Source organism: Pempheris klunzingeri, chromosome 19, assembly GCF_042242105.1.
Source record: "Pempheris klunzingeri isolate RE-2024b chromosome 19, fPemKlu1.hap1, whole genome shotgun sequence".
In the NCBI taxonomy this organism is placed as follows: domain Eukaryota; kingdom Metazoa; phylum Chordata; class Actinopteri; order Acropomatiformes; family Pempheridae; genus Pempheris; species Pempheris klunzingeri.
In genome coordinates this window covers 18007872-18070262 of record NC_092030.1, presented here as the reverse complement: position 1 = coordinate 18070262, position 62391 = coordinate 18007872, and the positions used below count along the sequence as shown (strand labels likewise).

At 42.1% G+C, this 62391-nt stretch overlaps 1 protein-coding gene across 10 annotated transcripts; it reads left to right on the top strand.

Annotated features, from left to right (window-relative positions):
- Positions 1-2405: 2405 nt before the first annotated feature.
- On the top strand, positions 2406-54892 carry fnbp1b (formin binding protein 1b). 10 transcript variants are annotated; one of them, XM_070850005.1, is made up of 17 exons: positions 18534-18638; positions 19409-19524; positions 23118-23174; positions 23518-23665; positions 29910-29972; positions 31843-31947; positions 36366-36494; positions 36853-36999; positions 38474-38665; positions 40372-40560; positions 45693-45728; positions 48143-48252; positions 48390-48522; positions 48956-49077; positions 49216-49376; positions 50246-50404; positions 52222-54892. In XM_070850005.1, exons 1-17 carry the CDS (start codon positions 18597-18599, stop codon positions 52227-52229), a joined length of 1917 nt encoding a protein of 638 aa, XP_070706106.1. In that variant the 5' UTR covers positions 18534-18596; the 3' UTR covers positions 52230-54892. The 10 variants fall into 10 exon arrangements, with proteins under 10 accessions (XP_070706108.1, XP_070706107.1, XP_070706112.1 ...); XM_070850007.1 differs by lacking the exons at positions 18534-18638; positions 52222-54892 and adding an exon at positions 2406-2702 and having other exon boundaries at positions 50246-50424; XM_070850006.1 differs by lacking the exons at positions 18534-18638; positions 52222-54892 and adding an exon at positions 6697-6729 and having other exon boundaries at positions 50246-50424.
- The last annotated feature ends 7499 nt before the right edge of the window (positions 54893-62391 follow it).

Below are 62391 nucleotides of genomic sequence, written 5' to 3'. Positions count from 1 at the left end.
AGAATAAGAACATACAGTAAAAGTCTTGATCTATTCTGGTAAACCGCAAGCAGGTGGTAAAATCTGTTATTGTGAGTCCAAGTATCCAATGTGGTTGTACTCTGTCCCTTTAAAGTTGAGCCAGGAGGAGCTCAGAAACAAGCCACTGCTCCTCCTACAGTCAGAGGAGCCAGTCAGAGTTTTTTGGTATTCTTATTGTTTTGCTTGAGATCTCAAAAAACCTGATTTCAGTAGTTTGTGAGTTTGTGTGTGCATGCTGGTGTCTGAGGCTCGACAGTGAGGTCGCTGTGCACCCCCTGTTGGTGAAGCATTTCTTTTTGCGAATGACGTGATTGTGATGTGATTTTTCTTTAAAGGCACAATCTCCGTCATCCAAATGTAAACACTTAAAAACACAAGAATAGAAATCACTATGATTTCCAAATTTATTTGACAGGGATTATGATACATGGATTAATTGTTAATAGTTTCCAACTCTGGTAAAGCCTATTTTTATTGTTGTCATATCTCAGTGATGTTTGTGAGAACATGATAATAAAACACGCCTAGAATTAAAATCATGGACAGTTAAAAGACAACTTGGTTTGGTCCCACTGAGTTATAACAGAACAAACTACTTTGAGCTACTTTTCTGTAATAATCAACCAAAAGTGCGTAGTTATATTCTATGGGGTGGCTTTACAAGGATGCTGGGCAAGAAATCATTCAGGGAAAATGGACATGCAGCTGTCACCTTAAAACATTCCCAAATAACACTGGACACTGATGTGTTTATTAACCTCAGCCATCTATAAATGCTGCCAACAGAGGAGCTCAGGAATCAATATGTTCTCTCGTCGTATATGATGGTTCTCTCAGCAGATATTTTCATTAACCGCAGTTGGAAAAGCAAAGGTGTAACAAATGAAAGTGTCTCAGTGGGCCACGCAGAGTCTCTGGATCTGCCACGCCTGGAAAGTATAACGGCATGATTAGTGTTATATATGACACCTGTGTAAAAGTGTTTGGGAAGCCTTTGCTGGAAGGCCTCACCTCCCTGCACTGCTTCATGTGCACTCAGTGCCCCTAGTGGTGTCGCTCCATTCAAATACACTGTCCGCCTACTAGATGGCAGTGTTGTTGTACAAATACAGGCCATAGTGCTGACAACAGAGTGGACTTCTCTTTTTATTTCTACCTGATTGAATTATTATCATAACATGTTGCCCTCTGCAATGATTCACATAATCAACAGTAATGATCATGATGAACACGATAACGATCATTGCTGACACAGCTGACACTCCCCTTAATAATTAATACTAATATTTGATGCCTTTAATTTTGTCTCAAGCAGTTATTTACCTCTTTATTTTTCGCTGTCACTGGCACTTTTGACAACAGTTGTTTTTCAGTATGCTTTATATTTGTCCAGACTAGACAAGAGGTAAAACACTGGTACCACGTTAAATATTAACAGCACAAACAACTGTCACACGTTACTAAAGAGAATACACATTATCCAGTTAAAATGCAGTAGAAAAAAGAAGTACAGACAAAATCCACCGTTGTCTATCCTCCAGACCAAATCTACACTCCCTGAGGACTATAGACGCAGGAATGTGTTCTGAATTTGATCGGCCTACTTAATTAGTTGTCATTATACAACATTAGAGGGTAGCGAGTGAGGAAAAAATGAAGATGCACTGACTAGTTCCAATCTTGGGATTATTTAAGAGTGCAACAGATTTATCCACAACTAGTTCCCTTTACAGATTCCCAGGCGGCATCTGGTCACAGCTCATTTCAGGTCATCATTGTGTTAACGGATCATCCAAACAAAGCTCACCACTTGGGGCTCAGGGTTTTGAATAAACTCATAGTTACACTTGTGCAAGGGAGAGAAAGGCAGGCTGCCACCAGTATAGGATGCAGTCTACCCCCCAACTGAGCTGCAGGTTTTCAGCTGCCCCCTTTTATCGTCCAGCTCTTGGTGCATCAAAGTTTCTAAACTCTGCATCTTTGATGCAACATCCTGTCCAAAGTGGAAGCGTGTGGCTGGTGTGGGGAAAGTGTGATGTAATCCTAGGGTGTCATTTGCTGCATGCACGGTTACATTAGGTCTTATCAGAAAGAGAAAGCAGGGTTGGTTGCCCAGAGGTTAGTGGGCTCTGAAATCCACTGGGGGATGTTCAATGAAACATCTGCCATGGGTGGTGACCTATTTGAACCTCCCCCACCCCACACCCCCGTATTTCAAACAGGGCATCTCCCCAGTTCTGACGCACAGGCAGCAGAGAGTGAGCGCAGATATTTGTAAAGGCTTTATTGGACAACCCTGCAGAGACAACCCCCCCCCTGGCGATCTCTTTCTTTTTTTTTCTTTCTTCCTTTCTCTCTCCTGCCTGTGCGCGCGCAGAAGCAGCTGTCACTGGGTCGAGGCGGGTGCCCGCGCGCTGCATATAGCGAGACTATCGTGTTTGGAGATTATGCTGCAGCTCCTGGCCATCTTGTATCAGACAGGATGAGACACTGAAAAAAAAAACCCACGAGTGTTGGAGGCCCGTTTTTATTTCTCAGAATACGGTCGATGACAGGCGAATAACACAGAAGGCAGAAAAGAATCACGTCTGCCGCTGTGTGCGCTGAAAACACCGCATACGAGTTGTGGATTATTCCGAGGACATCGTGCTGAAACCATGAGCTGGGGGTCAGAGCTATGGGTGAGTCTCTGTGCACTTGTATCGTCTGTCCACGCTTTTTTATTATTATTATTATCATACATAATTGAGCCTGTGTGGAGATATCGGTTCTCATATTAAATAAACATGCGCGTCAAGACGCATTGGCTCCATGTTTGGCGCTAAAACGACGTTTAAGTTGCGCTGCTTTGCGGGGGTTCAGCCTGTGTGACGTTAGCCAACCAGTTAAATTGTATTATCAGGTTATTTTACGTGTCGTTTTGCATCGTTACATTTCGTTTCACCGTATGTAACAGCGTGCAGTTGGTTTGGAGGTTGCGCAAAAAAAAAAAAAACTCAAGTTAGCCTCACCATCCATTTTATTTTACATTGGAGCATTTCTAAGCACGCTTCGCACACACCCCCTCGCAATAAAACACACCGCTGTGTGATCGTGATGCACTGACACACGTTTTTCGTGCGACTGTTTTGAAAACCTGTAACAAGCAGGTAAACGAACTGCATTTCACAGGATGCATTGCCACATTCAGTGGAGGAAGTAGATGTGGTTAAGTTGTCCCTTTTTATCTGCAGCTAAAAAGGCACTGAAGCTTTGCTGTTTGATTACAGAAAGTGATGGAAAAGAACTCCGTAGTAATTGCTTTTAAGTTTTAAACAACGGTTTTTCTCCAGTTATATTCATCTTAGACATTTTATGTCAAAAATCCTGTATGGTTTTATATTTTATTAGCAATCTACTAATCTACTGCAGTGCCCCCAATCTGGGGCTGATACACCATTTGCATCTTCTAATTGAAATCTACAATATTTTACTCTTAGTTTTCACCACAGATTGTTTCATCCTCCACTATTGTGTCAAAGTAAGGGGGTGGGGTGGGGTGGGGGGGGGGGGGGGGGGGGGTGACCTTATAACTTATGAATGTTTGATTCGATTCACTAATCTTCATGAGTAACATTAGAAGACAAAGTAGAGGCCCAGTGACCTCACTACAACAAATTCCTGTGCAATGATGTCACTTTTCATCCCACTTAAATTCACTTTTAAGGAGCGCTGAACTTCTTACAACCCGGTAGTAGCCGTGGAGCCAGCCACTGTGTCAGGGGTATTTCCCCATATGCAGATACATAATCACTCATGCATTTATAGAAATGTGCTGATGAAGATTACAGTACTGTGTCCCAACTGTTTTTACGACTTGATAATAAGCAGTTGTGTCAAGTGGAATTCCTGTTGTCAGGCTTTTGTTTGAGTGGCTGGTGCTGTTATTTTGTTGTGGAACTGATCCCCTGGAAAATCAGTCGTTGTGCTGCGTGTGTGCTGACATACTGGCTTGGCAGAGGTGCTGGCTTGTTGTTATAGGATTCACTGCACATTTAGAAACAATGGTGGTATGTTTTAAGTGTACGTGTGCTTGTGTGTCATGAGTGCATGTTTGCAAGTTACTACACGGAGCTGGCATTTGAACCTGCAAGCACGGTCACACGTTATTGACTTAAACTCACGTTGCACCCCTTATAGTGTAAGTGGTTGTCAACAGCTTTATTTTTACATGGATTGTTTAATTTGATATTCTCTATTTTGAACTGTAGGACAATGATTCTTCACAACAGATGATCCCAGCACTTGCAGTGTAGAGCACTTTCTTCTCTCTGATAGAGTTGCAGTCGAAAGTCAATATTATGAGGTTTTTTTTCTCCTCTACGAAGCAGCAAAAGTGTCTGGAGATAGTTAAATCAGAGATGTGTTTTCCTTTCTAAGAAAAAAAGGAGGGGGAGGCGCTTCCCTGAAATCCCAGTAATTTACCTGGTCCAAAGTTCACATAGAACACCACTAGTAGTCCACATTCTTTGCATTTCCCCAATGATGTCAGTGTAGTTTTACTATATTACTGCAATGCTTGACCAAGAATCACTGCTGCCCAGGTAGTCATGCAAAGCGAACATAGCCTGAGGGTATTCTGAAGGCTTTCATGTGTACCTTAAGTCTGGAAAACATTTGCAAGTTTTTTAAACAGGGATTGAGCTTTTGCAGAGAATAATGTATTACAACCAGATGCTCGCTTTTTTTCCTTTCAGCGGGCTGAATGGAATCCAGACACTTGTTCCTTTAATCTTAGTCCCTGCAAGAGAGCAGCAGACAGAGCACAGCAGTACTCTACAGGTGCCTGTTCCACTGGAGAATGCAAAGCACATATCTTATTTTCCTGCTGTCCCAAACCAGATCACACAGCAAAACATACAGTAACATCAGACCTGTTGCTGTGGCAGCAGCCACACTTTTCTGTAGAGCAAGGGCAGGATGTGGTGGATTAGACTACGAGGTCTTCAAATGTCTTGCTTTGTCTAACTAAGCACAAAGGTAATCAGTTTATATTGGTAAGCAGCAAATCTGCACATTTGAGGGCCTGAAATGTTTGGCATTTTTTCTACACGAGTGACTGAAACTGACTGATAAATTTGTTCTGATTTCTTCATTGGCTAACCGTTTTAGCTCTAGTTATTAGTCTAGTATTATAGCAAAGTCCTAATTGCCATTGTCATTTACGTATATCTAATTTGTCGAAGTAAAATTAAACTCCACATCAGCTTCAAATTCAAGGTCCAGTATTTTTGACAACAAATGGATTTATGATCACTGTCGCTGAGGTAACTTAGCAAAACAAATTGATGGTGCGTGACAGATAAAGGATGAGGCACCACAAGCACCACACACTCTATAATGCTCATCCTGTTGTTCCTCGCCGTGAACAGGAAAGTAAGTGACATTTCAGGAAGTGAAGTCACAGTCGAGCAGGGTTTCTTAACCTCTCACGAACACGACTGCTTCAGCGAGGTATTGCAAACCAGCCTTGCTGTAATGTTCCCCTCCGTTACTAGTTCCTAAAGAAAGAGAAGCACGGAACTAGAACTTCAGTTCTGTAGAAACAAGAAAGAGTCTTGAGTTGATCTTAATTAAGTTATACTGATTAAGTAGTTTGCTTGGCCTGGTGTGAATGTTGAGCAGGTTATGCTTGTGCTTTAGGCTCACCATGAGTAAAGCACCTGCGTCAGTTGATAGGCTCCAAAATGTCGGATGCCTTTGGAGCAACGTCATAGCACCGATTAAAGTCGTAAACATCCGCTTAAAGACAGACTGGGAATGTTTGCTGCCATGAAAATTATGACCATCACTGGCCTCGCCTCGTAACACACGGTACCAACAGAAGTGTTGTTAGGTTAAAGAGACTCCTGTGCTGCTGTGTCTGTGGATATCGCTTCAACTCACCTGCAATTATTCACTATATTTTGACTGAACTGTGCTGCAGAGTACTGAAATATACTGAAGAAAGTTTTGGTCAAATTTGTTGGAAATGCCAGTTGTTTTCTTTATGTGCAAGTAGAGAATGGAGTCAGTGGATCACCATCACATGCACATACAGTAATGAGCCCAAACTGTTTTCCAAAGGAGGCATTATGTACAACTGACAGCAAGGAAGAAGGAAGTCAAATGTGACAAAACATGTGACTGTTTCTCAGTGGAACAGACATCAGAAAGAGAAAATAAATAATAAAAGACTACTTTGTAAAGTCTATAAAGGCATTACACTCTAAATGAACATTTGTACGTTTGCTGTGCTTGTAGAGAGTTCCAAGAAAGGGAGACCACAACATCTCAGAAGGATTTCCTCTTGGGGGGCCTTAGCTATTAAAGATCGGTACTCTGAGCAGTAGAGGTGCTATTGACCAGGCCAAAGTTATCTAATGAAGGACGATCAGACATAGAGACAGGTAGTTATGCCACTGACATATCATTCACAGGCTAAATATCCGCAGCACACGCCTGCTTCATATTAAATAAGAAGTTGAATGTTGTGTTCTGGCTTTGAATTAAACAAAGGGACTACTACACATTTCCACAGTGACACACCTCGATTGTTTCACTTCCCTTGTGTGGTTATTGGGGAACTGGAGTCTGTCCTACAGTTGCACACAAGGATGTAAAGGTATCTTTTCCTGTCACACAACTTATTGATGAGGCAACATGGACAAGGCTGAAACGCTACTTAAGGTGAGTCGAGCCATCGGCATTAAAATAGTTGGCATTTTGGCCCACGTGCATTTGTCTGGTATTTAGCTAGCCATCGCCCCTAATGTAATTGAGAAGGTAAAGTGGTATTGTCTGGAGAGCCCTTTTAAATGACGCTTTGCCGGAGGGGTGCAGACAGAAAAGTTCTTGTTTTGGTCTTGTTTTTGTGGATTTCTTGGTAGGTTCATTTTGAGTTTGAAACAGCCCCGGTGTTAGACTGAGATTTCTTCAGTGTTGACTGCTGTTGTATCTCATCTTGTCTCAGACTCCCCCAGGGCCCAGCCTCACCCCCTGCTGTTCACTTGACATTCAGGGCACTTCCAGGACTGAAACCTGAGCTAGTTTGTTTCCTCATGTCAGTGTGCTGGAGTCAGGGGGGTAAGAGACTGAAACCTTTGGCAGATGAAGACTGACATCCCTGCAACCCCCTGTTAAATCTTAAACTCCTCTCCACCCACCTGCTGACCCAGTGATACTACCCCAAGCTCATTCTCTCTTCACCACTCTCTTTGAAGCTCTGTGATGGTAAAATAGTGATGAATGGATCCGCATCTGATCTGCAGGCCCCAGTTTGCACCCTGGGGAGTGAGAAGCAGAGAGAAAGGAGGATGGGGGTGGGTGGGTGGGTGGGGGGGTGAGTGGCTATTCAAACCAAGCATTAAGACATAAAGATGAATTACAATAAATAGGCATTCCTGTTTTGTGTGGTGGAAGGATAGACATTTGAAAATTAGAGCAACATTTTGTCAATTAATTGATTAATCAATTAGTCGATTGGCATATCAATCAATCGCTGCCTACAGTCCTGCACCAATCTTCCACGAGTGGTGAATTACTGTATCGCAGCATAATAAAGACACAGAAAACGGATTAAGACACTTCTTCTCCTTTATGAAAGTAAGACCAGTGATCGTCTGACCTCTGAGAATTTGGTTGGACAAGAGCATCGGCCAGCCAGTCGACCAACTGGCCAGATATTAAATTAAATATCTTTGGAGTTTGGATGTGGGCCGGACAAAATGAGATATTTGAAGACATCTCCTTGGCCTCCAGGAAAACGTGACAGGCTTTTTTGTAGTTTTTAAAATGTTTTGATGGCACCAAACGATACATTGAGATGTTCTGTGTTTTCAGGCCACAAGCGTATTCCTTCCGCTTCCACGGGTCTAAGCTATTTTGCCATCTTGTTCATGAAACGGTGACTCAGTCCTTCCCACCACAGACTGTTGCGGCCTGTAATCTGTACTCATTGCCTCTTCTGTTATTTGTATAGTCGGCCTCTAATCACTGCTGTGACAGTGGAAATTATACTGCTGTTGGGCCTCAGTCACATGAGCTCTGACATGTTGACACCTGAGCCTCATAGCCTTTCATGTTCTCCTAATTACTGCTATATTGTACTACATACTGTAAGTGTCATTTGTCCTTTTGGCTGTGACAGCATTGAGTTTCCCTCAACAGAGTAATGGAGTAACACCAGCGCAGAAATTGCCTGCACTATTAGCTGTTTAACAACTATTCAAGGTGAAGGATGGTGAACAAAGGACTGCAACCTCCATTGAAACTACTCGTGCTTTCATGTCTAAATATACCTCATTGTAGGCCAAACTGTATAGCTTACTGGATAAAGAAGTAGTGATAGCGTACGCATAGACAGATTGCGCTGAATTCTGAAGACATCATGATATTGAGCTCAGTGTTTACGTGAAACAAATGGCAATAACAAATGTTCCTCACTTTGAAATGACCTCACTTCTACCTGTGCAAAACAGCCAATAAATAAGACACATCACTTTGTGCCCGAGGAAACTACAAAACATGTGTTCAGACTGAATATAAATAGAATTCACATTTTCTTTATTATTCATTCAGATTTCACCCCTGGAGTGTTTTCGCAGCCTGTGTTTATTAGCCCCACAGAGCACATGGATGTGACAGCACAGATGTTTGCTGGAGTTGGCTAGCGCACACATCAACTGCATACTGTGTGTGTGTGTGTGTACACTAAAGTAGTAAAGATGCTTCTGTAAATTTTATTAGCTCTGTTATCTCAGGTCTCCATCTATCCTCTTTTGTGATCATGAGGTAAGGGGACGTCTCTGAGGCCAGGAAACAGTGGGTTTGCTGCTTGTGAGACAGTAGCTGTCTGTTATTTTGCTTCCTGAAATCTCTTTTTTAAGGGATACCAGATGTGGTCAGTAGGCATGGTGGGAACCTTTTTAACAGCTACTTAATGTTAAATGATTCAAAGCTGTAATGAAAACTGGCTTGTGCAGCCATGCAGTTACCACACATTTGTCTCCTGCTGCTTGAAAATATTCTAACTGCTGAAGATTGGTCCTGCTGCCACTCCAACCCACTCTTGCCTTTCCCTCTCTGTTTTCCTTTTCTTCTCTCTGCTTTCATCACACTGACTCACTAGCTTTCCCCTCTGCTTTAATTGCCTTTGTGAGTGATGTTAATGGATACAATCACGTGTGTTCCTTCAATATAAAGTTTGTTTTGCAGGGCTTGTTCAGTGCTTCTCAGCTTAGATTTATCTTCTTACAGAGGAATAATACATTTTTGAGAGGCTGTTTATTCTTTAGGAGGTCTCCTGGTAAGATTGTAAATCATTGTGGCCTGTTACTGCACTCAAATCTGCAGGATGCATCAAAACTTTCCGCTTCATCCGAAATATCTCTTAAGTTAGTTATCTATAATATTGCAATAGAAAGGGTGTGACGACATTTATTAAAATGGAAGTAGACAACTTTTTTGCTTAAACAAAATGTTGATTGCACAGTGTAATCCTATAGAATAATGACACCATCTGCATTTATGTTGGCTCCCTATTGGAGTAGTAGTAGAAGTATTGCAGTAGTGTCAGCCACGTTGCCAACACTAACATTCTGTCTACTTGATCAGCAAATAACAAAACCTGCTTAACCGACTTATTAATACTCCTGGATGTTTTACCCTGCCTTGACCCTGCAGTTTCTCATTCAAATTAGATTGTTTGTAATTGATTGTAATGGTTTTTCTCATAAATTGCATTTGAAATTCTAGCCTTCACTTCCTCTAATAAGGTCTGGCTCCATTCAATACCAAAGACATTCATCCTCACAAACTTCATAGGTTTCCATGTTTCCCACGTAGGTGTTACCCCTCAGTATATTGTACATTAAGCACAGAGAACACTGGGTGCACGTTTGTCAAACACTCACAGCTCTTTCTAAGATGAGTAACACACTTGCTATGTCAGGCAGCTTCTTAAGAAGTACCATCCTTACTCATATCCTGAGATGAGACATGTCAGGGTGGAGTGAAAGTGCTGCCACCCAATTGCCTGAAAAACCGTTGGTGCTGCCAGCAAAGGAAGGACCACCTTGAGATTTCAGCTCATTTTGATGATACACTGAAAGTACCTAGATATACCAACTCCTCTGAGACTTTCCCCCACAAATAATGGATTGTAAATATTCCAGTATCAGCATAAAACTTTTTGTCGTTTGCAAGAGAGAATAAAGCTACAATCCCAAAGTCCTTGAGGGCTGTTAGGAGGTTAAAGCGGTGGCCTTTTATCCAGTGGAATAAACAGTGTGTGTGGTGCAAGAGGAGGAGTTGTAGTAGGAGATCCAATATAATATCTTACATTGCTAGAGCCTCTCAGGCATTCATTTGTGGTGACATGTTTACTCATTCTTCCAAATCATTTCATTTAGAATAAATAATCCTTCAGCAAATGTGAGTGAGGTAGTGTTCACTTTCTCAAAGATTTTCTCAGTTGTATTCATCAATCAAGCATTACAGCAGCTATATGGTTATCTGTGGTAACATCAGCAGGCCATTCCTGCGAAATACAATGCTCTGGTTTAAAATAGCAACCCTGCTCGTCGGCTCTACTAGACATACTTGACTGCAGGACTTTCAGCTTGTCTTGTGACACCTAGATTTTCAGCAGTTTCTAAGTGAAATGAGTTAAGTAGGTAATACTGCATCGGCAAAACAAGCAGAGCAACACACTCTTCTGTACCTGGAGAGGAAAACAAGTGGGCTGAGACTCAAAAGAGAAATGTAGTACATAGTTGGCACATCACTGGATGGACTCCCACTGCTGTATCACTTGATCCTCAAGGGAGGGATGTGACTGTTCAGTGAAGTTATTAAACTGGAGCTGTAGTGAGTAAGGAGCCACTGTAAGAAGAGAAGCCTAACATGAGACATGACAGAAAAAGGCAGCGCGTCACACGGATCTATTTGTGAACTGAAACTGTAAGAGAGATTGACACTTCGGTCTAAGAGAGAAACACATAAAACACAAATATGTTTAATCTAGTCTCTCATTTCCTACCATCATGCTTGCCAGCAGACTTAATTATATAGTAGTGCTGTTTGTTCATATGTTATTTTGTCCCTTCAACTTTAAGTTCAATGCCAGCTATGGTATGATTACATTTAGAGACTGACACCTATTGGCAAGGAAGTACTATCTTGACCCACTGCAAGTTGTAGTTATTATGTTGTTTTTTAGCGGAAAAGGTTTACATGAGACATGTCATGGCAGCACATAGCCTGAGTGCTTTGGCAGGAGATTCACCTGAACCATGTATAGCATCTATATTATTAGTGGACAGCTGAGTAGGGGTGTCATTTACAGTAACACCAAAGTGTTAGCTCACTGGCGTTGCACTGCTGCCATTAGCCTACTGAATAAAGAGAACATGGTACAGGCTGACTGCACTTGTCTCTGCTTTCTGGTGGGCGGACTATGCAAAATACTATTCCTAACCAACTCCAGAGCCATTCTGGCATTCTGCACTGCAGTTTCTTGTTATATATCGGCTGACTGATAACAATATTCCTGCATTAAACTGATATTATCAGATATATGCATGCATTTGAAAAATAACATCATCAGCTGAAAGTGAGACAATAAATAAATAAACAGTAAATTCTTGGGCGTTCCTGTTGATATAATGTTAACACAGCTGAAAGAAGGCCCACCTCAGGCTAATCTGGATTATTTCCAATTTGTTCACTTAGTGAATCAGGGATTAAATTCAACAGAAGCTAACAGTTTGATAGCGGTTTAGTATATAAAGTGACATGGCAGTTCTTTTGTATTGGGCATATTCTATATTCATATAGTTCAAAGTTTTCCTTAATTCCAGAGAATGTGTTATATAAGAGTTAAAGAGCTTTATTCTCCAAAAAGAACAAAAACAGCTCAACAAGAACAATGGCTAATGTGTGTTTTCTGGCCTAGCGGGACTAATCCACTGAAGAGCGGCGTCCTATTGGGTGGTGAAGGTAGTTAGAAGGGAGGTGTAGTAATCAGATTAATAACAACCTCATTTAATCAAGTTCTGTGCTGATTGCAACATTTCTGTTCCCTCTCATTATACTTTTTATTCCGCCAGCATTTCTTGTGCTTGCAGTCATATGCTCTTGGATTAAGAATCACCAGGATATATGATGTGATTGGATCCAATCTTTGCATTGCTATACACAGGATCGTAGATGTGTTAACACTGCTCAGCTTGAGCAAGACTTATTCCATTGTATTTACTCCTCTGGGATGGATTAACTTTGCTTGGGACACATAAAGCCCTGACCATGTTGCGTAGAAAAAGCGAGTTTTTCGTTTTTTTGGACAATGTTCGCTCTGTGAAATTGGAAAAGGAAGAGCAAAAGGAAGAGCAGCAGCTGAGCCCTTATGAAGAGTATCTGCAGGTGATACTGCAGATGAAGCTGACAAGCGATGTAAGTGAGCAAAGAAACAGTCATTATTCATCATTGTCAAGCAAGAACAGCAAAAGCGGTGTGTCATTCATAGTATGTCTGTGGTATATACCATTGTATATGACAAGAAAAGAGCTTCAACCCTTTGTAAAATTAAGAACTCATCATCTTATTGGACATTTACTTGGACAGAGCCTAAAAGAATGCTGCAGTTAAGTTTCTTTTTGATGCTCATGAATGAGTTGACCGCCCTTCCAGTCACTGTGACTCACAACTGAGAAGAAGAAATTTACCGTTGCTTGTAACCATCACAATAAGGGTTTGTGTTGCTTATCGAGTTAACCGACTACTCATACGTGATGGATAGAGGTAGGGTGATTAAAGTGGGTTCGTCCTGCACAGGCCGGAACAGAGAAGAAATGCTTTATGAGCACAGAAGCATGATACACGTGTGCACACGCCAACACGCATTCTTAAATTTCAGAGCAGCAGAGGCGTTGTTTCTATAAATATCTACATGGCATGCAAACAAGTGCTCTTACACATAAGGTCACCCACTGCGCCGAACAGCTGTTCATATTTTGCAGAAAGTTGTTGTGTGTGAGTCTGTCTCGTTTGTCCAGAGGAATACTTTGTGTGGATATCGAGACATCAGGTGATGATGACTGAGCCCTAATAGTCATAGTGCAAGTCTCTTTGCAAATGTCAGTTCAGTTAATAGTAATCAGTCTGGCTTTAGAAAAACTATAGTTACCAAGTCCCTCATTAGCATGTGAGAGAACAAAAGACTTTAAAATCCTATGCAGAAAGTGCATTTGTTTCCTTATTGACTTATTTTGACACTAGTGTAGATTGTTTAAGCCTTTCACAAGGAGAAATAATCTGTTTTGTGAAATCCTCATTCCTGGTGGGTGGGCAGGGGGCTGACAAACACTTCCCAACCTTTAATAACCCAAAGAGAAAAAGCTGAGGGCAGCTATGCAGTGGTCAGGCACATGATCACCACTCTTTGTTTATGTGTGTGCACGAGTGTGTGTGTGTGTGTGAGGCCACTGTCCCTTTTGCCGCGACTCCTCTCTGCCACACCGGGCTATGGAGGCATTGTTCCGCCCCGCCATCTCGTACAAAGCCCGGTGTGTGTTTGAGAGAGGGTTTGGCATGTCCCCCAAATATTTGTTCTTGCTGCTGGACGCCCACTGTTGTAAGACACATTGAAGCGCTGCATTGACCAACTTGTGGACGAGAGCCGATTTCAGTGGCTCTGCTTTACTGCTCCTCTGAGTCATCGCTCTGTGTCTTGTTAGCTATGGCCATTAAGAAGTGGTATATAAGGCTCTGGATAATCACAAGAAGAACAACTTCAAATCAAGTGTGAGTTTTGCTCAAACAATCGGGCTATTTGTTTAGTATTTGACTTGGCAGAACCTTCACAGTCTAATGAACAGTTTTGGGTGAATAGAGTTTCTTCTTTACTCCTCTCGGCCTCACTGAAGTCTGGGGTTTGTTAGCTAATGAGGCTCCTGAAATAACTCTGTCATGTTCACCGTAATGGTCCTAATAGACAGGAGCATAAAAATCACACTGAAACCGCCATCATCACCATCCCTTTTTACAAATACTCATATGGGAATCATGTGCAATCAGCACTTCCATTATACTTTCCCAAGTAATTCATGAGCATGTACTCCAGGTTAGTACACACTATTGATGGAACAATAACCAAACCTACTGTCCTTGCTCTTTGCTCAACACATTCAACCATTAAAAAAACAAGACAAACGTATTTCCAGGCCTCCTGTCCTATTGTCCTCCCTGTCAGGGGCTGTACTTCATGTACTTCATGACACCACTGGCACTATCTGAAAGTGTGAAGCTAAGTTTAGAATGTATAACACTTAGTTGTGAATGCTTGGAGTCAAGATGTTTTTTTTAATTCATACTACTGCGTCCAGTTTGATAATTGCAATGAAACTTTGCACTTCTTTAATTAATATGATTAACGGTGTCATGAAAATTGATTTCTATCAATTATATGTTTGGGGTCAGTTCATATGGCAATCCTGTTCAGGCCATGCAGAAACTAATCAGGCACACCATGCAGCCATCTGTGAAATCCTCCATAATAACATCCATCTGAAATCAGTGCACTATTAACACCAGCAATTAAACTAATGAGAGATCTGTTTATTGAGACTTTCTCTGTCGTGCCATTACCATGTGTACTATTGTAAATATGTACCATTTATTAAACAAATTCTGATAAAAGTCTTTGACAAAGTAAGGATATAACATTTCTGATTGTGTTTTGAAAAAGGGGAATTTTTGCTTAATTGCAATTATCTTTTAGGGGACGTGGGGATTTTTGTTTTCTCTCTATAAAGAGTTTGGTGCTTTTTGCTGATGGGTGATTCACGTGTGCATTTACATTTTTTTTTACGTATTAGAGATTTCCTCTTGTCTGTTCAGTCCCCTCAGTCTACCAATGACACATCTCCCCTCCCCCTCTTACGTTTTTATGGCGTAATGGTTTTTGCTGTGATCAACAGAGCAGCACACCGACCTCTGCAGATGCGGTAGAGCTGCAATAAAATAAGAAGTGCCCCCTAGAGCGTTTGTTCAGAGCAGTCCTGTTATCACCAACCTTTCTACAAAGTGGTTCTGCTCATTGTCTTTGTGTCTGGCATCCCTAACACTGGATCTGTCTGTTCATCCACGATCATGCCTTTATCTTCCTGAAAACAGTGGTGACCATGTCAAACGGTTCTTATTTAGTGTTGTCTGCATTCCTGCATCATGAACCAACTTGCGTCTGAGGTTTACAGGTGCATTATTATGTGACACCCATCTGCACTTCTTCCACATGCTCCATTCATTCCAGACCTTGTGCCTCTGAAACCTACTGGGAATACAAAGAATAACATCGGCAGCACTGCCATTTGAGCTACTTAATGTGCTTTGTCATGAAGTTGATTGTGTGTCATCCTCGGTCATGTGCTCGAAGAAGCTCATATTCTCTGATACACTGTTAGCTGATGCTGCTGATATTAACATGTTACTGTTAGTAGCAGTGGTGTCACTACTCCCTACTGCCTCCTGTAGTAGAAATGAAGCCACATGATGATTTGACTGATAAAGGTTCAGGTCTATTTCATACTTGATAAACCATGAATTCCGATACTGTAGATGGATGTCAAAGTAAAATATTTCAGTACAATAAATCCAGTGGTATTGAGATCCCAATATTACGTATTCAGTTGTGGTTAAACGTCAAAATGCTGCCTTTACCATTCATTGAACTGTGTCCTTGAGTGCCGAGAAAGGCGCCTTTAAATAAATCTTATTATTATTATTATTAAAATCTAGTATTGAGTTGCTTCAAAGTTTCAAATCCTTACAGCCTTTCCTTACTTCTATAGGAGAAGACCAGGACATGGGATTAATATGAAACCAGGTCTGCCTGCAGCAGGCTCACCTCTGTCATATGCTTGTCCTTGTGTGCTCTGTCTGTGTTAAACAGCGAGAAAAGAAAACCTCTGTGTTGCAGGGATGCAGGTCAATGGGCCCTCAGTGTGGGTGATTAAGAGATCTGATCTGGAATGGTAGCTAAATAACGTGCATTAGTTTAGATTAACTGGCAGTCTAATGCATTAAACTGCAGCATAATCTCCGGTAGGGAAGGGTTGGAGTTCAGGAAGCTGATCCTTAAACAAGCATGTATTTGTTTTCTTACAGCACATGGGCAACCTACATATATTTAGTAACTGCTAAGTGTCTCCTTTGTTCTCTGTTTGAATCTGTTTCCCATTTCCTGGATAATAAAAAATATTTAGCTGCGCAGTTCTATTTATTTTCTTTCATGTTCTACCACAATAGTACATGCATCAGAGCAAGTGGGATGGCGTCCTGAAATAACAAGCAGAGTGGGGCGGGTTGGTCTTCTGAAGGGATCCCTCCCTTACTCCCTCCTGCTAGGTCAGGTGTCAGAGGGCGCACATGACAGAGTGGAAGTAGGTTTAGAGTTGGAGCAGGAGTTATGAGTCTTAAGTTCGGGGGCCATGGGAGGAGGTTTTACAGAAATTCCTGTGCAGGTTAGAATATGAGTCTCGAAACTGTTCAGCCAACTGTGAGAGACACTGTATAATTAGCATGCAGCACACAAACACACACACACGCGCGAGCTAACTTTAGTAGGTGGACAGTGGAGTCACTTTACACTGTCGGATTTAAAATATTTGTTTCCTTCTGAAAATACTTTTCAAAAAGGATGAGAATGGTCACATCTACTCTAGGCATCCTGCTGCTTTGCAGTTTCTGTATAGAATATAAAAATGTACGGGGCTATATATTGTAAGTCGGGATGGCTGGAGGTGGAGTGCATGGAGACTACAAGACTGTAAGGCCGTGTCTGGAACACTTTCACATAATGTGTTGTTGTCTTTTATATTTGCCTCATGCTGATTCATAATTTATTCATGTGCTCTTCCCCTGTTTCTGGTAAATTGCTTTGTTGATAACTTTTCCATTTTACTCGAGCAGCCGCCTCTTCTATCCCATCTGATATTAGCAGAGATTGATGAGGTCAGAGTGACTCATCATACAGCAAATCATGTCCTTTATATGATATATTCATTATTAGATTTGAAATATGGCTAAGTAAAGAGTTCATGAGGTCCCGCCAATGTAGCATAGCCCCCCCCCCCACCTAATTTTGGCCTAATCCCCTCCCATGTAATCCCGCCTCTTCTGTCATTTCTACTCCTTTCAAGCACCCCCCTGTTTTTTCCGCTCTCTCTCTCTCTCTCTCTCTCTCTCTCTCTCTCTCACTATCCTCCTCTCCCATCCCACTTATTCCACCTTACGCCTGATGGAGCATTAAGCCTGAATGCTGTGGGCAGACGTGGCCTCAGATTCACACAGTGTGTGTGTGTGTGAGCGAGCCAGTGCTGCATCGGTGTCTCTCTCGCTCTCTGGGATTCTTGCTCCGTCCAGACAATCGACAATTTCTAGCTACAACAGTGCAGTTTCTTTGTTGTTGTGTGGGAGTGGGGTCAAGGGCATTGTTCCCAACCCAGGAAAGCTCTTGTTAATCTGCACTTGCTCCGCTTTGGATATCTGGGAAATGGTCTTGCGGACGCCTTCTCTAACCTAACCTCAGCCTTTTGTTGTGCTGCTTCGAAGGGGGGGGTGGGGGGGGATTGGATGGGCATTTTCTGGATTTGGATATTTTGAAAGCCTACAGATTCCACACAGCGACACGTTGGATAAGATGGTGTCCCTGCACAAAAGGGTAATCTGAGTTGTGTGTGGAAGAGTGTGTGTGTGAGAGAGGAGGGTTTTATATGCATGATGTGGCTGCTGTGACGTGTGCTGATAGTTGTTTTGTTCCATGAATGGTTGGTGCCTAATAGTGATACTGAAGCAAATGCTGTTTGGTGACTTTCATTGGCATAGGTGTGACAGTGAGCATGTTTTTGGGCATTAAAGGGGAATGAAGCTTTTTGCACAAACAACAGAAACAGTACATATGTGTCTTGAGGGCAGAGAAACAGAGGTAAAGAAAGACTGAGGAGTCATTATTTAGTTGAATGTCTAATTGTTTGGTTTCATCTCGTCAGTCTTTTGTTGAGTGGCTCGCTGATGAGTGATTGCTCATTGAAACTGACTAACAATGCCGTCTGGAAAGTCCCTCTCACTCAAAGTACCCTCTATTGTTTTCCTTGAGTACTTCAATTGGGAGTTGTTTAATTTGTGAATGCTGTTTCAAAGGTGTTCAAGAGATTTTATCACACTTACAACAACGTGATGTGACTTCAGCAAAGCTACAACAGTAGGCTATATTGGCTTGAATTTTCAACGGGCTCTAATTAGAAAAGTCAGTTACACTTTAAAGATGCCTCGAAGTGCTGCAAGGCTGTGTAGGCTAAAGTAAAACTCTATTACTGTTCATCACCACAACCGCTTCCTGTGATATGAGAATGCTTTTAGTGCAGCAACGTTTCAACCAGTCATAAAGCAGCTTGTGTGGTTTGCTCAGAGAATCAGAGGAAGATTTTCGAGCTGAGAATCCAAATGCTTAGTGTGTCGTGCAAGAGGAAGCATTAGCTGGACTCTGGAAGACTCCAGACATGGTAGAGGAAAGGATGGGGGACTGTTGGAGCTACGCCAAGGTTGTTTTTTTTTTGTTTATCTTTAAAATTTCATCCACACTGCCGTAAGAATAGAAGAACAGTAGCTGTATGATTGTACGTGAATATTAGCTGTGGCATGTCTGTGTGCTCATTGGTATCCCAGATGAAATACTTTCTAAAGTGATGAATTTCAAGACGTGACCTCGGCCAACTTGAGGCTCATTTTTTTCCTCACAAGTCACGAACAAATCGTGAATAATGAGTTCAGCCTCAACAGCTGTGTTTGGTTATCAATAGTGTAGGCTGCTAGTGCCTGTTTTTACAATGAGCTGCACACCCTCTGCGGCGGGCCTCACTTCATTATGATATAAAGGATATGAAGGGGAACTCACTTGTCACGTCAGCAGCTTAAAGTGACAGCATCTCCAGAGGACAGTGTCAGTCGCAGGCCAGGCATGCCAATCTTTGACGGTGTTTCATGTATGAATTTGTAGCCATGAGAGTGGGCCAGATGGATGTCTGATCGGTGGCTGAGAATAAACAAGTTGACATTCATAGGGGCGGCAGACCAAGGCTCAACAAATGATGACTTTTTAGATGCCAGTTCTTGATTGGTGTCTCCAAGATGTGGCTGTAGCATTTGAATTCAAAGCTAGGTCCTACAATTTCTACAATACAGTGCCCTCTCAAGATGATTTAATCACTTACTATGCATGCTCTTCATTTTTTTTGTGTATACTTGATAATGAAGGTCACAGTCTCCCTTGTGTTTGAATGATTTAATCATCACGTCTTCTTCTCTTCTGCAGGATCAGTTTGACAACTTGGAGAAACATACACAGTGGGGGATCGAATATGTGGAGAAGTACACCAAATTTGTCAAGGAGAGATCAGAGATCGAAACCAACTATGCAAAACAAATTAGGTGAGTACTCAAGCTGACTTATGATCCATCGTCAGGGTTGCAGAGCTGTGATTAGGTGACTGTTTTCCATCCAGGTGGTTTGGATAAAGAAACCCTCACTCTACAGCAGGATTTGACCTACTCAAGTGTCCTTGAAACAAGAGACTAGATCCTCACCAGCTTGTTATGTACCTAACCGTGACCTCTGACCTCAGTCTGGAGGATGAAATTGAAGCTAGAATTCCCATATGGGAAATAGTACATTAATAGTGTTTTATAAATGTATCATCATAAAAATCATCTTCTTGTTATAGGGACTTTGTTGTTGCTCTTTAGAGGAGCACAATTGCTTCATGCTAGTGTAGGGCAAAATAAACAGACCTGAAGAGGATGTCTGTTCTCCCCTCCATCCTTCCTCTCTTTTCGTCTCTCTGTCTGCCTCTACCTCACTCTCTGGTGCATACATGCTCTCTGTTGTTATTGCTGGCTTCTGCTTCAGGCAAGAGGAAGTCAGGTTGTGGGGGGATGGGGTGGAGCTTGTGTTTCCATAGTGACTAGTAGGCATCAGCCTTATCAACTCCAGGTCTGACCCAGTTTTTTTTTTTTTTTTACTCCAACCACGACTGTCGGCCCCGCCCCCTCCATTTCTCCCCACACAGAGTCTGTTTTGGTACAATCACTGATTTTCAAAGGCAGTGCTGGTAGCATGAGCAGTCCAGCATTGAGAGGATGCATCTCTTAAGACCTCCTGCATCTAAACTCAGTAGGGGATACCCTGCAAATCCACAATCCTCATCTTTAAAGAGGCCTGGCAATATGGCTAATGCTTTGCGTATTGACCCCAACCCCCCATTTCATAGTGACTAGCCAATACCAACCCAGTATTCACATAGCAACCCCCTGTAACAGATCCTCTCAGACCATAGCACTCCTTTTTTTGAGAATTTAGTCAGCTTGGGATAATAGGACTAGTGGTCTGTGTTTACATGCGTGTGCATTACCCACGCAGGATATCCCTGCCACCATGAACCATGTCACCCTTAATGACAGACACATTTCAAACATTCAGGTGCATTCATACATCTTTCACCATGGTGCTTAAATTAGCTTGGTTTATAGCCAAACTAAATCACTGTATTTAACAAATATTAAACACACACACAGATCTTGCTGCTCTTGCATTTAACGACATTCTGATATCCCATAATTCAATTAGTCAGCATCTGTCCACAATACGTTTGACAAAAGAACATGGGTAGACTCATCTTTCCATGGCAGGTTGGCTTTTATTGAACTTCAGGCTCCACAGATGGTGCGGATGTTTTCAGTCTCTGTGCTTATACAGAGGGTCCGCTGTCAAACTGGGTCTGTTATCTAGTAGACATACACACACACACACACACACACACACACACGTATTGCATGCACATTGCACATGTGTCAGAAAAGGCTAAAATGAGGAAATTAGGATGCACTGACAGGATAGCTTGAGTCATAGGGTTTTCCTGTGTTTTCAGCACACTGTGCTTCTTTGTTGTGGTGCTACATAGCCATACCTCAGGACTAATTATCCTGTGTAATCAATAATAAACTTAGCTGACGAAATCAGGTTTAATGTAACACAGTCAGAGCAAAAGAAACATGGGGCTGTAAGACCTAATAAAGTAATTGAATTGGCCCGTTGATCTAGTCCTCTTTTCTCTCATCTGCGTTGTTGGGGAGGTTTTTCCTTCTGCCCTTTGCTCTCCTTACAGGGGTAACAGGCCTTTTACCCCTGCTGCTCAGTGGTATGGCTCACTTGGACACTTAATCGATTACAAACATGAATTCAAGCAAAAACATTTTCTTGATTGATAATGAAATAGTTAATTTCAGCCCTGATGTTATTAGTTACAATAAGTCAAAAGGGCCTACAGAACTGGGTCAGTTAGAGGATAGTACCTCACCAGATCACCAGATATATAAGCGAGGTTCATCACTTTAAATTTGCATAGAAGTTTTTGAAAATTGTATAAAACGGCCTACATTCCACCATAACTGAATGTGATCTATGCCTGTTACACTACTTGTAACATTTCTATCACCATACCAATCACACGCTGCACTAATCCATGAATAATCCTCTTCCACTGTATTGGTGTAAACATGCACAATGCTTCAGTCCAGTCATTGCAGGGCACTGCATTAATACCCCCCCTCCTCCCCTAAATTCCAGTCTGGCATAATCCATAACACAGTGGGAATAAAGTCCTGACACAAAAGAGACTGGGTGAGGGTAAAAAAAATGTAGCATGTATGTAGCAGCCATGCACTCACGCAGTATCATATTCCAGACAGAGACACACAGACATAACAAAGCAGTCATACACAATTATGCTCCTAACAGCTCTTAAGCCTAATAATTAAACACTACCCCAATTTTGACAGGCTTGTTGAATGTGTTGTTGAGGTGAGTGGGCAAATGCAGTCTGACGTATGACATCTGTGAGTGAATGAATGAGTTGAGTGAGAACTAGCTCTATAATAAGAGCTGAGGTGAGAAGGATATGGAGAGATAGACCGAGATCTGCCTAGCAACAGTGCAAACTCCATCGGGGAGCAGAGGCAAGGGGGATGTCTGCAAAGCAAACTGGATGGAGTGCAGACACACGTTACATGTAGTTTTTTTCTTTTAAACACATGCATTATTCATTTCAGCAGGAATTAAGCTTGCTGCACATGCTCAGGCATTTAGAGTCCATCAGTGAATAGACGGCTGTAATCTCATCACATCCCACCACTTATGTCATCATCTTTTCCAAAGCAATTGACATAATCATTTTTATTCTGATATTAAAAGTAGGCATGAATATAGTGTTTTTAATGCTGTATTAACTAATTTTTATCATAGTATTTATTATTGAATTTGTCTGAACATTTCTATTTTTTTGTGTACATGCACCGCCTTGTCATTGTGCTCTTTAATTAGTGAAAAGATCCTGAAGGTTTAAGTACACAATGTGCACCCACATCCATCGCAGCATAGTGCATGTTATTATGTTCTGTTGACAGAGTAGCCATCAAGCAGAGCATCAGCACAATTGGGTGGCGAGTGTGTGGCACTGTCATGATGAAACAGACATGACATGATGTACTTTAGCCTGTCAAACAACACAACAGTTGCTGGGTTGAGAGAAGGACATTGAAAGACTCTCCTGACTATAATTCTACCCATTCACCAACAGCAAAGTGACATATTTTCTTTCATTTTTCTTTCATCTTTCTTGTTTTCCTCCTCCTCACCCTGCACTCATCTCGTGCCACCAACATACAGCCAGAGTCAAAACAAGGGCAATGGCTGCATAAGAAAAGCATGCTTGTTTCAGGTGACTGACTCTGCATGTATACTCCTGGGGGCGATGATTTATGACCCGAAGAGAGGAAAGGGGATGTCGTAGCAGGAGCAGAAAGCACTTTGCTGGATTGAATGGTGTACTGGATGATCCTTTGGCAGGTCCATAAGGGCAGTGTCAGGGAAATATAATGGGAATGGTGCACTACCCATCTGCAGACTGTGCTCTTAGGAAAGATGCTCGAAGAAATCTCTGACAAGGCTGAACTCTTTGTCCTTACAGGAATTTATCAAAGAAGTATCAACCCAAGAAGAACTCGCGAGAAGAGGAAGAGAGCAAGTAAGTTAGAGGATCTTGCACACACAATAAATGGAAGGCATATTGAAACATTTTTGAAAATTACTAGTCAGTAATACTTAGTCAGAGGCTAGCTGTTTCCCCCCGTTCCTAGTCTTTATGCTAAACTAAGCTAACCAGATATTACCGTCACTTTGTATTTAACAGACAGATATGGGAGTGGTATCGGTCTTCTCACCTTACTCTTCAAAAGAAAATGAATCAGAATATTTACCAATTCATTTTGGAAACACAAATCTGTTCTGAACCAAACCCAAACTGTTTCTGAACAAAACGTCTGTGTTGGCAACTAAACTATCTGACATAACTTCTTGCGTCTCACCAGGTACACCTTCTGTCGAGCCTTCCTGACAACACTTAACGAGTTAAATGACTACGCGGGTCAACACGAGGTCATAGCGGAGAACTTGACGTCTCAAATCATCAGCGAGCTTTCACGCTACCTGCAGGAGATCAAGACGGAGAGAAAAACGGTAAGACTGCCTTTTGTATTCATACTGAGTTGTTCTTCTTCCAGGTATGATGACCACATCGTCTTGTTTTTCTCACCCTGCCAGTAATTGAAACATTAAATCAAACATTTAGTGAAGACAGTAGGACATTTCTATAATGAACACAGACCAACTGGCCTACAAGACATTAAGTAGCTTGCATATTCTATTCTGCATGAACTGAGGTCATCGCAGAGTAAATATAGATACACCCAAAGGCTCGCTAGAAGTGAGAACGTGACTGACTGAGTCCTTTTTATGGAACAAAGTCATGGTCTCTCTATCATTATGGGCCTATTTCTCTCTCTTATACCAACTTACTTAAGATTGGTACACCGCACACTATTCTTAAATGTTGGATCACTTTCCTCTTTGCCATTATAAAGTGATTAGGAAGAGTGGTGGACCTGCAGTGCGTGATGATAGATAACAGTGTGTTGCCCATTAAAATCCATACAGTTGGTGGAGCAGCAGAGAGAAAACTACCCAGCTGGAAAAAAAAGTACTTTCTGAAAAATCTGTCATGGACTCTTGTGTCACGGAAGTCCAGCTGAGGGAACTGGAGTGGAAAACCAAAACCAGAGGGCTGCTGAAAGGCACAGTGACCTTTTTTAGAGTATATGTGCACATGCACAATGTGACATCCATGTTGCTGCATTTGCTACCTTACCAACTAAATACAGGAACCTCCGGGTCACATTATGAGTAAACAGTTTTGACTTTCAACTCGGTTTTAGTTGTAGCAGACGCAGAGAGAAAGGGAATTTTCAGAGCTTCAAAAGGGAAATCATTTTTATGTTGCTCCCCCCTGTCCTTCTCATCATCTCCCCATGGTGTTTTCGTTCACAGCCTCACAGATTTCTCACCATCTTTTTTTGCTACTGGTACTGTGAATAGATTGTCATGTGTCTGCCTCTCTCAACTAAAGAAGCCCACAATAGTGTTTCTTCACTTTCGCTAGTGCAGGGGTGTTTCCCTTCATGACTCCATAACTTTCTTTATCTTTACTGAATAGAAGATCACTTCATTTAGCAAATAGTTTTTGTCCTTGTTGGGTAATGCCCATAAAGTTTATTTATCTATTTTCAGTTTTGATTCAAAGACATACTGGCGCCCTCAAAACCCCCATGAATGATGGAGAAGGACATTTCAATGATAAAAAGGCTACTAAGAACAACAGCAACCCCAAGCTACAAAAAGGGCATCAAAATTGGCCTTTATTTTTACAGAGTTTCATATAGAGACTGTCTGTAACAGAGTGTAATATTCTGAAGGTGTTTCTAAAGCAGTCACAACTTGTGACTTCCCCAGTTTCCCGTTATTATTTACTCTGGTTTCATTCGCATTAATTTTTAAGCACCCTCTCTGTTGTAGCTTTTTGGTGTGTGTCTTTGTCAGACACAGCCGTGCAGGCAGACCCAGACAGTGGGATTAGAGGGAGGGCAGGGCCTGGCCCTCCTGGGTTTTTAGGGAGTTTTTTGGACAGGTAAAAAAAAGCACTACAAACCAGAAGACGGGGAAAAAAATATACCTCATTAATTTCTCATGTGGGGCTGTTTTGTAACTCTCCCCACCTCCTTTTGCTGTTTCCCTGAGAGAGCCTCTTGTTAAGCTCAGCTTGGGGTGGCATAGAGGTGAGGCCAAGAATTTGTCTTAAAGGATTTTATTTGAGAGCAAATATACTTGTTTTTACAAAAGTGGAACCTAATTTCTTAGGTCAGACTACTCAACTTAATGTGTTTTGCAAACATGTTTTGTTCATTAGATTTTGATTATAAAAGCAGTGGAAGAAACATCAAGATATATCAAAAAGATTCCGTCTCTTTGGCCAGGCAGATCTTGTTTGTGGCCTAATAGTATAGTAGGTAATAATGAAGAGCAGGCAGGGTTAATATGGGATGAAGAGACTAAGTCTCACTGGACTGGGATTGTGCTGAGGAATCATAATAAGGTGTTCGGTCAGCATACTGCTGTCCTCACCAGGCCTCTGATCACAGGGCTTAGGTATCATCGCTAATGAGGACTAATAAAGACCCCTAAAGACCTCCAGAGGCGGCTCATTCACTGTAACACTTGCAGCATTTATAGATATACTGTAGTTACTGTATATATCGACATGTTCTACTGCAGGAGTCCACTTCAGGGTTAGTTCAGTGTGTGCTTTTGTATTCACTTGCACCCACAGCACAGCACATAATTATATCTTTTGGAAGCTCTATCTGTCTTATCCTGCTGCGACGTGACATGTTCAACCAGCTAGAAGGAAAAAAAAAAGGAAAACATCGTATTCGGCTGGCAGGGCTTGGAAAGTAAGCATTACATTTAGCGAAACGTCAGCTGAAAACCATAATGCGCTATAAAACATCTTTAGGTGGGTTTGGCAGAGGATGCTGCTCTCATTTATCTCGCGGAGGCGGAGAAGAGAGATGCAGCCACAGTGTAAGAACAATGTGTCTCTCTGGAGTGGCCTCACATGCCTTCTTGTGTGGAAAGACAAATAGGAAGAGGGGGAAGGAGAATTGATTGTTGGATCGTCCCGTAATCGCTGCATGCGCGTCAGTCCAGAATGTGATATCACTCTGTTTGAACCGCCGCCTAATGATTTAAACATGGGGAGAAAAGTCTCTGCGATGCTTTCATGAGGTTTTATCATCTCCTTACTCTCTTGTATGACTAGTGGCTATTTCTAGTACCTAGTGATTATATGTGTGTTGACAACTGTACAGGACTGCAGGTGCACATTCCTATGAACCAAGTCACGGCAATGAATGACTAACAGTTAGAGCTTGCATATGCACACAGGTGTATGTGCGTGCACACCTCTTCACATGAGTACTCAAAAAAGCAAATATGGTGCCAGACTTTTTTTTGCCAGACAGCAGGAGGTGTTTGTTTGATTTTTCTTTCTTCACCTCATGTCCTTAGTTTATGATTGTATAAATGTGGAAGGGACAGCTTGTGAGTCACAGTCAGCCTCATCAGCACACGTATGTCTCATCTCAGCTCAGTCTCGTACAAGAGTGACAGTAGAAAGCAGAGAGGCAGATAAGGTAGACAGTAGATAGCAGCCACCGCAGTTCATGCTTGAGACACCCTAATACAGTACACACCTGTAAAAGGACTATATGCAGAGAAAGACTGATTGATTGCAATCTGTCAAAACAAGAGTCCAGTAGAATCACAGTTGTGAATAACTTCATCTGAGAGTGCATTTATGTCCTTTCATTCTCACATGCACTGGTTCTGTTTCAAGCGTTTCAATGGTACCTGGAGGGGGTCTGGAGGGCTCTGCTGTACGAGGAGGTGCATAAGAGCAGGGGCTAGGATGAGGAATTCCTTTCTCTATGAAAATGTAGTCATACCACAGAGACCAGAGCTGCTTTGCATTATTAAGTAAATATTGAATCTGCTGTCCCTGATCTAATGTGCCTCGATGGATAAAGATCATATTTTCCAATCCCACTTTTATTACGTTGGATATGTTGATGTAGTTAAAGCTTGGAGTCAGGGTCATGAAATTGTTAGCGTGTTAAGTCCAGCTTTTTCTCTCTCTCTCTCTGTCTCACCGTGTGTTTTACATGCCTCGGTAGCTGAGAGTGCCAGCTTCAGGTCGCCGACCTATTGAAGTAGCCCAGATGCCCCTGACAGTGCCAGCAGTCACATGCTGTTACTGACATGGACATGTGGGAGAAAGATGGGGTGTGTCCGCTCTTTCTTGTCTTTGACATAAAGGCTGGATGGACCAAGAGAGCCCAGTGAATCTCTGCAGTCTATGAATTCAAACACAGAGAGGCCAGCGCTGCAGAACATCTGCCCAAATGGCTGCAGCAGTGATACCTGCATCACAGATGGCCGTCAGTCTTTAACGATGATGCACTCCTTTTTATAGTGTTTGAAAACGAATGAGCTCATGTTTCATGTGTTTGGTAACACAAACACGATCTTCTTCCTCCAGCGGGATCTTGTGAATCTTTCGGATCTGTTTGGGGAAGAGTGTCAGTGTAGTTTGTTTATCTTTGCAGTGATGGAAGATTTGTTGATGCAGACAGCATGTGATTCTGGATATTTTTCAGATATGTTGTTATGGAGACAAATATTTGGTTGAAAGAAGGCTCCACAGTAACAATGATGTCACCCAGTCTGGTGCTGTGTATTGTGAAAGGGCTTTTTGGTATCTTCAGTTCATCACTGAATATGAAGAAGTTTCTATCAAACAGGAATTTGAAGGCCAGGGTCGTAACGGCAGTTAGAAAAAACGAAACTCTTGATTATGCTTTGGCTTAAGAGGCTCCACAATGTCCCATTTTCTGTTAAAGCTCAAATACTTCCTCTGAAACAAAGGAGCACTTCCTTATTCTACCCAGCTTCCCTCAAAACTTTGGGAAATGAGAAGTGCTACTGCCTGAGGTAAACCATTCTCACTTACTCTCATGTCCAACATTATTCAGGTGAGATGAACCTTTCAGGTCTTCTGCATCACTCTTAATTTCACATCTCTTGTTTGTGTCTTTGAGATAGTACACAGAATACCAAGGACTTCCTTGTGCAGTCAGAAGTGCTGAAATTAAAGAGAAATACAAGCAACAGCTTTCTGTTCTCTGTAATGGCCTGGGTCCGTTATTGAATGGGAGCATCGATATTCAGCTCAGCTACTGACCCTAGCTCCCGCAGTCTGCGTAACCAGGGGATACCTCATTGATAGTCAAGTCCCTGTTATTTTCATTTCAGTTCATCTCTTTTTGGATTCTTTAGCAGATTAACGTGACCACAGGCATTGGAGGAATTATTTGTATGCTTTGTAAGTAATCACAATCTAATTTCAAAGCAATAAAGGATTAGAATTGGTGCTGTATGTTTCCAGGGGATCTGGCTATGATCCATACAGAGAACTGCAGAGAGATGTGCTCTGCCTCCGGGCCAAGTGCTCTGGTGGCTGGGAGCGAGATAGGCCAAGTAAGGCCTTTTACAAAAACACACAGTGTGTGTGCTGTGTGAGTTCAGACCAGCAGCTGCCACCTCGCCTTGTCTAATGTGCCACACTTGGTAGAGCCAAAATCCATTGTGACCTGTCTGTCTCCCCTAGATTACAATATCTGGCTCCTCATACGCTTGTTTTATCGCGTGGTATGTTCACTGCAACCTTCTCATTTCATGTCCAACCACATTATCAGTTAGCCTTTCACTGTTTCTTCTTCTACTTCCTCATCTAACAGTTGCAACTGCCATGATATTTTTTCTGGTCCCTCATATACTTAATTGTATGATATTTGTTAAGGGCCATGTCATTAAGTAACATATTAAACTAATTCTAAAAACCTGCAGAGAAGTTACTGTCAGTGTAAAGGTTTCAACAGTCAGAACCTGTGTGTTCCCTTTTTAGGAAAAGAGTTAAATGCTAACATGCAACTTGTGTTTTAACATGCATTTGGATCACCAAAGTTATTACAAGTAAACCTGAGAGGGACATGTGCCAAATTTCATGGCATTTCGTTCAGTAGTTGTTTAGATATTTCAGTCCATTTTTCTGTATCTTGGATATCTGTTTTGTTTTGATATTCTTTTGAATTGTGCAGATCTCATCCATGTCATTGAGTTAATAAAAGAATGCGAGGCCCCACCAGAGGACTGTCTTTTTTTTAACAACACAATCTTTGCTCTGTACAACATGTGACTTTGCAGCTTCATAAAAACAGCGTCTGTTTGGCTTAACCACACAGTTATTGCTCCCTTAGTTGTCATTACTTGATCTACATCATGTTTGAGCTTTTTTTATTTATTGGAATTTCTACTCACAATAAAGCCTTTGTTCACTTGATTTTAGTACTCCTGCTGTGTGTATGTTGAAATTGTAACAGTTTCTCTAGAGCTGTAAAACACACACTGTTAGTGCACCTGTGTTGAACTGGTCTTTAATCTTTAATCAAATAGACTTGTAGCCATTTGCTCAAACTTGTACAAATCTCTGATGGTTAAATCATTGGGTTATGTGGTAATATTTTTAAATGTCGCTGCAGTACAGTTTTGCATTTGATTTGCCTTACTGTCTCGGTTCACGTTAACAGTCACAGTGTGAGCAATATTCATAGTGTTTAATGGTACGGTTGAAACTCTCATTCCATCTGCTTCTTATTTATTATCCCTACTATGTCAAGGTCAGGTTCACCTGCTTCTAAATCCCTTTAAGCTCGTGAATGGTGTGGTGATATTTCAATTTTTCTTCCCACAGCATTTCCATGATGGGCGTAAGGCACAGCAGCAGATTGAGAGCTCATGGAAACAGCTGGAATCGGTAAGTGACCCCATTAATGTGCAGTACCACAATTGTTCACTAGTAGCAGTTGCCATTGGTCACAGTTGGCACAGTGACTCAAGAGGGACAAAACTAGAACAACAAACAAAAATGAACACACCTGCAGTTTGCTTTATCGTTAGAGCAGGTTACATATTTGAATAGACCAGATAACATCAAATATAAGTTGATAAGTTGTTTAATCTAAACAGTTGGGGTTTGATAACATTTTATTAAATCTGAATCCAATTTCAAAACTACTCAGGTTTAGCTGTCATCATTTGCAAGTAACTAAAGTAAATAACTAAAACTCTCATCAGATTAACCTAAAAGATTCTAATCAAATCCAGAATCAATGTTTGTTGGCTAGAAACACTACTGTTTTTAGCAGTTACCACCAGTAGAGGAGATGAGAGGCATACAATTGTTTTCATTACCTACTTTCTCCCTACTGGAGATCCCAGTGCATAACTATTAACTTAATAAACTGAAAATATGACATGAAAACCATCAAAGTTTGATGTTGCCTGTTGACTTTTAATTGCCTTGCAACCACTGATCAACATCAACGCCACATGATACTAAAGCACATGCTGCTACAGGAGGAACCATGTGACTATGAAATGCATGACCTTGAAAAACTGAGGAAGCACATACAGAATTGTTACCTTCTGTATGTGCTTCCTCTGTTTTTGTGTGTCATAATGAAAAAGAAAACATCAGCAGGGGGGCGTGCACAGAGCCTGACATTTCTTTTTCTCAAAATGGAGACAGGCCAGTGGTTATATGTATGGGATGAATATAATGGACAGCCTTTTACATCAGGATGGAATTATATTAGGGGCTCAGGAGGTAGAGTTGGTTGTCCACTTATTAAAGAGCCAGCTGTTCTACTCAGTTCGCATGCTAAAGTGTCCTTGGACAAGATGCTTAGTGTGTCTGTTTGAATGAACTTCAGATTAGATTCTGATGAGCAAGTTGGCACCTTGCATGGCAGTCTCTGCCATCATAGTATGAATGTGTGTGTGTGTGTGTGTGTGAATATGGTGAATAGCATGTAATGCAAAGCACTTTGAGAGGTTGGAATACTAGAAAGGCATTATATAAATGCATTCCATAAATAATGTTGGTTTAGAGCTCACTGATGCTCTCGATAAATGTGTTATAGCATGATTTATGTCATCCTCCCCTTGAGAGATAGGCTGATAATATTAGGAAAGACCTAAGGAATCTCATGACTATACTCTGCATAGACATTCATAGTCGGCCAGACTAACATTCATTTAGTCTACAATTACAGCATTGTATGATTACAAGTTTTCCTAAAAACCTGCAGTAGACAAAAGTAGATCCAGGAGTGTCTGTTGTATTTGTACTAGTGAAGGAGCTAAAGGAGAGACTGCACAGAATACAACTTCTTATCTGTGCCTGGCCCCTTTGATGGGGGAGAGACAGAGTGTGAGAGAGATGCATAACTGCCTTGTCCTCCTCAAACTTCTCGGTGCGTTCAATGATCCCATTGTGTGTAAGGCAGATAGGCATAGTTCAGAGCGCACACTGGCCGAACAAACACTGATTGTTCTGTTAGAGGGGTCGAAAGAGGGTTGGATGAATGGTTGTTTTTCTGTACACAAATGGCCACTATGAACATTTATTTAATCTGCAGGCTGCAGACTTTGACAGACCCCACCGCTGTGTCAATGACCTCTGTCGCACACAATGCTGTGCCTGAAATCTATATGACGTATATGTGCATGTTATGACGTTCATTACTATGCTTATTTAAAGGTCAAGTTTTACGGCTCTTGGCAAAAAAATACTGATGCAATTTCTGTGATCAAATTACATTTGGTTTTCTCTCTTTTTTCAGTGTAAACGAAGGTTTGAGAGGGACTGCAAAGAGGCAGACAGGGCACAGCAATACTTTGAGAAGATGGATGCTGACATCAACGTGACTAAGGCTGATGTGGAAAAGGTATGTGTCATCTCACTCCCGTGCAGCAGCCACCAATCACGCGAGCTCGTCCTACACCCTCCAAGCTTAACACACTTGCCTGGCCTTCCTCACCCTCCCACCTAGCACCATTCCCTTTCTCTCTCCAGCTTCTTTTACATTTGTTTCCTCTTCCATGCCCCCCACCCTGGCCCTGACTCCTCATTCCACTGAGCCCAAAAGGCAGCATAGATTGAGTGACCATGTGCTTGATGCCAGGGACTGTGTGTAAAAGCTGGCATTGTCTCAGCAGCAGGGTGATCTGCTGCAAAACAAAGCTGATAGCAGAACCCAGTCCTCATTATCACTGTAGAGCAGCCACCAAACACTATGGTGTGCTGAATGAGCCCTAGCAACAGAGAGGACTGTGTCCATGTTGGTGCCTGTGTGTGTGTATGTGTGTGTGTGTTGTGGATTATACATATCAGTTGGTTTTGCTTTTTCACCGTGAGGAATTTAAATGTTTCGTCTCCCAGTGATTATACGTTTTCTTCAATAAATCAACACATGCAGCGATCATCCAATTCTCAGGACTTGAAGACCACAGCCCCCTGGGCCTGCAGCTCATGTCATTTCCTGTTGTCATAACCAATTAAAGGAGCCCTGAAAATCTCATCCTTTAACCCACACAGCTCCCACGCCCGCAAGGCATCATGGGTCAGCAGCGCGTGCTCCTACTGCTTCATCAGCTGTTGGAGCGGAGCTCAGGCTCAGAGTTGACACAGTTCAGACCCGATTATTATGCAAATTTAGGCCGGAATAAAGAGCCTTTCTGCACTCTGGACGTACAGCCAAAGAGCTACAATAGGCTTAGGTTAACACTGAACTCAAGAAACTTGTCTTGAAACAAGAGTGGTGTTGTGTGTGATTACAGTTATTTCATTTATTGAAGCATGAAAGACTCACACATTACACAGCATTCAGTGCTGTAATTTTTTTCTCTCATTTAGCTAGAATCACTGTTTGTGTTCATCGTTACTGTAAACAGCTCTTTAATAAAATGTCCAACTCAACCGTAAAGCATCCTCCCAGCGGTGGTTTTGCTTGTGTTAACACCAAAATGTGTATTATTTGCATTTCCACTGGCCATTTTCTATCAGCGCCAAGTTTCCGCTCATTCCAGTTAAGTTCAATTTATATAAGTTAATGTAAGCAAGAAAGCATACGCTGTATACTCCTCAAGCCGTCCATACAGTAGGATGCTGTGGCAAACATTACCATGCACCTTTATATTCATTATGAATATAAAGGTGCATGGTGTACTTTCAGTATGTTGCCCTGCTTGTCAATGTTGATACCTGCAGAAACATCAACTTTCTCATTTACTTTTCCTTTCTGTGTGGGTTTTTGTTTTTTTTACCAACATCAGTTCTATTTTTCTCCTACTCATATTGCCACTGTTCAGAAATGAAGAAATCATAAGAGAAGAAAAGGCTGAATTTACTCCTTATTAGTCACTGTGGAAGATGATTGGATTTTCTTCCCACACATTGTTTTGAATACTTCTCTTTAGTGTACTGGTACTTTATGTTTTCCCATAATGTATCTGGGGCATAAACTTTCATTTTGTAATTAGAGTCTACAAAAATGTGCTGTCTGTATGCTGGATGTATGATAAAGACATGAGACACGTCTGATAGTTTCAGGTGTCTGTCTGTGGTTAACACACTTAAAATGTGATGCTTTGTGTCCACGTACTTGACGTTAGCTTCATATCATATGGAATCTGTAATTAACCGCTAGTACACTTCTATCATTAGATTTGCTACATTATGCTATGAAAGTAAAGCAAAGGATAAATGTCATAAAGTAAGTTATTATTTTATTTTTAGTTTATCTTAAAAAGATTTGTCATAAAACTAAGACACAGAAAGGAAGAGATACCGTGTCTCAATGTGTTTTTTCCTTCATTATTTAGAGGGCCTCAGAGTGTTTGTCACTTACAGGGATGATGTGTCACGACCTTAGCCAAGATTGTGTTTGTGTTTTAGTCATGTTTAAGCCTTGCGGTGTAAGAAGGTCTGGACAGATTTATGATAGGAGAAGAAGAGAGGAGAAAATCACCAGTGTTTATGCATGTTTGTAGGCATAGTTATGTGTGTGCTTATGTCTGTGTACATCAGTATCCTGCAACTGAAATGACTGATGACCAAAGTAACTTTCTCAATCATCCTTCCCGTCTGACTATAAAAAAGAACCAGCCAATATTTGACGTAGATACATTTTGTCAACCTCAAGTAGTTGCTGTTGTCTGTGGTGTGATGTTTCACTGTAATGCAAAGACGCTGTTGTTGTTTGTTGAGCTGAGGTATTGTGGTTTTCTCTGCAGCTGGAGCAAACCTCTAACTCTTCCCTCTCCTTCTCTGGCAAACAAATCCCTCAATTTGGGGTTTGGATTCACAGCCCAGTTATCCACAAAGCCTGCTACAGTTCTTTGAGGGACCCCCAGCCCTCACAGACTTTGCTTTCATGAAGATGCTCAGTCAGAAAATAGTAGAAAAGTGTCCTCTCCACTTCTGTTCTGCCTTTACTGATAGCACAAGACAGCAGTGTAGTGGTGATTGTTTGTTCACTGGGATACCAGCTTCCCCCTTTTGAGTGATGACGCCTGGTGGTCCAGGAAGTGCATCTATGGCAACTTCTTGTTTAGCTGGAAACGGCTAACAATCTTTTTTTTGTTTGTGTGTGTGTGTGTGTGTGTGTGTGTGTGTGTTTTCATATCTATTTTATGCTATGCCTTGAAGCGAAGTTCCCACAAGGTAGGTTCAGCGGACTGAGGGTCTGTTATATCTGTGGGAACACAGACTGTTTCGACTTGTGTCTTGATAAACACACACACTCTCCTGTAGAGTCTGACACACAACCTCGAAGAGGTCACTGTTAACACGCCCTGTCCTGTCTTACTGTGATCTGCTCCCCCTGCAGTGGCTTGTCTCGCTGTCATCTGCTGAACACCCTGATTTACATGTTTGGTGTAAGAAAAATGAGACAAATTCAGAATATGTTGCATAAGACGACAGCCTCCAACTATCTTTTACATTTCCTTTTTGTTCTTCATTCTCATTTCTGTTTTAAATCCTCCCTAAGAAATGTATTTGAGAGATGGATAGATGAATAGATATGCATATGCAAATGTACACTGAAGCCTCGCAACAGAAAAACAGGTAATTTCCAGAAAGTGACAACAGGATGTGATGTGGCTGCAGGCACAGCAGCATGCTATCATGTTTTGTTGTCTGCCAAGTTACCATGGCGATGATGTGTATTCCCTCATCATTTCTGAGCACATTTAGCGCACTTTGCATGCACCGACACCAGCGTAGCACGTAGCCATAAGAGCACGCTCACAGGCTTGCTTTTTAAACAGCTGGACTTTCACATGTGCTTTTTAGCTTTTCTCTGGACTTCAAATTCCTTTTCTTTGTAGGCTGTGTGACTCATTTTCCACCGAGGTATTAACTGTCATCCCTCCTGTGCTGGAAATAATGTACCTTTGTGTCTGATGAGTGTCTCCGCTCTAATGTCCTCCTTTTCTTCTAGTATGTCATCTATTGCTTACCCATATGTGTGTGAGTGTGAGAGACTCAACTCTTGCCTCAGATTGGTGTGTGGGTAAAAACTGGATGAAGTCCTTTAAATGTTTCCCCCAGGACTATGACAGATGAGGCTAATGTTCCCTCTACTGCCCCGCACAGTTATAAGGCTGCAGTTTTGTCTTTGCATCTGCATTCAGTTGACCAGACGCAATCATGGGTTCATAAGGTGGCCCCTTGTTATAGATAACCCAATGAAAGCATTATTTATGTGCGGACAGGCCTCAGATCTGATGGAAAGAGGAAACAGATATGAGTACTTAGCTACACGGACACACACACACAATGCACATGCACACACACCCCACATGCTGTCTAGCTGAGATAATCTCATCTCCATCTGCTTGCTTTGGATCTGTAATAGGCTGCTCCTGCTGCGTTTCTGACTGCCTGCCTTCCCTCTCTCAGACTGAACTAGCTTAAAATAATCAACATTATCAAGTAGAGATAGGCCAGACTGGGCTGGCAATCAAAATCAAAATCCCTGCAGCCAGTGCAGGCTTTTGTTTCTCTTTTTATAAGTTTGTTTTGGCCTACATACAATGTAGTCTGATGCCAATGGCTGTCACTGCTGCCCACTCCAGATTTGCACCTGTGACCGTAACTCCACGAGCTCTGTTTACATGTTTAGATGTGCATGCATGAACACTCGTATGCACAAATGTGTCAACTAATGTTGTGTGTTTTTATGCTCTGGCTGTGTGTGTAACTCATATATCTGTGTTAATCGGGGGACGTTAAGGTTTAATGAGGAGAGCATGTCTGTAATGTGCATGTCTGTGTGTGTGTTGTTTTTCTTTTCTTCAGGCACGACAGCAAGCTCAGATGAGACACCAGATGGCTGCAGACAGTAAGAACGATTATTCCTCCTACCTGCAAAAGTTCAACCAGGAGCAGAATGAACATTACTTCACAGTTATCCCCACTATATTCCAGGTAAATAGAAAAGTGACACAATATTTGGCCTATTTCATCTGATTTGTTGTTGCAGAGAATTTCACACTTGTTGATGGTTGGTTATTTTGTGTGTTGCATTTTGACAGGCTGTGAGCTTGTAGTCACAGTGTTATGAGTTTAAAAGATTAAAAAAAATATGTAAAGTGCATAAGAGATTTCCCAGATGGTACATCAGGTCTTTGATGCTCAATATCAAATAACAGCTCTTTCAGACAGTTTGACTCCAAAGTCACAGTGGATCATTTTCAGCACAAGCCCTGCCCACTCGACTCTTATTGTATAACACAAGCCAGTCAAGCTTTTGTTTATATATGAATATGCCTGTATTTTTATGTAGAAACTTCAAGACATGGAGGAGAGAAGAATTGAGAGACTAGGAGTGTGCATGAAGACGTTTGCAGATGTCGACCGCCAAGTGCTGCCCATCGTGGGGAAATGTTTAGACGGCATGACCAAAGCCGCCGAGTGCATCGAGCCCAAGACTGTGAGTGTACAGAAAAAGATATACCGTCTGTGCACACACACACACACACACACACACACACACACACACACACACACACCACCATATGGGATATATTACTCACTCAACCAGTGTGCCAGTCACAGCCCACACACTACCCATTAGGCTTTCACTCAAGCAACAAGTGTGCCGGTGGGTTTGTACTCTTGGGGGGCTTTTTGAAAATAAAAACAGCCCACCTGTGAACAACAAAGTACTGTAGGAGGACAGAGCAGCAACTGATTCATTTTATGTGCTGACCTCCCTTTACAGTCAGAAAACAAGGAGACATGAGCTGTATTTCCCCTGTGAACCATGACTTGTAGGGGTTTGTGTTGCCCTAAAACATTTGCACCATAATTCCCCTCATCAATAAATGACAAAGAAGTTCCATGGGAACACATAAATAGCTTAAAGTGCTAAGCGAGCTAATAAAAGGCTACGATGCCTTATATTTAATGGACAAATATGAGAGTGGTATAAATTTTCATGTCTAACTCTGCCAGAAGGTGAAAAAAGATTATTTCCCAAAATGTAGAAGAGTTTCTTTAACTCCTGTTGAAGACAAGGAAGTCGAATCACTGTGCTTCCTATAGTCTCAACCCTCTGTTGACGAGAGGTCCCATTTTCAGTTGATACACCTCCATGATGAAAACAATTATTTTCTGTCCCATGGTTTATTATTATTGATAATTTGGATATTAAAAAAGAAAGGCAGCATTTGTCTACGTTAAAGAGAGAACGAGCCATGTGATGTATTGAGATGTCACATGTTGGCTGCTTGCCATATGATAAAAAACAAGGCTTTCCCTAGGGGTCGCAGAGTATGTGTGTGTGTGTGTATGTCTAGCTTTGTGCATGGCGCAGTTCCAGGGAGATGACTCCAGCCTGTGACTGGCTGCTGCAGTAAACAACGGCGGGGAATAACATATCACATGCTCCCTCCGTCTCTCTTCTTCTCATAGTCTTCTCTCATGTATACAGCACACAACAGAAGATCTCTGACCCCCGCTCCCCTGATCCTAACATGAACCAGAGCATCTGCTCTTATCAGTTCAGATAGGCCGATCCACACTACATTTGATTAATGTGCTCCTTCCTGTGTCTGATGAGCCTGGCTGTGTCCCCGACCTCACTGTTTTTGCCATAACTCCTGCCTGACAGATTTGGGTCTTTTCCTCTTTCTTATGTGGCCCACAAACTGAATAACAACAGTCTCTCTCCCCCTTTCCTTTCACGATGCACTCATGAACTTATCAGGCAAAAGCTACAATAAACCACCAGGCCACTATTGTGTTGTACCTTATCTCCTGACCTGCTGATTAGCTGGACACATTTCAGCAAACAGATCTAGTCATTGCGTAGCATTTCATGATTCTTATGCTGATAAAATGTAGATCAAAATGCATCAGGGATAAGGTTGTCATTGATTAGTGCTACCACTCTCCCTCACTAGGACTCGAAGCAGGTGGTGGAGTCCTACAAGTCCGGGTTCGAGCCCCCAGGCGATGTGGAGTTTGAGGACTACGGCCAGGCCATGAAGAGGACGGCGTCCGAAACCAGCCTGTCCAACTCCAGAGAGGCCAAGGAGAAGCCTGCTGGCAAGAGCAAGGGCAAACTGTGGCCTTTCATTAAGAACAAGAACAAGGTAACGCATGAATGCACACTTAACACAGAGCCACATTTGCACTCAGACGTACTGCAAAGCCTCACTGGTTTTAGAGCTTTTCATTCTACAAGATTGTCTTCACTTGGAGGTCACCTTGCACTGTGGGGAGATTTTTGTGGGATGGGGTGGAGGGATGGAGGGATAGTATCGGTTATTATTTCATCTCTGTCTTGTAATACACTGGCTACAGAAATATATGTGTTCAATGTCACATTTGTAGCACCTGTTACATTTCTAGCACTGGTTATGTATTTGATTTAGTTTCATTTTTGTATAGATTCGTTGACTTTCGTTAAATTCTGTTAAGCTTAAGAAATTTGTTGCTAGTTCATGTTACTATTGCCATTTTCGTTGTTATTATTCGCCACCCGTTTCCCCCTCCCCGGCAATCACCCTCACCGACTTTGGAGCCTCCCTTCTGTAACACACACTAATGCATTTCTACTTTCATCTTGTGGACAGACTCAGCTGGCAGATATTAACTTGATCTGAAATAACTGGTGAACACCTTTGAGTAGCCTCCTTGAGTTTTCTGCCTCTGAACAGCAAAACTGAACTCTGACTTTCTTATGGGCTGGTGGCACTGTTGGCATTGACTTAGGTCAGAGCATGGGTGAATAATTGGGTGTGTGTGTGTGTGTGTGAGGAGAGAAAGGCTGGAAGCAAGTGTGTGCAATGCTAGATGAGTTTACCCCAGTGAACTGACTGTGTGTATACAGAAAATACCGTTTGAACTCATTGTATCCACTGTGTGCAAACTCCCAAAACAAAGGCATATTTTTCCAGAACAGTATGTTTGTATTATCTTTGCTTGATGTACTCAGGATTAAGTTTCTATACAAAGTATTTGAGAGCACAGACAGCAATACAGAGAGGTATTTCTACTGGACTCGCACACATGCATGCAAGCATAACAAATATGCATACCACACACATTCCAAAATAAAACATTACATTGATAATTCAGTACTAAAATATCATCACTGCCTCACAGAACCAGGGTTTTTAGTGACCTTTCAGTCTCTTTGTTTTGAAAAGAGGGGTTTCTGAATCACTTTCCCATGCATGCGCATTGCGTGGCGTCTTAGAACTCATCACTGCTTCGTTCTCTAACTCCTCAACCACTGGATGAATTATGCAGTTAGATGTTTTAGGACAGCGATAAGCAATTAGATTCCTCTGATGGTGACCTCAAATTCAGCTGCTGGCATCCTCTGGGATGTGGTGAATTTCTCGTCCTAGCTGGCATGTGACGAGGTCGGGAGAAAGAAAGAAGGAAAAGGACTTCTGAAATGGAAGCCTGCATGCGCTTTGACTGAAACTCTTTGCTGTTTGCTTCGTTGCAGCCGCTTGCTTTAACATATTTTACGCTTCCTACTCACTCTGGTTGTTTTCTTCTTTCCAACAATTTTTTATGTTTTATATGTTTGACATTTTTTTCCCACAACATAACAACTGATACACTAGGTTTGACGTTCCTTCGGTTGTCTTTTATGTTCTCTTTGGGTTTTCTGTTGTGTGTTTATTTTTTAATATTTGTAGGAGGCTTATTTATTTCGTTTTGTGTTCCCTCCTCCTTTTCCTCCTTTGTCTTTTTTCGTTGGATTCTTGCCCCCTTCTTCTTCTTCTTCTTCCATGTTTTTCCTCCTCCTCCTCTCCGTCACGGCTCCCTCTCTTACTGGTAGCTTATGTCCCTGTTAACATCCCCCCACCAGCCCCCACCTGCCCCCCCAGCCTCATCCCCGCCCTCACCCTCTGCTGTTCCCAACGACCCCCAGTCTCCCAAGCAGCACAAGGAGCCCCTCTCCCACCGCCTCAACGACTTCATGACCTCCAAACCCAAAATGCACTGCCTCCGGAGCCTGAGGCGAGGGGTAAGTGTGTGTGTCCAGCAAGCTTTGTGCATGTGTGTGTTTGTCTCTTCACCTGTACCTGAGCTGTGTACCTGCAACACTGTATGGGTGAAGTAATACGAAGGTAGAATCCTTGAGTTTAGGATTTTTATCTGTTTTGAAGGTCATAATGCCTACATGGTATCGTCATATAGCAGGTGATTGAACATTACCTCTGTTACCAGTAGCTGAATCTATACCCACATCTATATGTAGGCAGTGTGACCTCACTTAGAGAACAGTGTTCACATAGGCCCATTACATCTTTCATTTTCACACTTTGCTGTTCAGAACTGCCTTCAAAATTGGTACTGTTTTCACCTAAATGGTATCATCAGTGAATCCCAGCAGTACAACAGGCCCTGTTACCTTCACTCATACAGTGCTCAGCCTTTTTGCTTCTCTAGCATGCTTATGTAGCGCATAACTACGAATCCATGGTACTTGTCTGACTCACCAGCAGTCTCTCCATCTTGTCCCTTCATTCTTCATATTAACTCTGTGCTCACAGTGACAGTCCCTCTCACCCTCCTCCCCCCTTTTTGACAGAAATTAGCAAGACGCCTGAGCAGTCTTGGCAGCAGCATGGAGACGGCGCTCTTCCCTGCAGTCTTTGCTGGAAAGGCATTGCTTTAGTTCAGGTTTTTTTTTCTGCACGAGATATGAGGAAAAGAACGTGAAGAAGCAGGTTAAACCTCACAATATGAACAAAGTCATGGGTTCGTGGATGTGGCGGCAGGCCTGACAATCACTCCATTTGGAAAGACAGGGCCAGTAGGTTAATTTTAGAAGGCTTCCCGGAGGGTGGCTTTATCAGCACCAGCCCAGGGTCCTGGTGGGTGTCATCACCAGTAAACCTCCCTGAAGTCCAGTGTGTGTTATAATGGAGTCGCTGGGCCAGGGCAGGTCACAGCATGCCTCCCCACAATGCACTTCGCCCCCCAGCTCTCCCTGACCTCAGGAAGGGGCAGTAACTCACATGTTCCTTCCGGACCCCACAAATATAGTTTTTGTGTATGCTCATATTTTGAAAGGGCACAAAGTAAAAACACTTGTTTGAATTGGTGCTAACATGACGTCTGAAAAAGCAAAAGAACAATACGGCGCAACGGTGCAGTGTGTGAGCATATCGTAGAGGAAATGATTGAAGGTCGACAGAAAAAAAAGGGAAGTGTGTATTTTTATTAGAGCTGGACAGATATAGCAGGAAGTGCACGTTTCTGAAAGCGGAAGTGCTGAAACAGCTCTTTAGAAGAGAGATAAAAAATGTACAGAGTTAAATCAGATGCATTGTTTTCGTCTGTATACAGATTAAAAAGATAGAAGTTTGACCTTAGTGTAAAATCCCAAAGCACATGGAAAAGGTTGAAGTTTTTGAGTCTGTGAGAGTAAACTATGTCAGAGTAGAAACCATTTAAAATAATCTGGACTTCTTTCCATATCTCATGACAATACATTTAATTAATTTGTGCACCTTTTCATGTCTCATGGCAGTAAAGTGTTTATGTTTTTCAATGTGTATAGATGTTGTTGTTTTAGAGCTCATTTTTATAGTGTAATTTATTTGTCTTTGGAATAACTCCACCATTAAATTATGGGTAACTGAAAGGAAACAGAAGGCGCATGGTTAATCCAGTGAAATAACAACAAATCTTTTAGGGACACCAGCCCTACTGCCTCACTGACACAGACAGTTTGGGCTAATGCCACTGAACAGCTGCTGGTGGAGAGACAGGGTAATTCCTGAGCTCTTTCACAAACAGGCCTACATCCATCTGGTCAAAGCTAGCTAACTAGCAACACTTTATCACCAGTACTACAGTAATTACGCTCATTTTGAGAAAGAAGGCCTACTTTATCTGCAGGTCTTGAAAAGTCTTGTAAAGCTTTTAATTCAGTTTCCTCAAAAGTCTGCAGTATCTTCCCTTGCCTGCTGTAATCAATAATTTTGCTTATTAAAGGATTTTAGCATCCGATAGCGGCTGTCGGGAGACATTCCACATTTTGAATTAAAAGTGAGATTGATGCTACAGTACAGGAGCCTGTTAAATCCCTTTTTATGGAGTTTCACCTTCCTAGCTGCTAGCTAAACAATGGGAAAGTGTTGTAAACACTGAGACCTATGCAAGCCATATCATCCCCACTGTTTTCCATTTCAAATAGTTTAAAAGGTATTAAATTGCATTCTACGTGGAACTAAAAGGGTGTTAAAAGGTTGTAAACTTAACTTGGTGTCAACCTTTTTTAAACCTTTACAAAAGGTTGACACCAAGTTAAGTTTAAACCACAACAAAAGTGAGATATAAAGCCTATTTAAAAGAAGAAAAAAGAATTTTATTCCTCTCCCACCTCCTGCAGGGAGAACATAGTATCACATTAGGGATTAGAGTAGCTGTGCCAGTGGAGGTGGGGTGTTGGTTCTCTCTGCTCAGTGGAGGGATGTCTGCCCCTGCAGGAGAGCCTTTGTGTGGGGCTTATTAGCTGTCTACTCCATCCACAGTTAACCGTGTACGTGTGCGTGTATGTGTTTCGTGTGGGAGGAAAAACAGAAGGCGTATGTGTTTTGAGAGTCAAATTACAGGAAGATATTATAGAGTGTGAGAGCTTTAAGACGCCAGTGCTGTTTTCTGAGTTCTCATTGACAAAGCTGTGTTCTCTCTGACAACCACCACAGCAGCAATCCCCGCGCTCTCTCATTTGTCACAAAGAGCTTATGAAGAGGACTCTGGGCCGACCCACATATGCTTTCGAAGCAAGGCAATATGTTGTAAGTGTGTGTGTGACGGGCGTCAGTGAGTACCGGCAGCGTGTGTGCGCCTCTGTGAGCAGGAGATGGTGCACGGTTGGCAGAAAGCATGAATGAATATTGAATGTGTGGATGTGTGTGATTAGTAAAAGCCATGTACAACACACGCAGTAGCCTCATAGCTAATAATTTGCAGTGTGACACATTCAGTCTGCAGGAAGAAATGTTCGTCACAATTAATGAGGCTAAATTTCCTCACAAAGGAGGCTAGTGTCTGTGCCTGGCTCGGTATTGATCACATGGCTCTGACACGTGTAGAATCGGGGGCGAATGATCGGAGAAGATGATGACTTCATTCCACATCACATGTATCAGCTTGAGGTTTCTTGTCGCTCGTCGTCCCGCAGCTGATTCAGGGCTTCCCCACTGGGCATCCGCAAGGGGTCAATTCACAAAGTGTCACAAGCACCCGAGGCTCTGGGGGATTATGGGTGTGAGGACGCCATTCATCTCACCCAGCAATCACCCCTCCTCCCTAATTAAACCTCACTCTCAGCTGGACATAATATTAGACATGGTGTTGGTCACACTTTGGGTCTGGGTTCAGCCTACGGTACCCAGAATTCACCCCTCTTTCTTTGTGCTGGTGTCTCATACTGCAGCAATGTTATCTGTCTGTGAGGACCATGGTATACATGTATATCTCTGTCTGTCTGGGTGGGTAGAATGAAGTCAGGTAGATGTGTGGGAAAAGGGCCCATATTTATCAAACTTCCAAGAATCTGGCTCTGGAAAGCCTGTTTGGGAGGTGAAAATTCAGCACATTATGAAACACATTTATCACGCTACTTACTCCTCCTTACAGGAAAGTGCACCTCTGTCACGGCATCATTTATCTCATGTATGCTCAGAGCAGGACTAGCCAATCAGGGACAAGTATTTACACTGCATGCCCTGTTGTTTATTCTTTTTTTAAAAAAAACACACTTACTTCTTACTCAATGATATTTCATTGCGAAAAAACATACCTGAATTAGGGAGGGAGGGAGGATCACAAGGCCTCATAGTGAGGGCTGCAGCAGGCCATTCCAGGTGAATGACTCGATTAGTGGTGTAAAGTGAGTAGAGCTCCTCAGTGCACCAGCCTGTGAGCCTCTAACAGGATTACAAGTCATCTGTTCCAGCTCTACCAGCCGACGGTTATTAACCTGCTCTCTACTCTGTTCTTTGTATTCACATTAAACCACATCCACTCAAACATCCCTCAGCAAACGGTCTAAACCAGACCAATTTTACAACCATTTCTTTTGTTCTTTTTACTTGACTTGGCTTTTAGTTCATGATTACTCTTGTTTGTTTTGGACCTTGTTTCAGCCACATTCTTTTTAGAGGTATATGTAGACTTGGATCTATAGAGATTTTTCTCAGAACAAGTGATTTTTGTTTGGTTTTGAAAGCGTCTCTCCAGCTTGTCTGTGTACAGTATCAGCCTCCATGTCAACGTTTGGATCCGCTAATGTGATACATGCTTTTGGCGCCATCTGCTGTCACTTGTGTTCCATTGTAATGGCAGCAGAGAGGGATCAAGAAGTAAAGGGTACATCCGTCCCTGTCGCAGTCACTCTCCCTCTACTTCTTTCTTTGCATTCATTTTCATCTGTCTTCCCTTAATTTTTCCTCACTCTTCATGCTTGTGCAGTAGGTTGGTCTTTTTGCCAACGTATTTCCCATTTTTTCATTAATCCACTTTGTTAGAAATGTTAAACTTCACCACAGTAGAAAAGAGTGGGGGGGGTTTATAGCTAGAACTGTTGCTGAAAGAACCCTTTTATGACTCAGCTAGCATATAAATCCAAATCCTTCAGCCTCTAAGGGCTATACCCTCTTTTCCTTAAATGGTGAAGTTTGGCAAAGTAGAGCATTATCATAAAATACGTGTAAGCAGTTTTTGTTTAAAGGAAAATGAAGCAAATGGCCGAAATATTCTCCTGATGTTGACTTTTGTGTGTTGTCTCTTTCTCTCTCCTGCTCTTCGCCATTTCTCTCTCCTCTCCCCCCATGAAGCTTTCTCTCAAGCTGGTAAGCATGACCGTATAACTGCACGACCGTAGCGGCATGACCATAGCACGCATGTCACGTCCTCCCAGTAACACATTGTTAATAACGTTCTGTACGCCGTTATGTTTCTGTTGAGCTTTTTCGGATTTAAGTTTATAATTTAACTTTTGCTGTGACACAACGATGGACCTCAGACTCATGTCGCTGTCTCATTTGTATGTTATTTTGTTGTTTGTGTGTTTGTTTTTATGTCGTGGTCGTGTTCTCGTCATGTTTCTCCCAAACTGTGTCTGTGGTCTCTGTGGTGCAGATCACACTCAATTCCCACGTCCGGAATCTCATTGAGGTGATCAGATTTACTCCATGTTTTATCTGTCCGTCTCTTAGCCTGTCTGGTAGTCCTTGTCTCGACAAATTATTTGTCCTTGTAACAAATACTAATCTGATCCAAAGTAGTGGTTGTTCACTCATGTCCTTACACTGCATGCCAGTTTCATTATGGTTGTAGAATGCTGTTCTGTAACACTAACATACTGTGAGAGGCCTCCACAGAATCTAAGAACATCAATTATTCATTAACATTTCCCTCAGAACAAGAGGCACATCTAGGATTAAAGGAATAGTTGAACATTTTGCGATATAAACATATTCACTTTCTTGCTGAAACTTAAATCAGAGGGCTGATGCCACTCTCACACCTGTACGCTTAATATGAAGCTACAGCCAGAATATTCTACCTTAGCTTAGCATTAAGACTGGAAACAGAGGGACACAGCTAGCTGGAACCACTCCAAATGTATAGAAATGTTCTTCTTACAACCTCTAACGCTCAAGCATTTGTTCAAATTCTGAAATGTATGCTATATAGAACCCTATATAAAAATGCATGTGTATTATGAAGGAAGTGAGCAGGAAATCACTGTGGACAGAGCCAGGGCCGCCGCTCCCCTCTGCTTCCAGTCTTTATGCTAGTGTTAGCTGGCTTCATATTTACCACACAGACATGAGAGTGTCTCTCTGCAAGAAAAGTGAATAAGTGTATTTCCCAAAATGTTGAAGTAAACTGACTTTGTCATTAAAATTAGCCTTTATCATGTTAACATTCTCCGCTAGATTTTTATTTTGGTAAATCTATACCTGAACCATACAGAACTATTAATGTGTAAAATCTGCTTCATCCTAAATTTATCTGCCCATAGTTTTAGTTTGGTCTTTTACCTAGCTAGTTCTTTCATTAGTCTTGGGGTACATAGAGAATGTAAAAACTAATACATGACTTGTGTGCTGTAACTTGTCACTCAGAAAGGAGCATGTCACTGCATGATGATTGACAAATCTTTATGTTGCATGCCTGGTAAGTGTTGCGTGCTGATTCAGGGAAAAAGGGTAAGGTTGCCATGGTAACTTAGCTGCTGTGTTTGACCTGGCTCATGTGCAGTGAATCCTGACCTCAAGTCTGTAGCTCCAGCCGATACGTTCTGTGGTTCAGCCGTGATCCATCTCAATGAGATCCCATCAGGCCTTGACCTATTCAGTCACTGCATATTTTTCTTAATTTAAGGCAACAGTGCGACAACACAACCTTCCCCCTTTCTTCACTCAAAAACTTAACTGCAGATCCCATGAAGGCCTGAAGATTTCAGTATTTAATTGATAAATTGACAGTCTGAAATAAATACTTTTTGGTTGCTAACAAGCTAGGCTGAGATGATGAACATGGTAAACATCATACCTGCAAAACATCAGCATGCTGATTGCATTTTCACTGTGAACATGTTAGCATTTATGTCGATGCACTGCAGTGCTTTACTATCCCCTCATAAAGTACAGCCTCCCCTAGTGTTTAGTCTGTCTTTTAATGCCACTTTTCATGATGGTGGGGTTGTCACCAATCCCCACCCATCTCATCTCAAGCTCCCCAGGAGAGTCACAAACTGCCAGATAGCAGTCAACTCTGTTATTATGGAAAGATAAGTTATGAAATACATTTAATAATGAGTTGAGTTTTTATTTATATTAATAACCTAGTTTTTTGATTTGATTATTTATTTCACAATTATGTATTTGTTTGATTTTGGACCCTCTGGGGCTCCATACAGACCAGCTAGCCCAGTATAACAAGTTTCAGAATACTGATACATTATATTCACAGAAGGTTTGAGAGGCTGCCGAGCACTATGACTCATCAGTTCAGTGTTACAGACTGGAAACCTTCTCATCAGGAAATATGACCCTTGGCCAGCCAAAAAACCTCTCACTCACACAACCTCCATTTTAAGAACACTCAGTCCTGTTAGAGAACAGTCAGACAGCTTCAGACCCATTAGCCAGCTCACACTGAAACACTATATGAGCAATAATAGGATGGACTTATGTTATATTACATTTCCGATGCATTTCGCAGAGAGCATTAGGTTAGCTGCGGTGACTGAATAGGTGAAAGGCCTTGAGTCTATACACAGATAAACATCCCAACTCTCAAGGAGTATGTGTTATAGAGCAGCTGCAGTATCTCCTTCATGTGGTCAGAACATAAGAAGGGTTCCATTTGTGGAGCTGTTACCTATTTATCCCCAAGTCTTGGTTCACAGGGTTAATAACAAAGGGAGGTACTGCACCTAACTAGAAAATATCCCTGTTCAGACAACAAGACAACAAATAATTCAATAGAAAAGCTGCATTCCCTGATCTCATGGTTTCTGTCCTCCTCTCTCCTCCCATTTTTGGTTTCTTTTTTCTTCATCCCTTTTCATCTCTCAGGGCTCTGGACCGGAAGACTTCAGCCACCTGCCACCAGAACAGAGGAGGAAGAAGCTGCAGGGGAAGCTAGATGAACTGAATAAGGACATCCAAAAAGAAATGGACCAGAGGTATCTTTTAACAGGTTAAATTTGGAATGTAGGAGCTTTTCCCTCCTGTGTATGACAAGAGATAGTACGTGTTTAGCTTGTTATTATGCAACAGAGATTGAAAGACTTGTACTGACTTTGGTAATTTGCTCTCCAAGGGACGCTCTGACTAAGATGAAAGACGTGTACGTGAAGAACCCTCAGATGGGAGACCCGGCCAGCGTAGACCCCCGGCTATCAGAAATAGGCCAGAACATCGAGAAGCTCCAGTTTGAACTTCAGAAATTTGAGGTTAGTACGGTACCAGTCTGAACTCTCATTTCTATGAGTGTTAGTGTTGGCGAAGCTACTCTGTTTGGTTTATCTGAGACCGTAAATAATGAGGAGTTCAAACGCACGTCTCCAGCTGGGGCAGCTCCAAAGAAGTCTGCCGCTCGTCCATATTAGGAGAAGATGTGATGCAGCTGGAGGGGCTGCCTGCATGTTCCCACTCTGAGAGAGGAGTCCCAGAACAATGGCCTGGTTTAACCCTGTAAATAAAGGGCAAACACACTTGAGTGTAAGGTGGAGGTGTTCCTCTTGTGAAGGCTCTTGCCAAACGTAAAGGTCATCTCATTCACGAATAAAAAAGATTTCCACTGTGCTTGAAATACATTTCGAGTCATCACGTAGGAAAAAAGATAAGCTGTAGCAAACACTTACATAATAACTGTGTGTGTTTCAGGGCTGGCTAGCAGAGGTGGAGGAAAGGATGCCATCCAAGAGTGATACACACCGGAGAAGTGGACTCTATGAGACCCAGAACAGCACAACAGTGGGCAACAACTGTGCACAAGACAGAGAGAGGTATGGTATACTCTGACAAACGGCCAAACATCAGACTTTGACACAGACCCCAGAGTTGTTACACACCTTATTCTTTCGGAAGAAGACTATGTATGTTTTCACAGTATATTTACTGTGTGTGTGTTGGCCCTTGAGCAGCCCGGATGGCAGCTACACAGAGGAGCAGAATTCAGAGACTCAGGTCAAAGCCAACATCAACCCCAACCCCACCTCCACCACGCCAGAGTTCGACGATGAGTTTGACGACGAGGAGGTCTTGCCCACCATTGGTACCTGCAAAGCCTTGTACCCATTCGAAGGTAATGACAACCGCAAGTGTTGTAAACAAACAAGAATCAAACCACATCCAACTCAGGACTAACTCTGCTCATTTTAAATATTTCAAAGTGCATGTGCCCTTTAGTGGTTAGGCCTGTAAGGTCCCGTTGTTTCTGGAAACAGGAACCTGACTTCTGTGGATGCAGGGTGGAGGAGTTTGATTACTCCGAATGAGGGGGAGTTGGGGTGTGACCTTTCTGAGGAAATGTTTGGAGGAGGGTGGATAGAAATATAGTCATTTCTCCGGTATGCTATTTTCACATTTGAATTTGGCAAACTCTCACAGCACGGGGAGCAAATCAGAGATGTTATGGAGGCCCAGATCGATCTGAGGGATGATAAATGCTCCTCACCTCCCTTGGATGTGTTGACTTGTAGGTGTTGAACTCTCCATCACCTCTCTGAGTTAAACCAAGAGATTCCTTCCACTCTATGAGAAGACATGATATGAGATAGACAAGATATCACAATTCTAAATTAAGGTTTTTATTTTGCCATATGTACATTTACGTCAGAGTAAGTCGGCTCTGACTCAAAGATATTTGACTACAGACACACTATGTTATGTTCTTAAAGATGAGAGCGAGAATGGCAGTGATACGTCGAGTGCAGTCATTTTGCAGGTTGTTCTTATATTGTGAGCAGTTGTTTTAACATGATTCATAATGATACAGAGAATTTAATATCATTTACCTACCACACTTTTTGTCTCTGGGTGGTTCGATTTACAGATTTACATGAAGTTAGTTCAGAAAAGTTCCTCCAAACGTACGTGGTAGAAATGTCTTCTGTGCTGTATTCATGCTCCTATCTTCCCTTTTGTCTTACTTCTCTTCCTCTCCCATCACAGGTCATAATGAGGGCACTATCGCTGTGGCAGAAGGCGAGCTGTTGTACGTCATAGAAGAGGACAAAGGAGACGGATGGACACGCGTGCGCAGGAATGAGGACGAGGAGGGATACGTCCCCACATCCTACGTCGAGGTCTTTTTGGAAACAAATGCCAAAGGTGCTATGACATACATTTAACTCAGACAGTGTGCTTTTGTTGCTGTGAGTTAATAATGTTCCATTCTCTGCTATGTGAGTGGGTCAAATTGTGGCTATTTAAGATTGTTACTAGTAGCTCAGATAAGAGAAGGACCCCTCTACACACACACTTCCTGTCTCTCCCAGAGAGAAGGACCAATTAGATTTGTCCATTGTGCCTCATGACATTTGGGACAGTTGTGGCAGATAGTGTGAGTGTGTGTGACTGTACACTGTTCTTTGGACAAAACACTGGCCGATGTTTAGGAAATGACACTGAATGCGAGCTGAGCCAGGCAGGTGTTGTGCATAAGAAGTGTGTGAGACCAAGCGTGTAGTTCCTCCCCTCACATTCACTGCAGTGCCATCTAGCGGTCATACAAGATAAAACTTGACCTTCAGACAAATCTCAGCATGACGGGACAAATCACCCACTGACAATGATCACATGAACATTTCAAACGCACAGTACTTGATTTACTTTTTAAGTAGTGTCTTTTGCTGTTGTTTGTCAAGATCTAAAAGATCTATAGATTACTGAATTCCATACAAACTAACATGCTTTTGATCAAGAGTCCGATCCACAACCTCAAATAATTCAATCAGTGTGGTAATAAATCAGCTGAGTGAATGTATGAACCAACTAAAGTGACAATGAGCATCAAGTGAAAGTTGAATCGTCGCACAAGTTATTGTGTTTTGGTCACCTGTTGTACCTAAAATGAAAGCATGCTTGATGTGCCATCATGCAAATGTAATTAAAATCTGCTGTAAAATATAAATACATATTAAAAGATATTTTTGTAGGCTATACATAAAAATAAAGTCCCCCTTCAAGTGTTGCATGCTGTAGATTAATCATACCGCTGTTACAACATGAAGAAGTTAATTATTCATCAAATTAGTAGCTAATAGCCCCCTTAAACTGTGTTTTCTTTTCTATTTGAATCCTCCTTTTGATAATGATAGTGTTGGGCTGTTCTGGTCCTTTTTTCCCCAGGCCAGTGGTAAAGGAATAAAGGACTGAGAATTAGCTGTACTAAGCTATATGGTGAGACTGGGCTGACGTACGGAGCTGGACATGACTTTAAAGCTTTGTGGTGTCTTGCATGGGTCTCCGAGCAGCACCTCTGCGAACGGTGCATTGACTGTGAACGCATGGCGCGTGTGGCCTCTGTGTCATTTCACTTCACAGTTACAGTCAGACATTCTGTGCTAGACTGGCATCGACTCAGAAATCATCTCTCATAACCCATCAGCCTTTGTTTAACGTCGCCCACACTTTTAAATCACCTTTGATGGCTCGTTACTGGCACAGCATGGGGTTCCTACGTGTAGTGTGTCATTTTTGTACGTCTGTACAGCGCTGTAAATACACCTCTCATGCCTCCTGTAACTGTTATTGAAGAGTATTTGAAATGCGGCGCATGAGGCAGCGTTTGTGGGATTTTTGTCTTTGCCATGACATGATTTCAGCATGTTGTGCCAAAATAAAGAGGCTGATTTCTAACATGCATCCAGACCAGATGAAAACTGAAGTGGAATGAGCTGGAAGGTTCTTAGATATGCAGCTACATCTTTAGGTTACTGGAGGATTTTCACACATACAGAATGTGCAGATTACATTCGTGATTGTCCTTCACTTAGAAGTACTTTCATATATGCAGTGACTCCTTTCTTCCTCTTCTCCATATCTGAACATGTGGGTTGCTGTCTTTCCTTTAAACCTATCTAACTTTTCTTTCTGTCATTTTTTTTTTTGTTTGTGTGTTCGTATTTTCCTTTTTTGAATTGCAGATTCCTAAAAGTGTGAGGCTGGCTGAGGAATGGCAGGGCAAGCAGCCTCGGAGAAACCACCATGTTCCTCACGCGCTCACAGTCAGAGAGAGAAAGTGAAAGATGACCCGAATCTAAAAGAGAGAGACGGCCGATTAGATCGCATCTCAATTTTACAAACCATTCCAAAAAAGAAAAAAAAAAAAAAAAACTTATCGGCAAGTGTTGCGCTTCCTCTGCAGAACTCGATAAGAGAAATCCATCTAAATTTTAGTGTCATAACCTTTTCCCATTCTTAACACCCATCCAGCAGTCACAACCACAGTATTCAATTTGCTTTATGTTGTTTTCAGTAAAGCTTTGCTTCTTAATGTAACTAACTCTGCTTGCACCGCGCGGTCATGAACGTGGCTGTTTGGCTTCCTCGCTCTGAACGGCCCCCCTCCCCCGCCTCTGCCACTTCTCTATTACCCTACCTTTGCCCCCATTGCGCGCACACACACACACACACACACACGCACATGGCAGAGGGTGTGGTCAGAGACAGGACGGAGACCAGCAGGAGCCTGCGGACTAAAGGCCAGCTGTGAAACGCCTTCACCCAGCGGTGTGTGTATGTGTGCGACTCATGAGCGCCTCACTCCCTCAGAGGAGGATCACCCTGGGCTCATCTAGCTACATCTGGAGCTCATGTTCACCCCCCCATATTTGCAGGTCTCCCCCCAAGAGGAAATGGAAGGTGAAGATGCTAGTCATCTATATGTATCTGATGTGCTTCTGGTTTATGTTTGATCTGAATGCCTGCTAAGTCTGTGTGATTCCAAAGGCCTTGTGTGTTGTGATGTCCATTCTCTCCACACCACGTCCACCCCCACACATCCAGGACCAACAGGAGGGAAAAGAGATGGCTGATGGGTCATTCGCCATCACTCATCTTACATATTCTTGTCTTGTCACTGGTGTCTGTTCCTCTCTCTGACCACACCCTCCCTCACCTCCACGGCCCTCCCCTCCCCAGGCGGCTCAGGCAATCCCTTGGCAGCTTATAGCCCCGCCCTTCCTTTTTTAAACATCTATTTATTTATTTTTTTTATTGCAAAAGCTCGGGGCGGGGGCCTCAGCGTTGTGGTGTGCTGCATGCTTGCCCTGTCTTCCTCCTCGCCCCTCTGCTGGCAGCCTGGAAGAGGTGGTGGGGGTGTTATCAGCTTACGCCCCCTTGCCTCCAGCCTTTCTGTTCAGTTAACCCTCATTGCCTGGTTGTACTGTTTAAATTAACCTGAATGCTACTATTTGGGTTCGGTGCCTGTGGTTCTTTTTTTTTTATATCTCTTTTCCTTTGTTGGTTCAGAAAGCATGTTTTCCTGTTTTTAACAGCGAGTGAGTGATCTCCTCCTCCCAGTGTCCCCCAGTTTAATCAGAAAACTGTCAGTAAAGGACGAGAGGGACCCGAAATGTTGTTTTTCTGAACGATCATATGCATAGGTAGGTCGTGGATGTCTTGTGCATTTGTTTTACTGTAAGTACACATTACAGTACGTGTGTAAGATGTTAGTATTGTATGTTTTGATCAGAGTGTCTAACACAAGTTGTTGTTAGTTTACAGTTAATCACCGTGTGGAAATGTCTCCACTCGGTCCAAGCAACAGTTGACCCAAAATATAATTTACACCTGATGTTTTAAGGACTTAACTGTCTACTGTATATGAAAATATACTGTGATCCACTTTTTCCTGTGAGTCTGTGACTGAAATGTGACCCAGAATCACCTGTTGTGGGCCTTAATTGGGTTTCTGAGAGAGAGAAAGAATAATGCTGTGGTATGTTAAAAGGATTAAGATGTGATTATCTCAATTGTTTGGGGGCACATTAGAGTTTTTATAATCATAAAACTGTCAGACAAGAGAAATTATGTCCACTGATCTCCCCTTGCTCAATGGCACATAATGTATGTGATTTTAACATTTTTGCTTTATATTCGATGATGTTGAGTTGAGATTTTTTTTTTTCTTTTCTTTTTTTTTTTAAAGCTGGAAATTAAGTCGTAGCTTATTCTGCCTGAATGGGACTGAAATCCCTTAACTGCAAATATGAGTAACAATTGTTTTGGATGAAGCCATGCTTGAATATTCATCTGATGCAGCGAATTACAAACACTCGTTAAACGGAGGAGTGATGAACACACTGACCATTTGGACTCTTGGATGGAAGGAATGATCAAATCCTGCGTTCGCTTTTCACCACCCATCGCTCGATATGTTAAGTTATCAAACGAGCCACTTTTGTTCGTCGAATTGTTTTGGGTTTTTCACTGATGAGGCACAGATCACCGCTTTGAAGGCAGCAGCAGCTCTACAGCAGCCATCTGCCTGCCAGTTCTCCACGATGAGACCACCACAAACCTTTTAGTCAATGCCCCAGAATAACCTGCCTGTACAGTGGAAATGGCACGTTGGAATTAGAGAGAATATATATGAATATATAAATAAAGTTTAAAAAGGAAAACATCTATTTTAACTATTGAGAGTCTTACCATTACTTTATCTGCTTTGCAAAGTAAGACTTCTTTTCCTTTGTAAGGTCTACCAAATGGTGTGTTTTGCACTTTTTCGTTTGCGTTCCATTTGGTAGCCAATGCTTGTGTTTTGGAGCACTGAATACTTTGTATTGTGTTTACTGTGCCAATTAAATATGCCTGGAAAGTTAATGATGTGGTGTTTGTGTCTTGTCCTCCTTCCCTTGGGAATCTAGGCACAACAGCAGCTATCAAGTCTGAATTTAAAGATTAGTGATTACATTTAATAAGGTAACTTGACACACAAATAGCGCAAACCTCCCCACCACTTGTGTACATTACTTTCATAGTCTGTCAATCACCTTTAATGAATGCTTTACTTGCTTAGACTATGACAGGTACACAATTTAAAATGCAGCAAGTGTTCACTTTTCAGAAGCGGAGGCCTTGATGTAACAGCTCTAATAATTAATCGACTGTCACAATTGTTGCCTGTTGAATTTCTGCTGGACTGACAGCCGTCACATTGATTAAAGCAAATGATTTCAGCTGCAGCAGTAACTATACACACTTAAAGAACACAGGCTCATGTTTTGTTGACAGGTTTTATAAATGCATACATCTTCCATTCATGTGGTGAAAGGCTACAGTCAAACCTGTTGTCCAAAGAACCTCACTTTTTATTTTTTAATTCAAAGTTAGCTGTCAGTCTGTACATAATCTGTCATAATCTGTACATCTACTTGAGCAGCGATGCCGTCCTGAAGAAAACATTCAGGGTTGATCTCACTGGATCAGTCGGTTGTATCACACTACTGCTTGTAATACTGGTTATTTAAGGCTTTGCAAACAAGCAAACATCTCACACCTACATCAGTGAGTCATGAGGGATTTTATTTTGAAGGCACTGCTTTGGAGGGTGAACCTGGACATATTGAGTGGCTGGTGCACGTGATACACTGAACACACATGATTTGGATGCAGTTCCTTGCATTGGCCATTAGATGGTAGTCATGTTCCACCAAAAGCTCAAATTTTGGCACCCTCATAGGAACATTCAAGGGTGCCTTTCTCTCAGTGTTTTTCTTTGACAATCTGAACCTTTACAGGGACGAACATGAAAAAACCACCTGGGGTGATTGCTGAATTATGCAAATTGCACCCGAAAAAAGGCTTCTGTCTCTGTTTTTGGGTGCTTTTGGCCTCTATTTGAGCCTCCTTTGTCACATTTTAATATATTTCTTCATCCCACTAAACACATCAGTCTTGTACACATTGTCATGGTTCTTTCTAAAGGCTCCACTGTTTGATGGACCATCAGACAGCACAGCAGTCACACGTATTGATCTGGCCCTCAGACACATCTGGGTTGTCAGTTGATTGAGGCCAACTGAGCCACAGCTGTGATCAGTTCCAGTTGCCCCACAGAAATATGCGGCCGCATGCTGTGTAGCAGATGCAGCACTCACCTCCTCCAACACAGTTTTAAACAGCCTAATTGGCCTCTGCTCCCTGGGACCCGATGAGCTGCGCTGTACTGTGGCCTGAAATGGCTAAAGAAAATCAATTGCTTCAGTGGATCCTGTGGGGCGAGTGAGTTTCCTTTTCCGAAATGATTAAGAGCCATTTTCACTTTGCTTCCGTAATTAGTTTATTTAGCAAAAGCAGTCTGCTCGTCAGTTCACATTATTTGTACGAGCGAGCCTAGAATGGTGAATTTTCATCTGTTGTCCCTGGTCGGCTCTTAAAAATAGCAAAGGGAAATGAATATTTAAACTTTATGAATACAGTTTGCAGTATTTAAGCCTTATGACATTTGCAAACACGTAGATAGTCTTTGAAGGCATCAAAGACCGAAAATATAAGAGAATAATGGATAACCTATACACTAAAGAGAATAATACAAAATATACATTAAGGAGATTAAACAGTCAAGCAAAGGTCTAAATAAATGGCACCACTGCGTCGCTTTATACAGACACTCTTCTTCATCTCTCCTGTGTGGAGACGAAGAGGTCAAAAGAGCAACAAAGGAGGACACTGTGTACAACTTCACTTTGAGGATTGATTAAACCGGCCCCAGACGGATCCTCCATCTGTCTTTAGGCCCAAATAAGTCAGAGTACAATCTCCGCAGGCTCAGTCACTGATGAATCATTCACACCTTTGTAGACGGCCTTTTAAGTACTATTGGGCCCATGGAGACATGTTCAAGACGTTCATTATTTTAATTCAGAATGAACTGCTGTTTGATACTTGAGGCAGTTTTAAAGCAAACTAATGATCCTCTGATTTTAGTTGTAGGATCGTTGCTGCTCATTTACAGCTACATTGCATCATGCACTTACTCCACCTGGTACAGCCATTGCTCGGTAGTGGAAGTAGAGATAACAAACACATTGAATTACAATGGTCACTATCTCCTGATGCCACTGACTAATGATGTGTCAGTGTCTGAAAACAGTTCACTTCTGAGGGGATTTGACTGGAGGTGTTTTACTTATTCATAACAGTGTGGCCAGCTCAGTTGTTCTTATTTCCTCAGTGTGCTGGGAGGGCAGCACTGAGGCCGGAGGCTGGAGGTAATATGAACATGAGGTTAAAAGGTGTTTTGAGCTGTAGAGTCTGAGCAGCCTGCAGACAGTTAGAAGGAAGAATACACTGATCTCCATCTGAGACAACACATCCCTTCTCACCCACAGCTCCTATGTCCCAAAAATCATAGACATCCTGCAGAGAGAGAGAGGATGGAGGCAGTTTTAACTTCAGTTCACACTACTGGATATCAATTGGACTGTGCATTTTAAACATTGGACTAAACGTTGATGCATTAGTAGTAGTAGTAGCTGCATGGCTGTCATTCGATGTCACTCTGACTCTACAGTCCACCATTTAGGTCAAGATTGAAAGAGTCAATGGCTGTCGGGTGGATTGCCGCAACATTTTGTCCTGGCATTCATGGTGCCCAGAGGATGCATCCTTCAAACGCTACTGATCCTCTTTTCATCAAGCGGCACCAGTTTGTAAGATACGACAACATCTACTAGATGAATTAATGTAAAATGTACAGACATTCATGGTTCCCAGATGATGTCTTCTAAAGATTGACTTTTCTATTGGCCTCTTCAGGTTCGTGCTTGTGATTCTGAGTGAATGTCGCAGCTGCTATTGGATGAAATGAAATTTTGAAAGGACATTCATGTGTTCCTTTGGATGAATTCAATTTGATTTCACTTTATCATTAATATTCTTCTGAACATTCAACCAGACAACAAACAAACACTACAGACATTGCAGTCAATTGAGTCACTCCCTTCTATATTCACTGCTTAGTCTACATGGCAACCCAAACTTTGACTTTGACAGTTCGACAGACTGAAGAACAAAAGAATCCCTCCACAGTTTTACAGTGTTCTGAAAAACTCTAAATCTTCTGTTTGAGGGCAAAAGATTCTTCAAATACAATATGAGAGGGGCTAGATGTAATATTACTGCCATAGACAACATTCTTTTATTGTGCTCAGCTTGAAAACTTGACTCAAGTGTTGATTGTGACCCACAATCTTTTGGCTTATACGAGAGACAGCTGTACCATACACTGATCCCATATTGGACGACACTGTATTATACTGTATTATGGATTGGAAAAACAGTAACAGGATCTGTTTGTTTGCTCCAAACAACCTTAGTCTCAAAGTAAATGTGCTGTTGTACCTTGCTGCAAATATAATTGATATGTGCACTCCAAGATAAAGCAGCATCCATGTAGACGCCCAAATATTTCTTGGATGGAACTTTTTAAATCTGTGTGTACTTTTCTTTATGACCAGATATCTGCAAAACCAGTGATGCTCCCATCAGCTTCACATGTAGCTTCACATGCTGTGTTTGAGTCTTACTAGCAAATATTAGCACTGTTATGTTTGCATTTAGCTCAAGGCACCGCAGTGCCTACATACAGCCTCACACATGGCTGTGGACTGACATTTCGCTGCTCATCGTGAAACTGCAAACAACTGATAATGTGCGTAATGTGTGTATGTCTTTCTACTGATAACTACATCATGGAGCTTTGCTACTTAGGACAGCTGCCAGAGGTGTCGACTGATGCCACGTGACTTGGACCGCAGTCCGACTCAAACTACAAATCTGATGACCTCAGACTGAACTCTGCAAAATTCAGAAAATGACTCCACTATTCACTTGGACGAAGGCCTGATATCTTGAAAGATTTAAGACCCTTTGCAAATTCAAAGTGGAAAAACTTGGCTGGAGTAGCAGCACATTGAGACAATCCCTGAAATTGTCTTAATATCATTTTCACGTCCAATAATTCTTTAAAAACAAAATAGAAGGAAAACATGAGCATTTCTATGTTTTAGATTCAAAGCCTCCACAAATAATGAATCAACAAAGACTGTTTCAAGATAGTCTGGCCTGAAATACTGTATGCTACTGTTTCATTGTTCAGCTTCTTCAGTGAACTTGAGGCATAAATTCAGCGCCCTGTTTTAAGGTTGTAGCAGGTTGTTGACTGGGCACAGCAGTGTGTCTTACCTGCTGGTTTCAGTCTGTTCCATTACTGGTATGTTCCTGTCTGGCCTGGTGTGAGAGCAGGCGGCCTGATGGGGAAAGCACACCTCTGGAGATCAGCCCAGTCTGCCCCGTCATTAAGGGCCGGTGGGGGCCGGCGTCTGTCTGTGAAACACATCAAGGCCGTCACCTCATGTGGTGAATGTGTGTGTAATGCTACAACACCAGTACGGTCTGTATACCGCTTGTTGTTTTCCTGGATTGAACATAGGATTGAATTTCACCGTCCCTGATTTTTCTAACTCTCATGTACTCATTTTATACCACAAGTTAGTTCAACTTCCTGAATGGAGCGGCCTCGATATATGATTACATTCTATTATTGGCGCTGATTAATATGATTTCATGCTATTCATGTCCTTAAAGCAGTGCTCCCCAGAAGACCCTGAGGGCCTCGTGGACCTCTTTTCAAGTTCTTTTAATGAAGTTACAGCATAGATACATTACAGGTGTGCAGAATGAGGAAAGTTATTATTCACAGTCTTTGTGATGGCAACGTCAAATCATGCCTGGAATGAGTAAACACTTCTCAACACTGAACAGCACTCAGCTGCTGGCTTGTTGCAGTTTCTTCTTCTTCAGTGGAAGATCTTCAACTTTGATGAATGTTTTCTGAGCCAAAATATGTTGAATCCATCCCCAAAGTATGAGAACCGTTGGGAGGGAAGACATAAACCGCCGTTCAACAAGAGACAAAGTCACTTGGACACCTCAAGCTGTCATCTTAAAACTCACAGAACAGACAAAACATGAAATTAATAGGTCATGCTTTAACATTAAAACAGACACAGTGGCATCCACAGTGACATTTTCAAAAATGAAAATGCAGAAATGAAAACCGAGAGAAATGAAAAATGTAAAAAAAGAGGTTAGCGGGGAAGCTGGTTCCTCCATCTGGAATAGATATGCTGTCAGCAGGCCGGGTCCTGAGCTGAGCTGAGATAATACTTGGGCTGTGGCTTCAGTTTTCTGTAACATTCTGCACATTAGGGTCCCGACTGACAGCTCAGCACTGAACAGTCTGCTCACAACTGTGACCTTGTTCGGGTGCCATCTGGCAGTAAGTCCTCAATATTGTCAACAAATGTCTTTTTAAAAAAGCGTAGAGGATAACAAGTTTGGTTCAAAAGAGCAGAAAATCAGCTTCAGAAGGTTGATTTGAACGGGCTCTTGAATTGATTCATGTCACGTATTAAATTTCAGCAGTCATAACTTGCTCTGAGCTGTCACAGCAGGGGGTTAAGGCACCACTGATGTGTGCTATATGTTTACACTGAGCCTGGAGGCGTGTCAGCAGATACTTTTCACTTTCCCCACAGCAAGCACGACTGCTGCTAGCCACTCATCTCTGCTCTTTAATTAGCTGCTGCTAATTAGAGACGAAGGCGTACAACTGTGGGTCAGAGACCATAAAACACCTCACAATCTACCAGAAAATCTTGCTCTTGCCCTGTGTGCCCTCTCTCTCTCACTTTCCTTTTCTCTCTCTCTTTTCTTTTTCAATTTTCTCTAATTTTTTTTCTTCTCTTCAGGCATCAGCGAAATCATGATGGATCCCATTTATTCTTTGGCGCAATAGTGGAAAATATGCTCCCACTAAGTGGGGAAAACTTGAGCTAGGAAAAGCTCCCCACCAGAGTGGCAAGCTCAGCACTGCTGCATTTGTGTTCACGTGAAATTTAAAGCACTTCCCAGAATGATCTGAATGCTCTTTATTAACAGAAGCTTGTAGAAAGTATCACACTAATAGAAGGAAACGCAGAAAAGGAGACTCTGACTAAGTGTTCCAAAAAACAACCACTTGCTATTATTTCTCTGGTTTTGATAGATTTCAGAAATGCTTATTTTCTGGGGTCAGCAACCTGATGATCTCCACATTTCCATTCGTAGCTCACTGGATGTTTAAGTCCTCTCTTTGTGAAGTTTTTGGGAATGTGTGCTTGAGAGTTCCTGTGAGAAACAAGGCGACAGTGAGCCACTTGTCACCTTTAAAGAAACCCCCACCACCAGTAAAAAAAAAACAAGACTGGCCAAGAATGAAATTCCTCTGCTGACCTCTCCACCTTGAGTTGTAATTTGGTTTTGAGCCTCACGCTCGGATTGCAGTGTGACATTTTTACCAGAGGGACAGTTCATATGGCGTTCTCTCAGTGCCATCATCCTCTTTTAGATCCCACAATAAATCACACACATATACACACACACACACATGCACACACACCGCTATGGAAAATGACATTTGGAAACAAACATTAGAGCATATTCACAGCGAATACCACAGCGTATGAGTGTAAGGAATGCCTTCACCGCAGGACAAAGGAACGTCTGTTGCTCCAGTCGCTCTTTGTAATCTTTGGACAATTTTATAGGGTCTGTTTCTTCCCGGTGTGACTGCAGCTGTGGCAAAAGTCCAGACCATTTGACCACCTCTGACTCCAAGCGGCCGTACCACAGAGAACTCATCTCACAACCAGAGATGGTCCATTTGGAGCCAGCAATGAGCCCACGGTAATTAAGTGCATAGATCCTCCCCAACTCTTTGAAACCAAGGACACGAATACACACAGAGAGGCAAAACCCTAATGGAGATGAGGCTTGTATACAAAACTCATCGCCTCTCCTCCATGGAAGTTCCTTCCACATCCAAACCAAAAACTGTTTAGAAAAAAGAGATCAGAATCATAAGCTTCACTAGATTGCACTCGATTTGTAAATTGAAAAGGAAATGACACCTAATTGACATTTTTAACTTTCAGGAAACCTGTTGCTGGTGTTATTTTGCATGACGTTTTTCCCCCAGTTATTTTCTGTTTTCTTTCCAAGAAAATAGTTCACAAGCCTGTTGGGTGGACAACGTCCTATATTCAGAAGTCTCATGGGAAATTAATGAAAAATACTGGAGAAGTCAGTGTGATCACATAGGTGCTTTTAGAGATGACTCAGGATAGCTGTTATGAATCAAACATGCACTAAAGCTGGTCCAGCTTCTGAGGGAGTCTCTGTCTACTACTGAGAGATGGCCTCCACCCTAAATGACCCAAAAACACGATTTAATTAAGAGGCTCTGTCACCAATGAATTCCCAGA

Excerpts from the sequence above, each read along its gene's own strand:
- fnbp1b (XM_070850004.1), top strand. The coding sequence starts at position 18,597 with ATGGTAGAGGAAAGGATGGGGGACTGTTGGAGCTACGCCAAG. Across the intron at positions 23,175-23,517 it reads CGAGAAGAGGAAGAGAGCAA|GTACACCTTCTGTCGAGCCT; the intron begins GTAAGTTAGAGG and ends GCGTCTCACCAG. Across the intron at positions 23,666-29,909 it reads TCAAGACGGAGAGAAAAACG|CATTTCCATGATGGGCGTAA; the intron begins GTAAGACTGCCT and ends TTCTTCCCACAG.